The sequence below is a fragment of the Marmota flaviventris genome, chromosome 5 (genome assembly GCF_047511675.1).
Source record: "Marmota flaviventris isolate mMarFla1 chromosome 5, mMarFla1.hap1, whole genome shotgun sequence".
In the NCBI taxonomy this organism is placed as follows: Eukaryota; Metazoa; Chordata; class Mammalia; order Rodentia; family Sciuridae; genus Marmota; species Marmota flaviventris.
In genome coordinates, this window is record NC_092502.1 from 70,799,673 (window position 1) to 70,871,761 (window position 72,089).

General features: G+C 38.7%; 2 protein-coding genes across 4 annotated transcripts; both read right to left on the reverse strand.

Moving 5' to 3' along the window:
* Nucleotides 1-14,442: 14,442 nt before the first annotated feature.
* Igip (IgA inducing protein) lies at nucleotides 14,443-23,869 on the reverse strand. Its single transcript, XM_027927918.3, has one exon. The coding sequence runs from the start codon at nucleotides 14,963-14,965 to the stop codon at nucleotides 14,804-14,806; it is 162 nt and encodes a 53-aa protein (XP_027783719.1). The 5' UTR covers nucleotides 14,966-23,869; the 3' UTR covers nucleotides 14,443-14,803.
* A 3,626-nt stretch (nucleotides 23,870-27,495) lies between these two features.
* On the reverse strand, nucleotides 27,496-35,534 carry Pura (purine rich element binding protein A). 3 transcript variants are annotated; one of them, XM_071612313.1, is made up of 2 exons: nucleotides 35,245-35,534; nucleotides 27,496-29,463 (listed from the first exon to the last, which is right to left on the reverse strand). In XM_071612313.1, exon 2 carries the CDS (start codon nucleotides 29,317-29,319, stop codon nucleotides 28,351-28,353), a length of 969 nt encoding a protein of 322 aa, XP_071468414.1. In that variant the 5' UTR covers nucleotides 29,320-29,463; nucleotides 35,245-35,534; the 3' UTR covers nucleotides 27,496-28,350. The 3 variants fall into 3 exon arrangements, with proteins under 3 accessions (XP_071468414.1, XP_071468412.1, XP_071468413.1); XM_071612311.1 differs by having other exon boundaries at nucleotides 35,111-35,534; XM_071612312.1 differs by lacking the exon at nucleotides 35,245-35,534 and adding an exon at nucleotides 30,010-30,166.
* Nucleotides 35,535-72,089: the final 36,555 nt, after the last annotated feature.

Here is a 72,089-nt window from a genome sequence, read left to right on the forward strand (position 1 = left end):
TTCAAGTTCTTTGAAGCTAGGGCCAGAATGATGTTGAAAAGGAATAATCCTGCCTCTCAGAGAAAGCCTTGCTCCTGAAGCCCTGCAGAATTGGAGGAGAGACACTGGGATTAGATGCCCCGGAGGTACTACATGCCTGTGACAGCATTAGGGTTGTCTAAGAACCTGGCCTCCGACCTCATCCCTGAAGAATCACTGCCTGATGGTGCTGGGTTGGCTGGGGGAGGCCTGAGAGCCACAGAAAGGACCTGGTATGAATGCTCCTTCCAACTGTGCCTGGTAGTTTTGGACTCTTGGAGCTGGCAGTAGGTGCCTTGCTTTCGGCTCTTTCAGGAAGAAAAAAAAGCCACGGCAATGTCCTAGACCCTCTGACCAACTGAAGACCTGGTGCAGGCTACTTAACCTCGCCAGGCTTGGTCCCTTCTCTGTGAGATGAAGAGATAGGAATATTGGTTTTGAAAGGGGACTGGGAAGATTTACAAAAACTGTAAAATGCTTCCCACTTCCTTGTACAAAGTAAGATCTCAATAAATGGTTGATATTCTATGATTTTGATGATGATGATAGTATGTAGCTCATAACAACCAACAATTATGATATATACCCCTTATCATGCTCAGCTATCTTGAGACATACTCAGAATAGCTACTGTGTTTATTTATTTTTAAAGATGGTTTAGTTTTTCCTTGCTACTAGGGATTGCACCCAGGGTCTTGCATAGGCTAGGCAAGTGTTCTACACTGAGCTATATCCCCAGCCCTTTACTTTTTTTTTTTTTTTTATTAGTGAGATAGGGTCTAAGTTGCCCAGGCAGGCCTTGAACTTGGGGTCCTCCTGCTTCAGCCTTCTGAGTCATTGGGCTTATAGGAATTGCCACTGCAGTTGTTTTAAGATGGCTTTTTTCTATATATAAAAAGGAAGAATATCATCTCAAAATAGTGTCTATGAAAATGACCTGTAGAAATAAAATGAGGTAAGGGCTGGGTAAGGGTAGAGTGAGTGAGTGTATAAATTGCTGAAAAAGGACATAAAGCTGAGGCAGGATGCCTGTGCCCCTTCTTTCATCCAGGTCCATCTCTGCAGCCATGTGGGACCTGTCCCCTCTCAGAGCCCCATCCTCTTCTGAGCAGTGTCCAAAGCATGACTCAGGATGAAGCCCAACTCTGGGGGCCTGTGGTGTAAGGCAGGCAGTTTCTCACTCTGTCCTATCCCAGGGAAACATGCACCTGTCACTATGATGGGTTAGCAGGAGCCATGCAGAGTCCCCTAGAACTGTCAAGCAGGCACAAGACAAAACATTTATATCTAATACTTTGGAAGGATCAAATGTGGTTCTCAAAAAGCTCAGACGTGCAAGCTTTGGAAAAGGCCCAGGTTTGGCGCCCTTTAACTCCCAAATTCTTGTGGGATGTTGCAATTACTTGTGACAATCCCTCTCCCTACCTAGGACTTTGATTTCAGATTTAGACATGTAAGACTGGGTGGCTGGCTGGGTCTTGAGCGACTTGGGGGTGAGGTGGGGACTGGCTGGGGAGAATAATTTTTGCACCATGTTTTCTTTGGAAGGGAGATCTCAAAGAATCAAATGATGTAGCTCTGTTTGTATTACTAGAATTTTCAGCCACTGTGGCAGATTCCTTGTCCATGAAATTGGTTCACTTTGCTGAGTAGTTCATTCTGTCCTTTGAAATCCAAATGTCTAGGAATCATTTCTGTAATAGTCTTAAGTTAGAGTAACTTACCATTTACTCTCATAAATTCCATAGTCCTTTCCTGAAATATTATCCCCTGGATAAGCATTAGGTGAAGAAGATCTATTAAGGCCAGGTGGAATATTTAGTGGTGCAGGGAGACGTAAACAAATGCAAAAAAAGCTGGGCAAAACATGTATGGATGTCAGGACTCTGTGGCCTGAGTGCCAAGGTATGTAACCAAAAGGCTTTGGGCAAACTGCCTATGTCTCTGCATTGCTACTGTACATGGCCTGAACACATTCAGCTTTTCTGAGGGACCTCAACTCTATATCGGGCTCCTTTTTCCTACTACCTGGCTGCCACTCCTGGTCTGAGAGCCTATGCAACTTTAGTTCTGGCTCTTTTGACTTTCATACTGGCAGTGAAAACAATGGATACTGCTAGTCCAGAAAGAGATTTGAGCAGATGGGCTAGGTTCTTCTTGCTTCACTCTTAGGCCTTTATCATTCAGTCTGATGTAAAAGCCTATCTCTGACATCGGTGCACCTAGCAAAATCGGGGATCAATAATAGCTAGGGGCTGCAGATGTAGCTCAGTGGTAGAACACTTGCTTAGCACGTGTAAGACACTGGGTTCTGTCCCCAATACTGAACAGGAAAAAAAAAAAAAGGCTAGGAATTCCTAGATGCTTTGTGGAGTTCAGGCTGGTAAGCAGAGTCATAGCCTAGGATTGAAAAATCTGGGGTCATGAGTTCCTTCTGCTTATTGGCAGTTGGCACAGAATCACCAACACTGCTATTCCCCCAAATACTTGGTGAGCACTCTTCTTCTTCCAAGATATCAGCTCATGTAGAGCTCAGAAATGATACAGAATAATATGAAGACAGAAGATCTGAATGAAGGGTTATGCTGAGGTCAACCAGATTCTCAGGGAAGTCTAGATTGAAGGAAATGCTAGATTGACCTACTCCAGATCTGAAATATTAGAATTTCTGAAGGAGCAAGATGAGAAAGGAGATTGAGACTGAGCTGTAAGAGCAGGGGAGAAGAGAGACAGGACAATCTCTCTGGAGTTCTTTTGGGTCTTGGAAAGATAAAGCTCAGAATTCCTAAGCAAAAGCAAATGCCCAACTGTTTAATCAATCTCTAGGTAGGATGAGGGAATGAGTAAACTCGGATTATAGGACAGAGAAATACAAGGATCTGGTGGTTCAGGGCACCAGCCCAGTCCTGAGGGACTCCAGGAGTCAGGAGAATAGAGAATGTCTCCCCTGGGGGTGCCTTTAAGAATACAGCTGAGACATTCTGTTTCTAGATGAGAAGTCTCAATATCAATATAATCAATAAAATCCCAACCAAAATTCCAAAAAGACATGCTAAATGAAATTTGATAAGCTGATTAGAAAGTGGATCTGGAATGAAAAAATATGAAAGGACAGAAAAATGATTTGGGGGGGGGGTGGAAACAATGAAGAAAAATGCTTTGTATGAAATAGCATCCAAAAGCTACAACAATGAAAATGGTGTGATATGGGTTCAAGAATATAAAAAAAAGTTAAAAAAAAAAAACAAAAACCCAGAATCAAGAAACAGTACTGAATATATGGGAGGTGTTTGGTTTTAGTGTTTGTTTGTTTTTCTTTTTTGGTACCAGGGATTGAACTCAGGGATACTTAAACACTGAGCCACATCCCAGCCCCTTTTTTATATTTTTAGAGACAGAGACTTGCTGAGTTGCTTAAGGTCTCACTAAATAGCTGAGGTTGTCTTTGAACTCCAGATCCTCCTGCCTTAATCTCCTGAGCTGCTGGAATTACAGGTGTGTGCCACAGAGCCTGCCTTTATGAGAATTTTGAATATGAGAAGGGTAGTGTTTCAAGACACTGGGGAAGAGGATGGTCTGCAGAATAAATAATGCCAGGCAGCATGCAACTGTCTGGGGAAAAAAATTAGATTCCTAATCCACACCATTTATTATGAAATAAATTCAAGATGGGTTAAAGAACCAACACAAATACAACCATAAAAGAAACACAAGAAAATAGAAATATGATTATTATTTATAGATAGGGAAGCCTTCTTTAAAAACCATTAAAATAACAAGCCATAAAGGAGAGGAATAACACATTTTGATGACATCAAAATAAAAAACTTCTTACAACCCAAGATATCATTAATAAAGGTTAAAAAAAAAAAAACAGTCAGTCTGGAGTGAGGGGTGGCTCATTCTGCTAGGGCTCAGATTGTGAGATAAGATGGCCTTGGAGGCCTGTCTGCTTCCTCACAATTCCCTGTGTAAGTCAGGGTTCAGGAGTAGGTAAATAAATACCAGAAGGTAGTTGTACTTCATTGTCCATCATCTCTAGAGCCCTGTGATCAAGAGCTAACTCAAGTCATAGTTATCAAGAGCCAGCTGAAGATAAATGGGTTAAATGGAGCAGGATGTAGGAGAGGAGGAGGTAAACCAAGACGGAAGGAATAAAAGGAATTTTGCTGGCCTCAGGCAGGAATCAGGAGGAGGGACTGCTTCAGTGGACAGCATCTCCAGTCCTTGGATGCATCTTTCATAGAGTAGATGTGGCACAGGAGCTCCTCCCAAGACCTCATTTCTCCTGCATAAAGAGGATTCTGTCACCCTGTGTGGGCTTTAATCATCTCCATGAGACCCCTCTATTCTGTTCTCTTCTGGGAGACATCCCCTGCTGACCCCACAGTGGTAGTGATGATGGATGTGCCCATATTCTTAGGTGGATAAGGTGCCTTGTATGGTGTGACAGCTCCGAGTCAGAGGCCTATATCTTGGAGACTTTACTGTTTCATGTCTAGAGAACACTCTGACATAGGTCCCCAAAGCAAATTCTGTGAAGAATTATATCAGCCAAGTCACCCTAAGAGGATCAGGATCTGTTCTTGGGAAAGCCAGGGAACCACCCTGCTCAGCTACTGTCAGCCCATATTCCCACTTGTGAGCTGACTCTGAGCTCAGAGGATGTCTGCCTGATTCAGGTAGGATGACAGCCATATGCAAGTCTTAGGAAATTTTGTGGTATTTTATGCTAATTAGTAAGCTGGATTGAGTCCATGGACCTGGGGTTTGAGAAGAAGCAAAAAATTCTTAGCAAGGAAGGTAGATGCCATTTTCTAACACGAACAAGAGGAGCAACAAAGACAAAGTGCACTGAAAAAGCAGGGGACAGCACCAGGACTGGCCAGAATTGGAGCTCAGCCTTAATGATGGAATTATATTCCAAGAAGCATCAGAGAATCTCACAGGCCCTAATTTGTCTTTCCGAGATGTTTCAGGATTTTGAGAGTGAAGAGTAAGGAGTAAATAAGTGCAGTTGGGGATGCAGCCAAGGCTCCAGAAGCCACTGGCCTTTGGGAAATTTTACAAAATGGACCAAGGAGCTTAGATTCAATGTCTACAGAAGCAAACAACTCCTTAATATCAAAATACAACAGTGGCTGAGTACCGACTATGCACCATGTATTCAAGTGAGGGCAGCATGAAGAGAGCTCTGCACCCCGCCTCCCACCATCACCACACACCTAGCAAACCTGCCTCTCACCTCTGAGGTGATACCAGAGTAGTCCACTCATCTGGCACAAAATATGGCAGTTTAGAGTGCCTTCTAATTTTTAACTTCTATATTTTTCAGAAAAATAGGAGACAGATAGCTTACAACCCCTAACTTTCCACATGGATACAGGAGACTTCAGCCAGCCAATGAGGAGAGTAGCTCTCCTTCCTTGATGCCCAAGCAACCCTGCTTCCAGGCCCTTTTTACTAATAGTCTTGCCAATCAGCCAGGCTGAAGGATGAGGACTCACAGAGACCCCCAGGAGGAGAGTTCTATCTCTGTTCTTGGAGTACAACCAGTGATTTTGAACTTCTATGGGATGTGGCTTCCCTTGAGAGTTTTGATGAAAACTATGGATCCTGTTCTCAGAAAAATGTTAATTGCACATATAGGTCTGATCATGTGTAAAATTTCAGGAGCTTTACATACCCTGGAAGTCCTTGCTTCAGAGTTCCTGTCAACACAGATCACTCCTTTTCTTAATCTGGAACTATTTCCTGGGGCTGATTAACTGCTCTTAGATGTCCAACAGGTGAATTAATATGTAGCATTGACCTCTAGTTGTCCCATGTCTTTGGCAGATGGCAGATTTATTGCTTGTAGCCAGAAGAAAGTAAAGCCCCTAGACCAAGACCACATTTTGTTTTTCACACTCCTCTCCCCACTACCTGAAAACCTCAGGCACCTCTGAAACAGACCTGGAACACAGATACAAAGTGACAAGCCAAAAATAAATCTGATCCTGTATACAACCAGGTCTGTGAAGTCAGAGCCATAGACTGGGTCTTCCTTGGGCAGGAAGGAGAAAAATGAGGATAGATCCAAAGGTGCACTGTGAAATACTCAGAATGGGTCTCCTTTCTTCCAGATGGATGAAGATTTAGCTGATCATCCTGGAGAGACACCTGGTCTTTTCATTATCTACTGGCAAGTGGAGGCTACTGGAGGCTATATCCTTATCTATTATCCGCCTTCCACATGGGACTCCCTTTTTATCAATAATAATGAGGAGAAGGATAATGATGATAATAGTAGCATTTATTAAACATTATTTGTGCCAAGCACTGTGCTATAAACTCTTGACAAGTTATTTCACTTAATCTTTCCAACAATCAAATAAGGTAGGCACTCTTATTATCTCATTTAAAGATCAGGAAATTGAGACTAGCAGACATTCAGTTGAGTAGCATAAGGTCATAGGAGCTAGTGAGTGGTAGAGCCTGGATTTGCACCAAGACCTGATTTCAAACCTAATATTTTTAACTTACTCCTGATGCTCCTTCCCAAAATACCAGGCAGGACTCAGACAAAAGTCTTGGAAGTCCTCCAGAGTGATGAAATGGTCTTCCAGTAGGTACCCACCTATTTTATCCCCTGCCCACTGAGTCAGACTCATTTTTTGGAGAGCTGCTTGGAAATCCTCAAGTTCTATCTCCTATTGCTAGATGACTTTGCTTTTTTAATTCATACACCATAGCCCTAAATTTATCAAGAAGCCTAATTTTATTTATTTTAATTAGTTACACATGACAGTACATACGCTTGAATCAGATGGGATATAATTTCTCATTTTTCTGAGTGTACAGGTTGCAGAATCACATTGGTCATGCAGTCATCTATATACACACAGCAATAATAACGACTATTTTATTCTGCTGTCCTTCCATTCCCCCCTTCCTTTCCCCTCCCCTCCCATCACTTCTCTCTACCCAATCTAATATGACCCACTTCTTTTTTTTTCCCCTCACATCGTCATACATGTATTCTGTATAACGAAGGGGGTCTCCTTCCATCTTCCATGCAATTTCCCTTCTCCCTCCCTTCCCCCCCACCTCTCTTCCCTATCTAGAGACAATCCTCTTCACATGCTCTTCCTCCCTACCCCATTTTGAGTCCTAATTTTATTTTAAACTCAGTTGAGCCCAAGAGCCTCATTTCTTCCTCAAGTTTAGGATGAAGAAGACTCTTTTTTCTACTTCATCTCTAGAAAGTTGTTGGTGGTTCCCATTTTAAAGATTTGACAATGGAGCTAAGGGAGTCGGGGGTATAGTTCAGTGGTAAGGTGCTTGCTTAGTATGCATGAGGCTCTGGGTTTGATTCCTAGCATTGGGAAGGGGGGAAGATAGGAGATGAAGAACAGAGAGCAAAGACACTAGAATTTGGTGAAGTATCACCAAGAGTGCTAGTGCTCTGTGGAGGTCCAGCTTCCCTATGCGTTTCCTATCCTTAATATTTGAAAATGGGATATATTGCCCTTAAATAGCTAGTCTCTTCCCTTTCCTTGACCAGTGGATTCAGGAGAGTGAGTGTCCCCAGCTCACCAAGCAAAAGGCCAAGGAAAATGCTGCCTATCATATGCCCAGTGACCTAAAGGGCCCCCAAGTGCATGCTGAATGGCAGAGCCCCAACTAGTGGTAATTTGGGGCGGGTATTGATGTTTGGGTGGGCATTAAGCTATCTGATGAGTCCATGGTTACTTGTCCTTGCCCCAGAGCATTTTTTTTGTAGATGAAATAGCTAGGGAGAAAAGATATTGAGGTTTATATAGAAGAGGGACATGGAGAAAACTAAAGAGGTTGGGAGCAGGCAGAGAAAATCACCTCTTGTTCAGGGTCTCTCTTCTATGCTACGTGTAGGCCAGAGATGAGATAAAACACAACAGATCCTCATTCAAAGTGGATGAAGAAGCAAGTCCCAGAGACAGGTGACTCTCAGAAGTGGTCTGGACTCACTGGAGTCAAGTTCTTGAGTTATCAGATGTATACTGAGTACCTCCTGTGTGCCAGACTTGACTGGGCACTGGGGATGCCACAGTGAATTCTACCCTCAACATCAGACCATCAATAGAAAGAAAAAAAAAAAAACATGAGCCAGACAATTTGGACCATGGTGAGCTGTATGAAGAAAACTGGACAGAGCAGTGAGAGTGACTGGAAGGGGCCCCTTCAGTTTGGGCTGTCCAGAAAAGCCTCTTTGAAGAGCTGAAGCTTGATCATGAAAAAGGTCCAGCCACAGGAGGATCTGGAGGAAGTGCATTCCAAGAAGAGGAAAGAGCAAAGCCAATGGCCCTTATGTGACAACAGGCTCCATACATTTAAGCAGCGGAAAGGCAATCAGCATGGCTTGAGAAAAATTAACAAGGAGATAAGAGAAAGGAGAGAAAACTGGAAAGTTAGGCTGGGCCAAATCATAGCAGCCTTGCAACCATAGCAGAGTTAGACTTTATTCTTAATGGATGACAAGCAGAAGAATCACACCACACAATTAGGATTTTTAAAAAGATCACTCTGGCTACTGTGTGAAGAATGGCAGTAGAGAGACCAGTGAGGAGGCTTTAGGTAAGAAAATGGGTGACTGTATAATTTGTCATCCAAACAAGGACAGGTATAAGTGAACAGGACTGCTACAAATACTTAAGCAGGGCCATCAGGCATACCCAGGATGGTTTCAGACAAAGTCGGATGAATGGACATTCTGGATATGACGGCTAGACGGGTGGGTCTTGGATCAACAGCATCACCTTGTTAGAAATGCAAATTCTCAGACTCCACCTCAAAACTGCTGCATCAGAAACTCAGGATGGACCCAACAGTCGATTCTTTGCAGTGGTGGGAGTTATTGAGCCCAGGGCCTCAGATGTGCTATTTAATGTTCTATTGCTGAGATACACTCCCAGCTCATGCAGCAAGCAATAGGTATTTTAACAAGCCCTTCAGGTGATTCTGATACAGGTTGAAGTTTGAGAACCACACAGTGGTGTATGTGAGGGGATGTGACCAGGTGCAGGTTATATTTTATTTTAAAATTTTATATATATATTATATATACATACATACACACACTATATTTTGAGACAGGATCTTACTAAGTTGCTTAAGTCCTCACTTAGTTGCTGAGGTTGGCTTTTTTTTTTAGGTTATATTTTAGATATAAGTGTTGATGGAAACTAGAGTCTGGAATGAGCTCTTTGCTTTTGGTTGTGCAATTTGTGGATGGCGGTGCTCTTTAGTGCAATGGGAGAACTAAGATGGGGGGAGAAATGGGTTTTGTGAGGGAATTAAGCTTCCGGTTCAGATGTGTGAAGTCAAGAGTACAGAAATAGGCCATTCTCCCTGGACCACCTCTCAGAATGAGGAAGCAGTTCTACCAGCCAGAGGGACATATTCATAGGGCTGCCCAAGCTCTGCAGCTTTAGGCACTCTTTTTTTCAGTCATTCTCCTTCTTATGAGGCCCTGCTTTTAGAGAAGACTTTTCCCATTGATATTGCTCTGTCATGGCCCAAGAAGAACCATGGAGGAAAAGCTAATCATTGACGCCCCAGACAAACACTGGCTACTCAGGTGGAAACAGTTTTTGAAGGTGCCACGTAAGATACTTTTAGCTAGGGAATCAAAGCCTACACCTTGTCTTGGGAATTCCTCTACTAGGACTTACCACTGAAAAAGTGCTGGCTAGTTAATTTGCACAAGCCAGGACTGTCACAAACAGCTCAGCAGTTTCTACCCGTTCTGCTATGACATACAGCTCCCAGTTCCAGAAGGAGTCACTTTTTATGTGGTCTCAGACTGCTGGCCTGTAGCCCATGCCTGAACATTTGGGTTTTGTTTAATGTCTATGGGCTACATACAGGGAGTAGCAAGCCCTTATCCCTGTGCTATCTGGTGTAGGGATCCATGCCCTTGGTGACATCCGACAGTAGACCAATGATAGGACAGAGTACCAAATTATCCCTTCTTGTAGTGGTAGCCAGAGAGGGATGGACAAACTCTAAGTTCCAAAGCAGTAATTCTTAACTTGGACCTTAGCAGGTTCTGAAAAACAGCTGAGAGAGCACCAAGCTTTCATTTGATTCTCAAACCTAAGTCTCAAAAGAGACAAAGAACCTTTACTTTAAAAAAAAGAGCAGTAGTTCTCACACTTAAGTGTGAGAATAACCTGGAGGGCTTGTTTCATCAGGGAGCTATAGGCCTCTTTTTTAGATATAAGTGTTGATATAAGTGTCTTGCCCCCTGGTGATTGAAGGCCCCCTGGTGACTGAAGGAAACCAGCCCCAGAGGTTCTGGTTTGTTAGGTCTGGACTAGGATCCCAGAATTTGTATTTCCAGCAATTTCCAAGGGGCTGCTAATCACTAGCTCTTGGTCCAGTGTTCACACTTTGAGAACCACTGTTTTAGAGGTTACAAAAAAATCATGAGGGGTTTGAGTTCAAGTTATGATCTTTGCTTTTCAGACAAGAGTTCTAAAAGATGCCACAGTCCAGGGCTGGGGATATGGCTCAAGTGATAGTGCGCTTGCCTGGCATGCGCGAGGCACTGGGTTCGATCCTCAGCACCCATAAAAATAAAGATATTGTGTCCACCTAAAGCTAAAAAATAAATATTAAAAAAAAAGATGCCACAAATCCTTTAAACCACAATATGTCCCAAGGAATTATGAGATTTTATTTTTGGAAGACGCCCCTAGAGAGTGACAGACTCTAGACCTTTCCTTGGAGGCCAGGAAACATCTGGGAAACAGCATTTTAGATGGTGCAGGAAAATGCCTCCAGAAACTTAAAAGCCCAAGCAGAACTCTGAGTTGGAAAGTGCATGACTCTGGCTGACCCAATTCCTGGACCAATTGTTGGTAAACAGAAAGGTTTGGGGAATCTGTAAAGACCCACATCCTCTCCTGGAGACTGCCTCACTCACATAGAAGGTCTGCTCTAAGGAAGAAAGGGTGTTTTCTGGAGTTAGAATCTGGGAGACAGAAGGAAACCAAAAACTTAATGAGACAGAGTTCAAAAGCCTCATTCACAGAAACTTTTATTCAGGTTGTTATGGAAAGGGTAGGAAGAGGCAAGGATAGTACTCAGGGCTATGCTTACTTCAAGCAAGAGCAGTAGAGAGCCCTGGAAGGGCCACTTGCCAGTTCCCTTCAGACCTGCTCTAAGTCATTTCCCCATAAAAGGGAGGGAGAAATGAAAATGTGGATTCATTCATGAATCAACCTCTAAAACAGGAAGTGTGGCTTTTGAGCTATGCAAAGAAATCCTCCTTTGTACAGAGAACACTGGCTTTGCCATCCAGCTAAATATACCATAAGATGAGACAATGTCAAAGTTGGGAGACACTACATATTAGAGGATGTGGAGGCCGAACTTCAGAGGAAGGCGATATAGTAGGGTTACTGAGACCATGGATGTGCTTTGAAATCAGCCTACCAGAATTTTTTTGGGGGGGAGGGGAAACACCTTTTTTTTTTTTTTTGGTGCAGTATTGGGGATTGAGCCCAGGAGAGCACTCTACCACTGAGCTAATCCTTAGGTATTTTTTTTTTTTTAAGCTGTTGATGGATCTTTATTTTATTTATTTATATGTGGTGCAGAGATTCAAACCCAGTGCCTCACACATGCTAGGCAATCGCTCTACCACTGAACCACAATCCCAGCCCGAGTCTTTTTTATTTATTGGAACAGGGTGTTGCTAAGTTGCTGAGGCTGGCATGGAACTTGCCTCAGATTCCTGGGTCCCTGGGATTACACATGTATAACACTGGGCCTGACTGGACTTTGGATTCTGACTGTGGAACCCTGAGCATGAATCTTTCTGAATGATTATACTATAGCATCATCATTTGTCAAATGGAGGTAATAATAATGCCTCACAGGACTGAAGTAAGAATGAATGAAACAACCTAGTTAAAATGCTTAGCTTGGTGCCTTGAGTATTTTAAGCACACGTTTGAAAATAAAAAGGTAGTGGGGCTTAGTAAAATTTAGGATGCTGATAATATAGACCCACCCTTAGTGCCATTACCAGAGACAGAAGGTGGAGGTAGGGTGGAGGTGCTGCTAGTCTCCACAAGAGACTGACAGAGGTTGAGATGAGTCAGCAGGATGGGAGAGGATGCTTACGATGATGGAATCAACTGGACAACCTGTTGGCTGTAAGGTGGGGATATCCTACTCTTTTAAACAATTGTAACATTTAATTTAATTTTCTCACTGTCAATCTAAGTGCCAAATAGCCTGATTTGAACTGAAGTGAATGAAAATCAATGTTGGTAGCAATACTGGATTGACATATTGGAAACACTCTAGAGATATGCAAAATTAACGTGGAATCTCCATTGTCAGGAAAAAATGTGGCTCCTCCTACTTAAGTTCCAGAAATATGGAGGAAAGTGCTAAAATGACAACAGTGGAGGTATGATTCTGAGGAAAGCTGGCAGCTGACCCTGAAAAGAGAGAGATCTCTTTCCTCTAATTCTCAATGAGCAGAAACTCTTCTAAAATCCAGTACCCTAAGCCAAAAAGTCTTCTCTGCTTAGAAAGCAATTGTTACTACAACTAAGAACAAAGAGATTTCTAAAAAACCATGCAAAAATAGCCAAAATAAATTACATATCACATGGTTAAATAAAAGCTTACATCCCTTGGAGGTGAGGGCAGGAAAAGATTGCCAATTATATCACCTTAGAAAACAAAGAGCTAAAGAAAAGTGACAAAAAGTTCTTGAGCATGTTATGCTGGGTCCCTTGCTTGAGGAAACCCATGGCCCTACCAGCCTTGCCTTGTTCAGACCTATCCTAAGCCTGACTTGTTCCTCTTGCCGTCCTGTTGCAGGACCTTGCTTCCAGGCTTCTTGTTATCCAAATGAACAACTGGGCATATTTATCATGGTCCCACTTGTGAGTCTTTGAAAGAATAAGGCCACAGGACAATTAGGAAGGGGACTTTTTCACTGGGAGGAAATGGTGGCTAGAGTTTTCACCACAAGCTCCTGTTCTTCAGAGCCCTCTTCTTGGACAGAGACCCAGAGATCCATCTGATCTCACTTTGAGGAGAGGAGAATCTGGTCTCTTCTTCAGGAAGTACTGCTGCGTATCCCCTAAAATCAGAGGTACTGCATAACTTAAGGAAACTAAGTTTCTTAGGTATCCCACTCACCTCTCCATAACAGTGGCACCTTTAGCTTTATGTTTTGATAAAGTTTGTTATTTTTTTTTTAAGTCAGTGGTTGTCAGGTATGAAAGCCACTTCAATCCTGTTGTTCTCTATAAAGGAGGGTCATTATAGCAAGAAAACAACAAAGCAGTAATTTACAATGATAAACTGTCTTGGGATTCACCCAGGGAAGCCTGGAATTGTAATACTATAAACTTGAGATATTCTATGGCCATGCATCAGTTTTTAGAATATAACCATTCATTGTCATATACATATATATATATAACATTATATATAACATATATATATTTTAAATAATGTTGAAAGGCTTTCTTTTTTTAAAAAACTATTTATTTAGTTAATTAGTTGTAGTTGGACATAATACCTTTATTTATTATATGTGGTGCTGAGGATCAAACCCTGGGCCCCGCATGAGCTAGGCGAGCGCTCTACCACTGAGCCACAATCTCAGCCCTGAAAGACTTTCATAATGTGATTTTTGCCAGGAACCTTGGAGATCTATTTGTTCCAAGTCTTTCTAATATACAGCTGGAAGGGAAGTGAAAACATCAAGAATGATAAACCAAATGGATAAAGCCACAATAAAACTTCAAACTCCACTTCTGCAAGTTGAGGAAAAAACATACCCAAGGCCTTTGCTAGTTTTTGAGTTAGAGGTCAAAACTGGGTGGTTTTCTTTGGTCAGATAATCTACTCTTCTAGGAGAAGGTCCCAATGAAACTATTCTGAAGGACAATTCCTGTGCCATGTTTTTATGGCTAACTTAATTTACTGTCATTCTATTCATTAGAAAAGCAGTGAAAGAAATCTTTTATTTCCCTTTCTCTCTCTCTTTTTTCTTCTTTTTGTGGTGATGGGGATCAAATCCAGGGCCTTCTATATGCTAGGCAAGGGATCCACCATGGTACTACATCCTCAGACCAAAGGGGGCTTATATTAAAGCACAACTTACATTTTCTGTAGAGTATTATCTTCTGATATGGGCTCTTTCACAATCTTTCCACTACCCCAAACCCATCTCAAATTTAAAATGACAGAAAACAAAATCCTTCCATCAGAAAGGAACCTGAACCATACGAAAGGTTTTGCCTTGTCTTTAATGTGATAGATGGTCAACTGTCACACCATCAGAAAAAAAACTGACCCAAGATGCCTGACAGGGAATAAGTCACATAAAATCTTTAAAATAAATAAATTTGTTTTAAAGTAATAGACTTTTACAGTGTGAGAGAGCAATTTAATGTTTGCAGTCCATTCATGATCATAAGTAACAGGCAAGTAGCACACCAGCTACTGAGTCCTTTGATAGATGATGGTTCCATCTATCAAACAAAATAAACACAAAATAATCAGAGCCACCAGACCCCTTGCCCCCAAAAGCACTGAAACAAAAGACTGATCTGTTTATATAGTCACATGAAAAATAAACATCTTTATTTTTTGCCTACTTTATTTCATTTTTTCAAATAAAATTTAAATCTGTACAAAGTATACTGTTACAGTATATATTTTGTAAGAATCAATGCCTAAAAGAATCACAATACTTCAATAAGCAGTACAGCAGACCTCGCTAGTTTCAGCTTTGATATTGAACAAACTCAAGCCGGCTGATGCACAACACGTTTGCTTGGTTTCCACATGGTGAGTTCCCAGCACTGAGATGGGAGAACATGACAGCAAATATGGTTATATTACAGCCCGACACACTGCGCTTCTTCATGTGATAATAACTGCACATATTTAATACAGAATGCTCAAATTTACTTTTTAAATTGCATTTGCTTACTTTTTAGTTGGCAAAATTCAGCATTCTTAAATGGGGTCCCCAAACAGTGCAAATTAATGATATTCTACTGTATATTGGCACATCTCCAATAAGGATTAACTTGTAAACTCAAAGAATATCAACAACTTAGTTCTAAATTTTAACTAATACACATCTGGTCCATTTAACCAAAGTCATTTTGGAAAGATATTAAAGAACAATTCTATTTCTGAAAGGATCTTGTTTTGACCAATCTTTAGAGAAGATAAATTTTTAAATTGTCATTAAAATGTTTTACTATAAAAGCTTACAAACTTGATTAGAAATTTCAACATTATGATTCACAGCAGACAAATACAAACTGCATATATTCCAACAATACCTACTCTTAGGCTTTCCAACAGAGCACAACCATGTCAGCTGTGTTAACTAAAATTCTGAACAGTGTACTAAATTTATAAGTGGTGCTGGGTCTAGCAAGTGTAAATACACAGTATATTTCAATGAAAAGAATTGTCTTCTTTATACTTTATTTGTTTTCCCATAAGGAAACATTATGTTTACATTCTTTAATAAAGTTAATCTTACATCAGAATATAACTTAATACTGTCAGCAACAGGGACCACACACAGTAAATAAGAAGCACATTTAAAATAAGTCTGAATTCACATAGATTAACATTTGTTGGTTAATAAAATATCAACAGTATTACAATCTTACAATATTTACAGTAAGAAAAATCTAGAGTAATATATACCTTTCACAGCAGGATTCCTTTTTTTTTTTAAATTTCTTCCAGTTTGGGATTGTGTATACACGAAAAGCTCAAAATAAAGCAACTCTGCAATATAATCTTAAAATAATGGCTACTAGGGGGGAAATTCTATCACAACCATTGAAAATAATGGTGACTTCTCACGGAGTCTGTGGCATCTGAGAACCCAGTTAATTAACCAAAGTCTTGCTCAAACCAGCCTCAGTTACCCAGATTAAAGCTGCAGAACTCCGGCCTTCCCTGACTGCTGAAAACCCAACAGATTTTCTCATCATGCTATAAGAAAAGAGGGAAAATTGGATTCAGCTTATACCTCATGGCTGGAAACCCCCAGCCAGTGCACATTCCCTAATTTATGCCAAAAGGGGGCTGATTTCATCCCCACAGCATCATAAAAGTCCCAAGCTTTACTCATTCCTCAATTCTTGTCCATTAGGATAAGGCATGAACTTGGCCCATATAGTACACATCAGTATCTTAGAGACTTGGGACGGGGCAAAAAAACAGATTAGTGTAGTTTGCACTGTGATCAACAGGAAAATGGGAAGTGATGCACATTTCCAATTAGAATGACAAGAAGAAGACCCACATCCCTAAACTGGAATTTGGCTAGGGCATCAGAGTTAGCACCCCCTCTCTGAGTGCCACAAGCAATTAGGATGTGTGCTCTGGGCCTTCTCTAAGAGAGAGCATCTACAATAAGTAACACAGTGTGGGACATAAGTTCAGTGACCACTCCCAAGAAAGCAGATATGATTCTTGAATCTGGGGCTGTCTATGGCACCTGAGGTCCAATCACCCAAGCTGTGACCTGTCCCAACCCTGCTTACTTTAAGATATCTGATGGGCACAGAGCACTCAGGGATACGGCTGCTGGCTACTTTGGACTCTAGATCTCACAGGTAATCAACAGGTATCTGGGATTGAATTAGCAAACTGTACCATGGCTCCTTAAACAGACACTGTCAGGTTTGAAATCATGTCAAGCATGAATCTTCACTGTCAGGTCAGAAATAAAGTGGGAGCCTTCCCACATTAGCCAAGGTTATTTGGTCAAAACCTTAGAGGAGTTGGACAGTTTTTCATGTTGCAAGTGATTAGTTTACTTATTTCAGTCAAGCTGGATTGGCAAACCAGGCTGATATATTTAGTTTTGTTTTTTTGATTCTTATATATGTGCTAACCCAAAGCTGTTGTATTTGGGCTAAATACACTGACAGAGAAAATTCAAACAACAAAAGTTTCAGCAAACTTCTGTGGCATTTTCTTTTTGGAAGTCAATGCAAGATCAAAAGGTATTTCTACCCAACAAAGTCTGTTTAAGTGTTTAATGTTACTTCCTTTTTTGGTCCTATACAGAATGCTATGACTTCTATATAGGTCTGAATGCAGCTCCATGTAGATTCCTTCTGTATATCTAAAAATATATACTTTTCAGTAGTTCAATACATGGTTAATCTTCCCACAGAGGAAGATTCTTGTAATCACATGTTGCAAAGTAGAAAAACATCTCCTTTCTAAGAAAGGAAATATACTTTCCTATTGTACACTTTTGAATAAGCCCAAAGGCATGCACCAAAAATCATTATTAAAACTAATACATGCACTAAAATGGTGTAGAGTTAGACTTAAAGTGCTGCTTCTCAATTTTTAAAATTTGAAGACATTTTGTCAGTTGTTGACTCAAAGATCCCCCCTCATGGCATCAAGAGAGAAAAGTAAAAAGTATGCATAAATCTTTAAACTATTCTTTACATGGGGGAAAGAATGGATATATCAACTATCCTATTTATAAACTGGATTCCCAGTTTTAAATAAATCAGTATTTACTGGTAAAAATTGTCAAAGCTAATACACCCAAACAAATGTTACTAGTAAATAATGTTCTACATAGAGAATAATTTACTTTGGTTTTATGCACCTTCTCAAAAATAATACTAGTGTCCCATACATCACCAAATTGATGTGTTCCAGCAAAGTTGTAAGGCAAATCTTTTTTTCCCTAGTGACATCTTGTTTCCCAACAGACAAAACTAAATTCTTTTGGTGAAGAAGGGGTTAAGATAATGGCTAACCCCTTGGCATCCTGAGCATTGTGGTTTATCAAACTCTACCCTGCTAGAAATTGTCAGGCACCCTGACCCCTGTCTTGAACCAAGAATGGCTCCCATGTCTAGAGATGCCCTGACTGCTTATGAATAGCTCTCAGAACTTTGCTTCTTTTTTCCTTCTGTCTGGATGTTATAAAATTTAACAAAGCTGGTTGCAATGTCACATTTTGCTAGTAGGGGCCACCATCTAATAATAATTAATTCCATCTGAAATATTTTAAGCCAATAGTTAGTTCCTAATTTTATCAAATACTGGTATTATAATCTTCTCTACAGAGTTTACTTAAAGCAGAGATCCTTAACTTGGGTTTCAGAAGATGTGTGATGCCCCTGAGGTTGTATGCAAAATTATCTGTGTATGTGCATTTTTTTTTCTGAGGAGAGGGTCCATCACTTTCATCAAATTATTAAAGGTACTGTGACCCCCCAAAAAGGGTTACAAGGACTTAGAGAGATACCCGTAATGCGTTTTATATCAAGATTGGGAAATGGGGGTAGAAAACAAAAAACTGCCTAAAAAAGAGGGGACTGGAAAGGAAAATGCTGATCTTTCCCTTTATTCACCTTTGGGAAATAAGAGCTTCAAACTATGAAAAAAGAATTAATTAAGCTGGTTAAACTCCATAAAAAAAAAAAAACAACCCAAAACCATTTTCTAATTTTTTTCATTTCCATAAGTAGTAAATTTAGCCTCTAAGAAAAGGTTTAGAAGCTAAATTTTTCTCTTTTCCTAAAGGAAATTCATAGATACAATGCTGAACATCATCCACATTTAAAGATCTGACAACATAAAACAGGCAACTCTAATGATGTGAGCCTTTAACTTGCAGTTTTGAGTACATGATTATCTAGAGTCAAATCCACATTGTTAACCTTCATTTCCCAAAACTGGTCCACCACCTGGCATAATTCCACTAAATAAACCTAAACTCTGGACGATGAAGTTCAAAACTTTCTACTCAAATGGAAAACAAAGCCACATGTTCCAAAATAGAATCCGGTCCGAAACATTCACACTATGTCAGAGAGGACATTCTCATTTTAAATACATGACCAAATTTTCAACAGAATTTGCAAACATAAAAATTCAGAACGACTAGCAAAACATGCTGAGAAGAGCATGTCAAGAATTAAAACACCACCCCCCTCTCCAGAAACACATTCAGGCATTCCAAAAATAAACCAGATTTGAAAAGAGGGCCTCTCCACTTGTTGGTTTTAAGTATAAGGTATGTAAAAAGCTATGGGAAAAGAAATATAAAATAATTCAGTAACTTACAAAAAACAAATTTAGCCAAAACACATCTTTCTATTGACAAACCTATTAATTTTTTTTCTTTTTTTGCAGTTCTGAATATGGAGTTGCACAATCTCATTGAGACAAAAATTATGCTCACAGGTACACTTTTTGTTCTTTCTAGAGCACATCTTTGAGGTTATAAGACCGGCTCTGGTTAAAATAGTCTCTTATCCCTTGCTGCCCTTTCCCCTCAAAAAGTAAACCAATCCTGAATTCTAAAGAGAAAGAGACATTTAATATAATTATTTCAATACTAGTTCTATTATATAAACCATGAGAAAACTATATGAACATTATGGAAAACTACATGAAAAGAGGGAACTGCCACTTGCAACCCACTTCACCTTTATAAGCATGTAACCAGTAAGACTCACTGACTAAGTGAAAACAGAACAACACTCTAAAATCAGACTATCTCAGGGTGGAAGTTGGATCTCAAAGATACACACTCTCTCTCTCTCTCTCTCACACACACACACACACACACACTCTCTCTCTCTCTCTCCCCCCTCCTAAGCTTTCATTTTGTTTAGTTTAACAGTTTCATAAAGCTCACATTAACAAGAATTTTATTGGCAAAACAAAGGCCCATATTAAAAATTTTACCAAAACAAATTTTTGTATTACATAGCTAACAATAAGGAATGTTTTATTGGCCTTATAAAGCATATTTAATTGCATATAAGTTTTGCTTAGGGTGGGATACTGAAAACATAATTCTGCAAGAAACTAGAAAAGACTAGAAACAAAAGTGAAAGTGACTAGTCTTAACTCTCAAAAAATCAAGTGCAAAGATAAATAGTGCAAATAATTAAAACTAGAAATTTTATAGGCAACTTTACATAGACTTTCCTGCTTTTTCACTTTAACATACTGACAACTTTATAAACCCTAACAACTGTATGCAGCATGGAAATGGGCTATCATTTATCTCCACTGATTAGACTCAAGGAAGCCTTCCAAAGACTTGTCTCAGAATCATTTAAATCACTGGTTCTTGACACAGGTTTGGGAATTCACTTCTTTTTAAATGACTCCTATGGGAGGGGCTATTTAAGAAGGCTCTGCACTAACTTAAACAAGTTATAGTAGGTAACTGTATTATAATTTAAAATCTGACACAATAAAATGTGAAGATTATATTAACTGCCAACTCTACAAAATAAGCTATGTAAAAATAATTCTTCTATTATTAATGAACTTGACATTTATAAAAAAGAAATTACCTCCAAGTACAAAATCAGAACCTCCTTTTTGGGCTATTTAAAGAGATTTTCATTACTAATGTATAGAGATCTGATTAAAACAAAACTTGAAAGTAATTTGTTAAAATCATTGGAAATAAATTTAAAATAGTAAATTTGCCAACAGTTAATCCAAATATATCTAAAATTACATAACTTTAAAAACAAATACAGCAATTCTTTATTTTAAATAATTTAAAATACCCCTGGGATTATAGGAACAGAAAACACTGTCAGCTCACTCTACAAAGAAGGTAAGAACCTCAAAAATGTACTAAATTATATAATTAACATCTGCCACCACTGAACTCTTGGGAATTCTATAATTTTAATGTAAGAGAGAAAGTGGGAAAACAAATAGTAACATAAATATAGGAGGTATGCTGTCTAATTTCAGAAATGTAGTATTAATGAAGACCTCATAAGGTCCACAATGTTAAATGGTTGCCAGGACTGCAAATGTAAAAGAAATAGAAAAAATACCCAAAATTATAATTTAGTACTATTACCTGGTTTATTGTCTTCTAAGAAATTTATGTGAACCAGAGGCTAAAGTTTCTTTAAAAGAAAGAATCTTAGGATATGGATCTTTGTAGACTGCAAATCAAATAATTTGACCTAAGGACCATTTTGAAAAGTAAAGGTAAACCACACATTGTGACAAGTGCCCAAGAAAATAATGATGTACTTATCTGTAATGATAAGGATTACCGATATATTCAAATGATAACTGTGAAAAGTTTAAAACTTTATCATCTTTTTCTCAAAATAAATCACTAGCACCAACTTGCCTTGACCAGAAAAGATGCCACTCCACAGCTGTGCTACTTAAATTTGTCTCAGAAAAGCAAGCATCCTACAGATGAAAACAGATTTGCAAAATATATCATCAGCATCATAGCTAGCTATAGACCAACAGTTTTCTTTTAGCGAATGAGGAACCCATTGTCTCTGGTTTTTGAAACTTTTGCAGTGAAGATCAATTTCATTGTTCTTAGCAAACAACTCTCATTCAGACTTCACCTTAGTTTCCTACCTCCAATAAAAATTCCTCCCACTTTACTTCCAAACCATTCCCTTAGGTACCTCCCACACCCCCATTCATAAACACATTAAACAGCTTTCCCCTTCCTGCTCTCAAATTTCCAAATCAGTAAGCCTCAGTTCCCAGTAGCTTACCTAAAATACACATACTTCTTACTTTCTTCAATTTGCAAATTTCTTAACAAACATTAATTTAGATGCTCTTCAAATTGCCAACTATAGGGAGAACAGCAGTCAGAAAAAAAAATGCCCAATTACCTCAAAATATAGAAATCTTTCTGGATCACCAGTTAACTATGTTCTAAGACAGGAGTCAGCGATTTCTTTACTTCTTTCTCAAGTGGGTAAGCTTGAATGCTACTGGCAGGCCTATGGCAAGAATAAAGAAGAAAAAGAGAGAGAAACAAAGAAAAAAGAGGATAGGAGAGACAAGATATCAGATATATAGGGTAAGGAGGTAGCTCAAGAGCCACCAACAATTTTAACTGCTGGAAATTGCCAATCCACTCCAGCTGAATGGGAGTTTGACTCAATTTCAGTATGATCCTAAAAAATCATTACCTGATGGTCATCACTGTTTGAGCTAGTCAACATAAATAGACATCATCTGTCCCATAACTTTAATTGCCACCTAACAACAAGGATATCTTTTTCTAAATTCTCCTAGAAGCCTTCTGTATTAGTACATCTTAGACCAACATACATGCTAACAAGAGTAGTTCCATGTTTTTCACAATTCTAGAATACAAGGGCTTCGTCTTTATACTTGGAGACCTCTTGGATCCGAAATCAAGAAAATTAAACTCTTTAGCTTAAATTTTCCCCATGAAATGCTACACAATAATTGGTAAGCAAATTATTAACAATCAAACAAAGTATTTGTGAAAACACAAAATCTTGATTCCAAAATGAGCAAAATATTTCTGGTTCTTATTTTACAAAGAGGATCATCAACATCTTTCTATCTATCAACAAGACAATTTTCCACAAAAGCAAAGGACATCAGGAAGAAGGAAGAAAGGATAAGGGAAGAAAAAAGGAAGGAAAGAAACAATAAATACCAAATGTAATATGGATAATTAAATGAATGAGTAGCTATGAAACTCTTAAGAGAAATGTTTTTAACAAGTGACTTTTGCCATATTCAATTTTTCTATAGACATAAATTGCCCAGACCAATTAACATCAAAATTTGGTAGTCAGTTTGGCAGATAAAAGATGACAACCTGTTGACTTAAAACCAATCATATTTTTCACAATTCGTCTGATTGTTCTTGTACCTTGAAACTCTACCTGACTCAGGTTAATGCAGGTATAGATTTATCTTTACTTATCCCATAATCATGAAATTTCTGTTGAAAAGAGCCAGTTGAATGGCCTAGGCCTTAGGCTTTATTTTAGGATCAAATAACTTCATAAATCAGCTTTTCTTAAAAGTACATTGCAAACTCTGCGAAGAAAACTCTATAGTAATTAATGCTGCTGGGCAAAAACAGTAATTTTAATAGATGTGATCACTTTAGTTTATGGTGTACTTCATTATAAATGGCCTAAATTTGGTTAACATGTAATAAAGAAAAACAAATATTACAAGGTATGATTTAAAAATTAATAAAATTTAACTTTATACAAAAAAACTGGTGAATTTATTTACTCCACTCTCATGAAAAAGTAGACATATGTATAAATGTATATGTACATGTACATACACATATACATATATATCCAAAGTATTAAGACATTCAAATTAGGGATAATCAACTGTAAATATTATGCCATAGTTATCACCAATTATTTCAAATCTAAGTTGTTTAAAGATGCTCTTGTTTTAGCATCCTTTTAAATAGAAAGCAAGATCTCATTCAGATATCTAAAACTTTGAAAAAGAAAGGTCATTAGAGCTGGTACCTCACTTTTTATAAGAAATCTTACAAGTATATTCATGTTTAAAAAATTTAAATGTAGAGTTATGGAAGTTATCAGAGCAATAATTTCAGAAAACCCCATTCTAAAATCATTGTGTGTGTGTGTGTGTGTGTGTGTAAAACATGAAAAAATGAATGGTAATATTGAAGAAAAGAGAGTGAACCATGTGTGGGAGATAAAAATAATCATGCTCATGGTGGGGGTCATCATGACTGGCAGATAACCCAAAATGTCATAAAAAGAAAAATGTGTTAGTTTAGAAAGTTTCAACAGTGCCAAAACACAAAATGTTAAAGCACAGAAATAAATATGAATGAAATAACCTCTCCAAACATTGAGTTCCACAAGAAACCATGAAGAAAAAACTTGACATAGCATCTTTTTAAATATACTAAATCTTAACTGATTGAAAGATGATATAAAGTGCTTGGGCCATCATACCCTCCCAGATACTTATCATCAACGGATTTATCTTTTCCCCTCCCTTCCACCCAAATTTAGTTCAGTTTTCCTGCAGAAAAAGTACAGCATCCCTACATTAAACGAAATGAAAACAGTGAGTACAACTGATATAGATCCATTGACTTTTATTACAAATGTACTTGATCACTTGACTTCAAAAAGTTTAAAATCAATACCCTATTTTCTGTATGCCAGTACAAAGCAAACTGTTTTACAAATTAAATACCTAAAAATTTGACAAAAATATTAAAATTTGATGAAAAACAATTATAAAAATCCTTAATCTCTCTTCAAAAAAGGAGGCAGTCTTCCCAGTCCTATTATACAATATTAATAGTATTCACCATTTTTAGAATAGGTAGCTAAATTATATTTTTCTGTTAGCATAAAAAACTCTTTAAACTAATAGACTTTATTTGTATATGCTCCAGTTAAGTTCGTGAATGCCATCTGATTGCAATATAATCAACTATCTTTAATTAAATTCTCACTTACACTTATTTAATAATTTGCATAGTCTGAAAGGGATAAAGGTTATTCTAAGACTAATTACCATAGGCTATTACAGTGCTATTTTTCAAGGCAATAAGTATTTGCTCCCAAATGAAATTGTCTGTCTTCTTTAGGCAGGGGTTAAAATTGCTAGCAGCTTTCTCCATTACCTGAAAAATCAAACTGGAAGAGTTATCCATCTCTAAATGTGAAGCCCTAAAAAAAAAAAAAAAAAATCGATATACTTTCCATTTTGAATCAAATTTCAACCCCTGCGTGGGACAACCAGAAAGTGAGACTTTCAAAGTTTTTTTTTTTTTTTTTTTAAATTTCCCTGTTGGTTTTGGTTTCTACTTTCCATGGCTTTTGAGAAGCTGGAAAACAGTCTATCTTTCCTGACTAGCATTGTCTTTTTTTCCATTTGGCAAATAATCATCTACATCCAATCTGTATCTAGTAGAGGAAAAGCCGACATGGCTTTTCTTATGAACTTCCTTTGTTGTCAAAGGAATGTATAATGATTTCTACAGTTCTGGTTAGTTAACTTTAGCTCCCTCTGTGGCTGGATGACTGCTGCTTCTAACATCAGCATGATAAATAGGAGGTACAAATAAAAAGTAGCTTAAAAAAAAGATTTGGTGATTAAAATGACAACAACAACACCAAACACACCACACACACACACACACACACACACACACACACGCATTTCAAATCTGGTGGTTGATCTCTGGATTAAATTACTTGACAGTGTCTCTCATTTTAAAGAACGTCAATATTGCAATGCATTTCAAGTTTTCTTTTTTTACTTAGGCAAATAACAGTTTAACCAAGCTTTTGGACCTTAATTATAAGACAAAGCAGATCAATAAAAATAAGGCATACTTGTCAGGAATTAAGCTTTGTTTGCTTATTTTTGGCACATTTGATCATACTGTCTTCTATGAATAACACATATGGTCAAATATACCATTCTTTTTTTTCAGCACAAACAGGGTTTACCAACCAGTAAAATAAAAACAAGAAGAAATCCCAACATAAAACACTGAATAATAGAACCTTGGTAAAGTACTGAGCACCTGGGAGGGGGAAGGTAGGGGCAGGATGAAACAGGAGAGGGGAGAAGAGAAGGTTGGGAGGGTGTTTGGGGAGGTAAAGTGAGATGCTTTAAAAAAAAAAAAAAAGAGCATCTTTACAGTCACTTAAGTCTTTTTCTATGATCACTTCTTAAGTCTTAAAAGATCTGTATGTGGATTTCTTTTTAAATCCACTGACCATAAATCAGACAATGGTTTCAAAATCCTGGTAAGATTGTGTTTAACTGTTAAGAGTGTAAAGACAACTGCACAATACATGTGCTTCTTGATCCGGTAGGATTCCAAACAGAATCTGACGTCTATAGGTAAGAAAGGCTTCGCTTTAGGTAACTGACCCTAAAGAAAACCTCAGGAAAGAACTTGCATCTCAAAGAAAGGACACTTTGCCTAAGTTTGCTGTGTTTTTGTTGACTTGCACTACTTATTGCTGGCTACCATAAAACACTGATCTAAGAGTACTCCAACAACCTGTAGTACAAGGCCTAACTTTTAAGAAGCTATAGTAAACAAGAGACAAAATCAAAGCAATTCTCTTTCCTAATTAGTAACAGCACAGAGAATGCAATCTTTTCCATATCACAGTTAAAGTACAGTGAACAAAACAGCTCAACAAACCTTAAGACAAAAAAAGTGCAGGTTATTAATGTTTACATGCAGTTGATAAGCATTCCAAATGTCACATTATGCACTGTAAAAGCTCAACCTTACTATATGGAAATAAGAAAAATGCACCTTGGGGGAAGGGGAAAAGCAATTTAATCATTTCCAGTGATTTTTGCAAGTAAAGAAACTCCTAACTACTGTACGGTCACCTCATATTTAACATTGTATGAATATTAAAAGCAAACAATTTAATGGGAAAATGCACAGTACAATGAAAATAGCTTGTTATTCAACACATACAGTAGATCTCAAAAACAAAGACAACACACTCAACCAGGGAGCTTAAAAATATCAAATCAAAACCCAAAGAACCAGCAGAAAAAAAATCCTTCAAAAAGACAACTGTTTCGCCTTCCTAGGCCAAATGCTTTACAATGTGAGAAGCACTGATACCTTCCCGCTCCTACAGGTGGTGTTTTCTACATACAGCAGTTAGATCTATATGGCTGGATTTGCCAAGAAACAATTCCATCCCCAGAACTCTCTGTCAGACAAGATCTGAGATCCTTTTTTTTGTTTTGTTTTGTTTTTTACCAAAATACTTTCTACACAATTCCAAATCAAAAATCAAAATGTACTGTTTAAGGCATCTTTTTTTATAACATTTTCTCTTCACTCAAAGATGATAGTCATGCAGCAGTTTAATGATAAAAATATATTAATATTTTACTATACAGCAGCAAGAAGTTAGTTGTCAATTAAAAGCACACAAACATCTTTAAATGAAAACCTGTGAAAGACTACCATTACAAACAATTTCAGTTTGGAGGACACTAGCTTGGTAAAGTGCTCTCCTAAGCTTTGCATTTTCATACCCTACACTTTGAATATATGAGTTATAGAACATACTCTGATAGAAGGCTTGTACACTTGGGGAACACAAATACACTTAGCATATAATGTAGCCAGTAATAACTAGCACCACAGCTACATGGAAATCCTTTACATACACCAACTTGGCTTTCACTTTTAAAACGAAACTCAAAATCCATGGCTCAGTAGGATAACTATAATTGTGTTGCTCTGCTTTTTAACAGGTCTACATAAGTTAATAGCACTGGCAAAAATCAAAGGATAGCTTCAGACCTCTTACAAGTTTAGGAGACAGTGCTAGTGACCACAAATAGACTCACTACCTGAAGTCCAAGTACAGGTTCACTGGAAATTGCTGCACGTTAGTTAAGTTTTTAAAATCTTTCTACATATAATAAAAAAAATATATTATGAACAATACAAGTACATCTCATATACACAATAACAAAACGCCTACTCAGTCAAAGCAAACAGATGCAGAAAAATATGGGAGATTTCCTTTTTCTTTCTTTCTCTTTTTCCTTTTACTATTTGAATAACTTTGGTTCCAACCATAAAAATCACAACTTAGCAAATTTCATTTAAATGCCTTTTTTAATAATTTCTTCATGTTCACAGAAGTTTCACTGACCATTTTTATGTTTAAGGTCCAGATGCAATGCATATTGTATAAAAGAGAGCACTTATTGTTTACCTTGCATGAATTAAACCTACGTACCTTTAACTCTACAAACTTCTGCATAACATTTAGACAAAGCTCAGACACACAGCATGCCTAGCCCTCATATATATACACATCTCTAATCACAGGTATATAGGGTGTCAAATATACTATAATAACCTCCATGTAAGGTTTGAAATTTGGTAACAAAATGAGAAAAACTAAAAATATTATTTTACGTGTTCTAAAATATCTCTTTTTTGTGCTAAAGTCAAATGTTAGCTCAACATGAAAAGGACTTTTATATAATTCAGCAATATTATAATCTTGACCATTTTGCAAACACTTTTAATAATAATAGCTTAAACGTGTACAAAAGTTCTTGGTTAATTAGGGAAATAAACACTCAGTTCTTTATATTTTTTAATCAAGTAGGAAACACAGTTCATATAATGTTATTACTTTTTGTATTTTTTTTTTTTTTTGTTTTTTGTTTTTAGCAGCTGCTTACTGTTTTATATGGTGGATAAAGTGGACAACATCCAGCGATGGGTGGCAAGTCAAGAAGAGAAACTGTCAGTTGGTGGAGGTTCTGTGGGTGGTGCTCCCTTGGAGTTAACAGTTATTTCTTTTTTTTCTTTCTTTTTTTTTTTTTTTACTTTTTAACTTTTATTTTTATCTCTTTCTTTACAGTATATTTTCTGTGTGTGGCTGTGTGTGTGTGTGTGTGTGTGTGCATGTGTGTAGGGTTTTTTTCCATTCAGTTTGATCAATCTTCTTCCCCTTCTTCTTCACCCTGCAGTAGCAGAGTGGCAGCGGCGGTCTCCTCCTGCTGCTGCTGCTGCTGCTGGTGGAGCTGCTCACAGGCAGCCCGCTTCTCCCTCTGCTTCTCCTGAATCTTCTTCATCTCCTCGGAGTATTTGCAGAAGGTGTGTCCGAACTTGGCCCACACCTTATAGGGCACGGTGATGGAGTTGCGGTAGGTGGGCTTCACCTCACTCACTCTCATAAACACGCCGTACTTGTTAGAGCCCACATCGAAGAAGAAGCGCTTGTTGTCCACAGTCAAGGAGGTGCCCTCGGGCAGCTCGGCCGGCTCCTCCTCCACTCCGTAGTCGTCGATGAGCTTGGCCAGAGCGTCACGGAACTCGATGAGCCCCTGCGCGGGCAGCGCAATGGTCTGGCCCTGCGTGGAGCCCAGGCCGGGCCCCCGGTTGACCGTCTGGCGGATGCGCAGGAAGCGGCCGCGCTGGTTCTCCTTGAGATCCATGTAGTACTTGCGGTTCTCGCGCACCAGGAACTCGCTCTTGAGTGCCCGGCGCGGCTCGTCCTGTGCCTGGGCCAGGTCGGGCGGCTGGCTGGGGCCCAGCTGCGCGTAGTGCTCGATGAAGTCTCCCAGGTAGTCGCGGAACTCCACGGCCACTGACATGGAGAGAGTGAGGCGGCTCTTGTTGCCGCCCGCGCCCACCTCAGCGATCTTCAGGAAGCGGCCCTTGGCGTTCTGCTTCACGTCCAGGTAGAAGCGCTTGTTCTGGATGTCCACCCGCTTGGAGGCCAGCTCCTGCGTCTCGTGCTGCAGCCCCCCCGGGGCCCCGCCGCCGCCGCCGCCACTGCCGCCGCCGCCCCCGCCGCCACCACCGCCCCCGCCGGAGCCCGAGCCCGAGCCCGGGTGCCCCAGGGAGCCGCCCGAGCCCAGCGCCGCACCACCCTGCTCGCTGCCGCTGTCTCGGTCCGCCATGATGCTGCGCTCCGCCGCCGCGCCGCCGCCGCCGCCTGCCGCTCCGCCCGCCGCCTCAGTCGCCTCAGCCGCCGCTGCTTTCCCTCCCCGGCTCCGCCTGCTGCCGCCGCAACCCCCACAGCCAGTCAGCCACTCTCGCGAGATCTGCGGGAGAGACGAGACAGACGAGACCCGGTAACAGGGCACTGACTCCCCAGTACAGTAGCAGGGCGCCCTACTGTACGCGCCCACCCGCCCGCCAACACGTGACCCGTGCCCCCTCCCCAATACCAGCCCCCCGGCCGCCCGCCCGCCAGGCGGCGCCCACCGCTGGCCCTCACTCTACACCCCCAGCTGGGGGTGGGGAGGGAGTGGGACGCGCCGCGTCGCAGCTCTGCTGCCGCCGCCAATGCCACCACCACCACTGTGGCTGTCGCTGTCGGCCAGACCTTAAGCGGCCTTGGCCCAAGGAGTTGGGGGATTGGGGTGAGAAGGGGTCTGCCATTCTAAGCACAAGGAACTGGCCTGAGTTCTGCTTTCCAGTGACCCCCGAGAGAGGATGTGGGGGGGGGAGGGGCCTGCGCAGCGCAACATAGCCCACTGCAGAGAAGGGACACCGAGTCACAGCCACCCCCTCCCATGCGGGCCTCAGTCAGACCTAGACCCAAACCCAGACAGGCCCGCCCGCCACCCAGCTAGGTTGTCTCCTACCGCAGAGCCCTGGCCGCAGAAGCAGGAGAGGAAAAGAAGGTGGTGCGGTAGTAACCCTTAGCTGCAGAGGGGGCTGCTGGGGATGAGATCGGGGCGCCGGCAGCAGTGGCGCGGAGCAGCAGACACCTAGCCCGTCTCTCCCCTCTCCTTCCCCTCGCTCCCGCCGCTCCCCCTCCCCGCGCACAGCAGCGGCTCTGGCCTCAGATGATCCCGCTCCCCCTCCCCCCAACCGCAGCCCCGCACAGTCGGTCGGGCGGGCGCACTCACCGGCGGGGGGAGCCAAGCGGAGGACAGTAGCCGCACCAGGGCTGGGGTGCCCGCAGTGCCTATTCCAATAGGCTCTACCCTTACTCCCAAATAGCAATCAAAAAGAAACCCCACACTCACCAAAAACCTGCAACCAGCCCCCCCTTGGGACCACGGATGCCTGCTTGCCTCCCCCTCCTCCTTCCGAGATTTGGGGAAGGGGGGCACCCTGCTCAGGGTTGAGCCCAGCCTGGGTTGCTGGCCAGCTCTGCAGATGAACCAGGCCCTGCTGGGCATTCAGACCCTAGCCCACTCTTTTTCCTCTCTGGAAGGACCCAGAATGGAGGAGAAAACCAAGCAGGCTTTCGGAAATTCATGAGCTAAAAATGTCAGGAATTTCCTGGGAAACGCAGTTCCTTACGGGATTCATTAAAGCAGGTTCGCTTGCCCCTTTTACTCTTCCTTCGTAAGTGTCAAGGAGGGCCTCCATCCCCCCCAAAAGTAAAACATTAAATGATCGCTGGTTTTAATGCAGACAGCTAGGTTACCGACCATTAATTAACCAATGACTCTTTGGACGGTGACAGCTAAAGGGGATCTTCTCTCATAACAGAAAGAGGCTGAAGAGTAAGAGGAGTCTCAGAAATAATTGGTTTCTTTCTTCCCAGATCTGATGCATAATCTAGGCCCTATTTTCCAACACCCAGATAGGTAGTGAATGCTTATAACTCCCTCACTGCAGTGTGCAGCCCTCATAGCTGTGAGAAAGCTAAGGCCTATTTTCAGGGAACCCCTACCATACTCCCCATCACGTTCTGCAGGGGGCTGAGCACACAGATCATGCAGTCTTAGTCCTGGCTTAATCAAGCAAGGATTGCTGCCTCGATCCATCTGTGGTTTCCACTCCCATTGAACATCTCCTCCTTTACTTCAAAAGTAAGGAGATTTGCCTCCCCCACTCTTAGCTATTGAAACAAAATGACTACATGGTTGCCCAAAAGTAAAGACTAATGATCAAAAAACTAAGCACAGTCTAGAGGATAAGCCTTGTCATTCCCGGAACACTCAAAGTCCCCTATTATATCCTTTCACTTTTGGGGCAAACCTGCCTGCTAGGTAGACATGACTTCCTTTTTCTTTTAGCAAGAGCCCCATTCTACTCAGCATTAGCTTCTTCAGCTCTGGGCTGAAGTTCACTAGTTCTCATTAAGAGGAAGAAACAGGGCAAAGAGCCCTGGCTACCAAAGAGCAAACTGGGGTAGTCCTGTGATACAGCCTCAAAACCATGCACCTAGGTCTAGTGGTCTCTGAAATGGCTTCCTGAAGGGGAGGTTCACTCTGTGAGATAGAAACCCAGGCTCTGGGCCCCACAAATAGATTTTTAATTTAGGGGCAACCTTTAGCAGTATAGGGTCCCTCAGTGCTTTATTTTCTACAGTCTCTCCCCTATCCCTAAGTCAGTTGGGAAGGATACACAGGAACTTTTAGAGTGCTTCCTACCACACAAAAATACATGTCTGAAGAAGCAGTGTCTTCTCTGGGCTCACACAGCAGTGATCAGGACCCTGGATAGACCCCGAACGTAAAGGCTGAGTGGCAGGGTCTCTGCATAAATACCAACTGTAAACTAAGGCTAACTTCTGTTGTAGTCCGATCGAGAAAGGGCTGCTGCTCTTCCTCAAGGGTTTCTCTTATGATAAACCAAACTCTTCTCCCTTAATGAGAGAAACAAGATCAATGAGATTTTGAAGGGGGCCCGCCGGTCAGTCCCTGCCATTCTTCCGCACCCAGGATGACTGTACCAGGGACAGACGCCTCGGGCTCAAAACTGCCTAACTCCTGCCTAACTTTGTAGCCTAAATTTCTTGCTTTCCGTCCCAAATGTTTATATCCAGCAGTTCTGAAGCGATTTGAGTTTGGGAATGCCCTGATTTGAGAAAAGAGAGGGAGAGAGGGAAGTGACTGTCACTAGGAATTTACTAGAGGCAACTAAGTTTTAGACAGAACATAAATTAAATATTTGCACACTTAAACTGGGAGTTTTAAATGAAAAATCAGCACATGACTGAGACCTGGATCTTGTCACATAAATAGGTACTTATTTTATACTACTCATCGTGTATGTGTAAGATTTCTGCCCTTCTATGCCAGTTTCTCTCCTACTTTATACATGTATCCAAAAAGTAACAAGATTAATTAATGCCTTTTCCAAAACAGTTCAATGATAAACTAGATAGCATATTTTCATTTCTGAAGCAAGAGTGTTAATTTCAAAAATAAGTCTGTTAGTGTGGGCTTTTTCTCAGACTAGGAAGTAAGAGGTGGCTTCATCAGATTACATGTACAGTAGTCATGAAAAGTAGTCTAGGAGGAATGAATATTAACTTGTAGAAAAGTCTGAAAAAGTTTAGGACCTTAAGTAGATTTTCAAAGTTATGAGTACTGTAACATTGAAAAGTCATTATAAAATTGTGGATTTAAAAGACTACTAGCCATTTTATTAGTTATCTAAATAATATACTAATATACTCGATGAATGAAAAACCTATTCTAGTATTCAACTGTTTGAATTTGTTACTTTAAAACAAATAGTTGTAAAACTAAATTTACAATTTCTTTACAATGCAAGGAAGACAAAAGGGAAACGAAATATAACGTGCAGCTAATTAATATGCAGTAAAATAACCATGTTAATGAAAAATCATCAAAAAGAAATATTCCCTTTCTCCTAAAAATTTGCTTACATTTAAAAACCTGATAAATATCTCTAGATTTTTTTATTTCATTAATACTATACACACATTTTGAAGAGCACAGAAACTGCTTTATTTTTAATCTCACTATGTATTTAACAAACTGTTACAAAAAAAATTTTTGCACAAGGAAACAGACATTAGGCAGAACAAGGAGGAAAAACGTCTAAATTTTTCTCATCCTGAACTACAGGTGATTCAGAAATAATCCAATTCAGCTTTGTTTTTCTTAAAATCAAAATCAACCCACATTTATAAAATAAACTTGTGAAAGAGAGGGTATCTACCTTTGGGTAGTTAAACCCTTTGGATTATAGAGTTCCCAACAGAAACAATTTGCTGATTAGTATTTTACGAAAGCACACATTTCCAAAATAAAAGTGAACACTAAAACTTGTTTTCAAGGGCTACTTGTGCTAAACCAGACAATTATTTTCAATACCCAATCATTGAAATTAACATGAATGTTGCACTGTAAATGTTCAAAGTGGAGGAATTACCCATTTCTTCTCATGGCTACATTTATCAGGAAAATTAAGGGAAACCCTGCAGTAAATCCTAACATTTAACAACATCATCTCATAATACCAGCATTTCACAAATCATTTTTAAAAAGCATGTCCCCTTTCTGTAGCTCACTATTCTTGAAAACTGTGCCTCTTCAATGCCATACTAATGTTTAGAATTAAAGATATGAAACATTTAAAATCTGAAGAGAATAATACATGTGATAGAACCTTTGCATTCCCTAATGTCTTCATTTTAAACATTTGGAAAAGAGTTAAATAAAATTAACACACATTCTAAATTCGATAAAGATTCAGAAAACCCGACATTTGCCCAAAGATCCAAACAGAACCGATTTAAATGTCAAAAGCTTCCTCTCTTCCGGCAGGTACTTAAATGATTTTACTAGTGCTGTACCCAAAGGAATGAAATCAGCAACTCTCTCCACACTCTAGTCAACACTCCAATTTCCAAAGCCGCAATTCGCAAACGTCAGTTGGGCGGGGGCATGGGGGTCTAGAAACAATCCCCACATTTCCTTTTCCCCTGACAGTCTACTAAAAGATGTCAAACCAAATCCGACCAATCAAGCCTATTGTAAAGCACTAGGACTACCCTACCAAGGACACGGGACACAAGCACAGACAATCAAGAAAAGCTTTCCATAAGCTCCTGGCCCGACAGAAACATAAGGGTCCCAAATGAGAACGAAGCAGAACCGTCAAGAAAGTCCCGAAGAGGCAACGGAAATGAAGGTGGCATTTATTCTGGGGTCGACAGCTACAAATCAAAGTTATCCAACCAGTCTCTCCGGGCCTCTACCAAAGTTCAGGCTATGGCAGAAATACTGGTCGGGTTCCTTCCCTTAAAATATCATAGCGCACTGCCGCTCAAAGGGAAGACCCTTCAGCTTCATATCAGTTCCTTTTGCCCACGAACAAAGGTAGAAGGGGTTGTTGAGCTGACCTAGCGCTGTGGGGCAGTAAAAATGCCTAGTTCGGGCCACCCATCCTTGGGCCTGGCTTCATCTGCGATGTCAGCATCAATGGGGGGGTTTTGTTGTTGTTTTGCCTTTTTTTTTTTTTAACAACGCACCCAGGGTGGGTGTATGCAATGGGTTGGGGGGTAGATTTAAAATAGAGGAGAGGAGGAGTTCATTGGTAGTGGAATCTAAATTACAGAATCTTCTTTTCTCTCCCCTCCTTCCTGTGTAGCCGTTCAGGGAGTGTCGGCCACGTCTAGCGCACTGTCCCAGGCCCCGGGGCGAAGATGGTCTGGGGAAATGGGGCTCAGGGATTGCTAAGAACATCATTGGTGGTCTCCAGCGCCTGCGGATGTAGGATTTTTAAAGGGGAGGGATGTTATTTTGTTCTTTTTCGGAGGTGGAGGGGGTTTATTCGTTCGTCGCTGCGAAGCGCGGGGGGGGGGCGGGGGGGGGGCGTTGCTACACCGCCTAGGTCCCCAAGAAGAAGGGTGCGGGGATGTCTGCAATGGTACGATCATTATTCCTGGGCTGAGAGGGCAATTAAAGGGGACGGGGTGGGCGGCACCTCCAGCTGTGGCAGCTGCGGCAACGAAGGTCGCGAGGGGCTTACCCGGGCGGGCGGGCGGGCGCTGTCCTGCCGCAGGTGAGGGAGGGCGCAGTCTGGAGGGAGGGAGGGTGCGCGCGAGGCAGGCGCTAGGCTGGCGCGAGGAAGGGGGGAGGGGAGGAGGGCGCGCGCGCGCACACCTGTCCTGGACAGCGGCGCTAGCCGAGCTGCGCCTCACTCGGGCTCTGCGGGCTGAGAAGGAAGGAGGGCGGGCGGGGGCGGGACGCCGAGGGGAGGAGGAGGAGGCGGCGGCTCGGATGGCTGGCTCGGCTCTCGCTCGTTCTCCCTCCCACGGGCAAGCCCGGCTCACACCCTGCTTCTCCCGCTCACTCACAGCCCCCTTGGCTCTCCCTCCTCCTCCTCCTTCCCCTGCGGGATCCGCTCGCCGCCGCCGCCGCCGCCGCAGACGGCAAGTCGTGGCAGCCAGACGTCGGCGCGTAACCCGGCGCTCCGTGCGTGACTCCAGGCGACGTCAGCGCGCGCTCCGCGCTCCCCACCCCCCTCAGTGGCTCGCGCCCTCCGCTCTCGCGTCCCTAGGTTTCAGTTGCAGCCACGGCGGCCGCTGAGCGCGTTCCCTCCGCCTCTCGCGCGCGTGAGCGCGCCTTCCCCGCCGTTGGCGCGTCAACATCCCGGGCCCAGGCCTTGGGGCGCGTCTGAGGAGGGTGCTGTCTGGAGCCAGTTCGCTCGCACTTCCTCCGCCCACAGCCCAGAGAGACCTGGGAGAACTTAGATCTTTGGGTTTCTGAAGGCCGAGGCCAGGCTCAGGCGGGAATAGAACCCCAAAGGGCCTGCGCCAGCTCCAGCTTAAGGCCCACGGCGTCGCTGCGGTTGCAGCCTTCCCTCATCACACGCTCCCCTTCGCCCCGTCCCTCTGGCGGCAATAGGCCTTTCATCTCTCGGGAGGGTCTCACCTTGGCCTTCAGACACCCGCGGAGAGGGGCTGGAAGGGCAGAATTAGCATAAAGAAGAAAGAGGCTAGACCAAGTTCAGGCTTTAGCCTCAAGAATCCTCGACAGGAAGTGTGGGGTTGCTGCCCAGCCTCCCACGCCGTTTAGGTGAATCTGGGCCCCTTTGAGGGAATGTGACTAAGGGCAAAACTGATAAATATTATTTATGCGTCCTTGGGCCGATAGGTAGAGAGCAAAAGGGCTGAGTTAATTTTCATAAATTGCTACGCAAGGGCAAAATGCTGAATTTAAAAATGTCCTTTAAGACAGATTTATTGAAATCTTACAAAGTTTGACAATCCTTTCCTTTTATGTATGATTATCCTTTCCTTTTATGCTGTCATATTTCACTTTTGCAGTACTATGTATATAGAAGTAACGTTAATCAGTTAACAATTCCTCAAAAGCTGACTTCATCAGGGCTGGGGTTGTGGCTCAGCGGTAGAACTCTGTCTTGCACATGTAGTGAGGCGCTGGGTTCAATCCTCACCCCCACATAAAAACAAATAAATAAAGGTATTGTGTCCAGCTACAACTAAAAAAAAAAAAAGTATATTTAAAAACTGCCTTCATCATCTTTGTAGTTATTTAAATCTCCAAGAACTCAACCCATAATTTTCAAAAATTAAGACTCTGCCCTAACTTAAATAATTGACTATATTTTAAGTTACATTATAAATACACAACAAAACGCCCTTTTCTTAGGCAATAGTAGAATTTTTATTTTTAATTAGTGCATTAGAGTTAGTGGGGTTCATTTTGACATATCCATAAATAAATTTAACATTTCAATCCTCAATAATAGATTCTTTCCCTTTCCTCAATAATAGACTTTTAAACTCACTAAACTTCCAAGAAGTTCATCTAGTGAATCCTGAGAGGGAAGTAGGACTGAGGTGTGATTAATCCCATTTTATAGATGAGAAAACTGACTTACCAAAATGTAAGTTGTCCAGAGTTTTGAGAAGTGTTTCATAGGTGAAGGGGAAAGCCCAGATCTTTTGCCTACGTTGTCAACTGAACCACAAATTCTTCAATTGGGATTTCTTCCAGGTTTCTACTGATGCTCCCTTTTATATATTGTGGGTAGTGCTTAACTGCTGAGAATCGTAGAGAGCTCTAAAAGTTTTGAGTTTGAAATTTTCTGCCTTAGAAAATCACGATAATAAAATACCCATCCCTAGTAAGAGGTGAAAAAAGGAGACTGGTTTAAGAGTGATGGGTCATTTCCTTTGAATTGCTTCATTATTCACCTCATCTTTAGGTGGCAGCACTACTGTATAAATATCTTTAAAACTACATTCTTCTGCAACTTGATATCCTAAGAATATTTTGTCCTCAATGCTTCCAATTGCAGAGATTCAAAGCTGATGAAAATATGAAATCAGAGCTGAGAATTACAACAAGTTCTAGAGGAGCAAAACCACAAAAGCTATGGAGCCTCTGAGGGGAAAAAAAAAATTTAACTGTGTAAGAAGTAGCATCTTTAAATCTGGTCTCTTATTGAAAACAACACAATACAACTTTCTAGAGTAAACCATGGTTTCTCAATGCCTCATATTTATCAAACATAAGTTTAAAGTTGCTAGTTGTATAGTTGCCAGTTCTCTAACTACAATTTTAAAATTCAGGTGCAGTTTTTCCTCATTAAACACCATTGAGCTTATAAAGATTCCAAATAAGACTCATTGACCTTGTTGAAGAGAACTCAGCATCTTTCCTATATTGTTCATATACAATGCAAACTGCCCTCACTCAAATTTAGAAAAGTGAGAAGACTGAACCAGATGTAAAATGGTAGCAATATCTAGGTAATTTTGTATCTTAATCTCTCCTATATTTTTGAGAATAATAAATTATGATACATGGAAGTTATTTGGGTTATTTTCTTTTTAAAATAACTTTATTTTGCTTATTTATTTTTTTATGTGGTATTGAGGACCAAATCCAGTGCCTCACATGTGTGAGGCAAGCACTATACCACTGAGCCACAACCCCAGTCCTAGGTTAAATATTTTCTAAGTAGAATTTTGTCATAATTAATTTTGTGTGTTTACAGTAGTTCTTCCAGTGCCCCTTTACCCAAGTAACCCAATAAAATTGAATTTACGAGCATTTCAAAATAAATTGCATTAAATTTGCTATGTAAATACAAACACCAAGGAATATAGAGGTATGACAATCAGGAGTGGGAAATCAAATTATTTCTGCATACAGGATAAAGTATTAATAGTTTTTCTCAATGATAGCTTCTATCTTTCTCAAATCAAACTTGGGGGAGGAGTCTTAAGCAAATTGGTAATTCTTAAACTCATGGGTATTATGTTAAGATTTTTAAGCTCTCTGGTGCCAGCAAATCATGCAGCCTGGGGACCTTGCTCCAAACTTCTGCCAACACCATTTTGGCAGTAAAATGTTCTGTTGAACAAAGTTTGCACGTGTTTGGGGTGTGAAGTGGTTTCTCAGGCATTTTTCTGGTTTTAGTCCAGTTTAGGGACTTGAAGACAAGGGTCAGAAACCTGAAATTTATAGAGCTCATATGTGTTTAAAACAGATTATGCAAGCAATTTTGAATTTTCATTTAGAGGAGGAATAGATTTTTCTTTGTTGGTGTGGGAGTTATTGAAGTGAATCTTTAGTTTGCTCCTAAAATGCTATGATATTCAACTGGTTCTCAAAAGCAGGTAGGCCCTCTTTGTTGTGGGAATAGAGCTGGGGAAAATTATTCTTAATCCTTCTACCTAAAATATCAGCAAAATCTGTTTATTCAGATAAAAGTCACTAGATAACAATGTGCAACTTGAGAGCAAAGGGAACAGTTTTAAGCTTGAGCTCATTGATCAAATTTTATGTAATTTATGATCCTCTTATCCTTTTTTGGTATAAGTTATGTGACTTCATCTTTTGGCTCACAAACATCCATCCTGGAGTCAATAGTTTATTGCACCTGACACAGATGTATGTGCTAATTCATCTTATTCCAGGGGTTCCTCTTCCTGTTGAAAATATTCTGTGTGTGTGTGTGTGTGTGTGTGTGTGTTTACTGGAATTGAATCCAGGGGCATCTTCTTCCTGAGCTACATCCTGAACCCTTTTTTACTTTTTGAAACAGGGTCTCACTAAATTGCCGGCCTTGAATTTGGGATCCTCTTGCCTTAGCCTCCTGAGTTGCTGGGATCCGGTATGCCCCCACCATGCCAGGTTTACAATCTTAATTTACATTATTTTTTCAAGTAATTTAACAGAAAATCCTTGCAGAATCTGGGATAACAGTTTGAAAGCCATTGAAGTACTGATGGAATCTTTTTTCTTCCAATTAAGAGGAATGAAAAAGAAAAAAGTACAAAATTTTCCAGGCAGGGTGGCCCATACCTATAATCTTAACACTGGGAGGCTGAGGCAAGAGGATTACAAGTTTGAGGCCAGCCTGGGCCAGCCTACAGCAAGACCCTGCCTCAAAATGAAAAATAAAAAGGGGTAGGGATATAGCTCAGTAGTACAGGACCCCAGGGTTCAATCCCTAGTACAGAAAAAAAAAAAGAATAAATTAAAAGTAACATACCAAAATGATACTACTGTCTTATATTTGCCATGATCAATGGTCAATTTGTAGGCTTATAAGTATGTTAATTTGAAAATAATGGTTAATTTTGATATTTTTTCCAAATGTGTCCCATTTCTTGCATCTTTCCATTTTCTTTCCTCCTTTTTAAAAGCAATTCAGGTATCAGAACTAAAATGTGAATGAAGTTAGAGATGGGCCTTTCAAAATAATGGCTTTGGGGGCTGGGGTTGTAGCTTAGTGGTAGAGCACTTGCCTAGCATGTGTGAGGCATTGGGTTTGATTCTCAGCACCACATATAAATAAATGAATAAAATAAAGGTCCATCAATGTCTATTTTTTTTTTAAAATAGTGCCTCTCTCTGGACTGAAAAGCACTATTGGACTTTGTTACACATTTTAGGGTGATCCCAAAACTCCTTTGCTTGCTTACTTTAGAATATCAATGTGTTGCCATTTTACTATCTGGATCAAGACTAGATACATACATACATATATACGCCCTTGACTTCTGAGGCTAACCCAGGTCATATTTACAACATACTGTGTGGTATGTTGCAATTAGATGAAGATGGTAGAATTTCTATCTATGGTGAGTAAAATGTGTCTGGGGAAAAATCAAGAGACTATTCCAAGTGAAAAACACAAATTAAGTTATTTATTAAATATTTTTTAGTTGTAGATGGACATAATACCTTTATTTTGTTTATTTTACTTTTATGTGGTGCTGGGTTCGATAACCCAGTGCTTCACGCATGTGAGTCAAGCACTCTACCTCTGAGCCACAACCTCAAGCCCAGTTCTTTATTATTTTGTATGGTGAAATTATTTTTATCTTTTGAGTGTACTTTTTCTTTCTTATTTTTAAGTTGTAGATGAACACAATACCTTTATTTTATTTATTTATGTGGTGCTGAGGATTGAACCCAGTACCTCATATGTGCAAGGCAAGCGCTCTACCACTGAGCTATAACTCCAGCCCTTGAGTATACTTTTTCTTCTTGTTTAAGTACTCAAAATTAATTATTAAATGTAATAATTAATTTTTATTTCCTAGATAGTAAGTCAATATTTAAGTATGTCTAGAATGAAGAAATGTTTTTAAGTCACTATTTTGGAATATCATTAATAGATATATTACATAAACAGAGTACAGCTGATGTTTTAAAAAATATATGTTCCTGTATTTTTTGTCTTTGAACTTCCTTCTGAGAATTATGTATAAACCACGTTTCCTATTTCTATAGCATTCATATTCATCTAATCTACTTTGGAGAAGTTTTAAATATTAGCTGAGTGTGGTGGCATACATCTGTAATCCCAGAAGCTCAGGAGACTGAGGTAAGAGGATTTCAAGTTCAAACTCAGTCTCACCAATTTAGTGAGACCCTAAGCAACTTGAGACCCTGTCTCAAAATGAAAAATAAATAGGGCTAGGGTTGTATCTTAGTGGTTAAGTGCCCCTGGGTTTAATCCCCGGTATCAAAAAATTAAACAAACATCAGCTTTTCCTTGTCTGAAATATCACACATCAAAACTTTACATTTTCTTTACAAATATTTTTCATTTTATTTGTTTCTGCTATAATTGTATACATTTCTCTTTACAATGGTGATTGAAGATTTACTTATCCTCGTTCTCATTCTGATAAGTTTTCATGTTAACCTTATCATACACCATTCTTTTCCTTTCCTCTGATTATCTTTGGATAATTATAAGGCACCTCCTTTAATGTTGTGGCATTGGCAGATGTTAGATAACATTATAATTTTCAATCTAGTTGCAATTGTACCTGTTAAATGAAGCTCTTTCACTGTTTTTAGGGTTCTCTTACTTGATGGATTATGTAATTTGCTTCAGATCACTTTATTACAGACAAATTAAACTTCCATGTTTGAAGCAGAATTTATTTTATTTGTTCTTAGGTAAGAGGTTTTTTTTTTATATAAGCAATCAGAAACTGAGGGTTTTTTTCTGTTATTTTTGTTTATTAATTTATTTTGGCTATATTGAAGCAGGATTGATTGATTGGATTCTGAATCATAAGGTTGGACAATGATTCTATTAGGACTATATAAAATAAGTAGGGGCAATTTGAATAAGTTATAGTGTATTGAATTTTCAAGTATCTATTCTTAACTGTCTTAGAGATCTATTGTGAAACATTAAGTAAATCATGTTACCTTTTTTTTTTGTGTGTGTGTGTGTATGTGTGTGTGTGAGAAACTTAATGTGTTATCTTTAAATAAAGTATTACCTTTTGTGTGATGTTTTTGCTTGTTGTGAGTCAAACACATCTTCTCTGGGGTTGTTGCACAGCCTGTGTTGGCTAAGTTTAGGATATATTCATGGCCTCCAGAGCTAAAAAGGAATCAAACTCATCAATTTTATCTTATTAGCACAATGCTGAACCAAGTGAACCAACAAGTTAGTTGTTAAATTACTGAGGAAGAAAAAAGATTGAATGAATATGTACATATATTGAAATTGGCTATAAAGTACATCACTTTATTCTATGATGAATTAAGGACTTTACCAAGGCTTATCTTGAGTAACTCCCTATCTCTATCATCTCATGAGGAATTAAAAAAAGATTTTTTTCCCCCAAGATGTGTTCTAGAGACACAGCTCTTCTACATTAGTTTCTCTGCAACATTCTGCTTCTCCTAGTGATTAGGACAAAGCTTTTAAGGCACGCCAGTGAAGTTCAACAAGGTAGCAATGTCTTAGGGACACAAATTTAATGTTTATTATTTACCTCAATTGTATAAAAGCTTTACAGTAATGACTTCATGGGATAAATAACTTCCTCCCCCCAATCTTTCTTTAGAGCTGGACCTCACCCAATGGTAGGCAAGATCTCTACCACTGAGCTACATTCCCAGACATCTCCCCACTTTTTTCTTTATTTAGTGCTAGAATTGAACCCCTGACCTTGATAATGCTAAACTTTCACTTGTCCACTAAGCTATACACTAGCCCTGGTAAGCAAATATTTATTTATTCTCCCCACACCCATACTGGAGATTGAACCCAGGGATGCTCAACCATTGAGCTACATTTCCAAAACTTAAAAAATTTTTTATTTTGGGACAGGGTTTCCATAAGTTGCTGAGGCTGGCCTGGAATTTGCAATCCTCCTGCCTCAGCCTTTTGAGTTGCTAGGATTATAGTGAGGGCATTGCCATGCCTGGCAGCAATTTATTTTTAGTTCATCTGTTTTTTCTAACCTTAAGATAGGAAGCTTCCTTTCTTGCATGTGGTGGTCAAGAACATGGGTCTGTGTAATCTCTTCTTCTAAGTTCAAAACTTTGCTTTCAAATTCCTAACTATGTGATAACTATGTGATATAGCCAAATTACTTAACCTTCATAGGCCCCAGTTTCCTCATTTATAAAAAAAAAAAAGATAAAACCAACTGGTACATAAGTATATTATGAAGATTAAATAATTAAGTTATAGGAAATCTTTATAAGAGACACTGGCACATAGTAAGCAGTCAATAAATGTGACCTTCCACCAGCGGTGGCACCATTTTTCCTGGCCCTTCTCACTAAGTCCAAGCGATGTTCTCTGTCTTGTTCATATTCCAGATGCCCAGGGGTATAAGGCACTTTGAGTTTCTGGGCTAGGCTCTCATAGTTTACTATCCTTTGGACTAAGATTAAAATTGTCATGCTTCTTAATACTGAATTCATCAACTGTGTTATACTTGAAAACCTCCAAGTATTCTTCCCTTTCTTTGGTTTTGGGTCATTTTACTCTTTCTTTGTATGGATATCCCTTTATGGGCTCTCTGCAGCAGTATCTCTTCTGTTTATATATGAAGATTCCTGCCTCCCAAGTACTAGTTGTAAGTTTCTTGGGGTGTATGAACTGTTTTTATCTCTTTTCCTAGCCTACCCATAAAGAACTAACTCCCTTCCAGCCAGCTGCTGCACAGTCTAGGAAGGAAGGTTTGATGAATAAATGAGTTTATTTATTCATTTAGCCTGTGTGCTTTTGCACTCACCTGTTCTCTCTCTCTCTCTCTCCCCATCTCCCATCCTATATTGGGAATGAACGCAGGGTGCTTTATCACCAAACTACATTCCCAACCCTTATTTAAAAATTTATTTATTTTGAAAACATAACAGCAAAATAACAAATAATCCAATCAATAAATGGGCCAAGGAACTGGACACTTCTCAGAAGAGGATATACAATCAATCAACAAACATATGAAAAAATGTTCAACATCTCTAGCAATTAGAGAATTGCAAATCAAAACTACTCTAAGATTTTATCTCACTCCAGTCAGAATGGCAGCTATCAAGAATACAAACAACAAGTGTTGTGGAGAATGTGGGGGAAAGGCACACTCATACATTGCTGGTGGGACTGCAAATTGGTGCAGGCAATTTGGAAAGCAGTATGGAGATTCCTTAGAAAACTTGGAATAGAACCACCATTTGACCCAGCTATCCCACTCCTTGGTTTATACACAAAGGACTTAAAAACAGCATACTACGGGGACACAGCCATATCAATGTTTATAGCAGCACAATTCATAATAGCTAAATTGTGGAACTAACCCAGATGCCAATGGATAGGGAAAGTTTGGTATATATACACAATGGAACATTACTCAGCATTAAATGAGAACAAAATCATGGCATTTGCAGGTAAATGGATGGAGTTGGAGAATATAATGCTAAGTAAGACAATCCCCAAAAACCAAAGGCTAAATGTTTTCTTTGATATGAGGATGCTGACTCATAATGGCAATTGGGGTAGGGGCATGGGAGGAATGGAGGAACTTTAGATAGGGCAAAGAGGAGCGAAGCTAAGGGAAGGGGAAAGGGGATCAGAATGACCGTGGAATGAGTTAGACATCATTACTCTAAGTATATGTGTGAAGACACGAATGGTGTGAAAATACTTTATGTACAACCAGTGACTTGAAAAATTGTGCTCTATATGTTTAATATGAAGTGAATTGCTTTCAGCCATTAGGTATAGCAAATTAGAATAAATAAATAATTTAATAAAGAAAAAAATTATTTTGAGACAGAGTCTCACTAAATTACCCAGGGAGGCCTCAAACTTGCAATCCTCCTGTCTCAGCCCCCTATGTAATCAGGATTATAGGAGTGTGCCAGTGTATTCAGCTGTTTTTGCTCATTTTCTCCTGGATATTTTATTCTGATTTCAGTTTTCGTGAAATTTTCATTTCCCTTGGTGATACTGAGATTCCAACCTGCAATAGCACAATTTATTTCCTGACTGGCCACACTTCGTTAGCATGTGAAGGAGAAAAGTCTCATGTAATTCACCTGGATTTAATTTACTTACATTCTCTTAGCTTCTGCTACACTGATTATTTAAAAGCTGTGAGTAAGTCAGCTATGATGGTGAACACCTGTAATTCCAGTTACTCAAGAGGTTGAAGCAGGAGTAATCTCAAATGTGTAGGGCAGCCTGGGCAATTTAGTGAGATCCTGTCTCAAAACTTTAAAGAGGGCTGGAGATGTAGCTCAACAGTAAAGCACCCCTGGGTTTGATCCCTAGTAAAACACACACACACATACACACACACACACACACACAGAGAGAGAGAGAGAGAGAGAGAGAGAGAGAGAGAGAGACAAGAAAACGAAAGCTATCAATGGCTTTGAGAGGTGTTCTAGTTGGCAGAATTCTGTCTCCTTATTTGAGGAGAGAGCTATGCCATCTTCAGTTTCTTTGCATGCAGTGTAAGATTCAGCTTTCTCATTTCTCACTTGAAGGAGGTGAGGATGAAATAGATCAACCTCTTAAAATTTGCTTTTTAATAGATACAAAATATATACATAACACATATATTAAGTATAAATCTTAGTAATCTAAAAAAGACCTGTGAACCTCAACGGAACCCAAAAACTAGCACATTTCCTAGTTACTTGTATCTATCTTTGTGTTTCTCTGCTGTCTTTCCTCTACCCTCAGGGGTAAGCTGTATGCTAAGTTTTGTGCTTATTATCATTCCATTACAGTTTTGTTTTTATTTTATTTTAGTTAGATCATGAATCTATATATGCCAAAACAATGCCTAATTACATGCTATTGAGATTTATAAAAATGCTATATTATCCAATATACAGAGTTTGGGGATTTGTCCTTTTCACTCAACATTATATTTCTAAGATTTATCCATGTTGTATATAATGATAGCTTGTTCATTTTTAGTACTATATGACATTCTATTGTATACATATACCCCCAATTATTCTTCTGTTGGTTCATAGTTGGGTTGTTTCCAGACTTTTTATTATTATAATTATTATTGCTATAAATATTCTTATGCATGCCTACTGATCACACATGCAAGTGTTTCCACCTAGGAGTAGGACTGCTGGGTCATAGAGTATGCAAATATTCAATGTGGTGAGACAATTAATGCCAAATGCCTTTCCACTCTCTCACAGTTTATAAGAATTCTGTGTACTCTTAATGCTTACTTAGTATTGTCATACTTTTCAATTTTTGCCAGTCTAGTGGGGAGAAAATGTTATATATCTATTTTTAATATAATGGAAGAAAAAGTTATCTTAAAGATTTTAAAATATCCTCTTCCTTTCTACATTAAGAACTTACAGCCTCATTTGACCTTATGTACATGGAAGTTTCTTGGAGAGAAAGTTATTTATTTGTGTGATAGATTCTACTAAGGATATAAAAACTTGGAGTGGAGTCTGCTAATAGGATTGTTTGAATATTGCTTTTAAGTTGATCTTACAAATAAATATCAAACTATGCACACTATAAAATTTCTTGTTAATACAGAAACAGAAATATGTAAAATTATATTCTTTACTATCACAAATTAATCTGATTTTGAGCTTATAGCAATCTGCAAAACTATTTTAAGTAAAGGCTCCTTCAATCTGTTCATCTGGAATATTTCCACTGAACCAAGTTTAGTAGAGATATATTTGTGCATTCCCCTGTATTTTAATTGTACCAAAGAGATTCAACTTACCCTCACCCTCTTTTCACATGTTACATGATACAACACAAATTAATCTCTTAATGAAATTTCAAAGAACCCAATACAATTTTTTTCATTATCTGAGGAATTGACCCCACACACATTAACCAGAAAAATAAGTTCCAACAGATGGTTCTGCTACACTGTACCCTAAAATGTGTTTATTTTAATTGAAAAAGCCATCTTGTATATAAACAGTTTTCATCAATAACTAAAAACACGTGGAGATGGAAAAGAGATCCAAGACAAATAGTAATATATGTTTGTTTTTAGGAACTTTTATAGCTATTTAAAACAAAGAAATACTGGCTTTTGACTTATGGAGGGAAAAACTCCATACTTGGGATTGAACCTAAGGGCCTCAAGCATGCTAGGCAAACATTCTACCACTGAACTACATCCCGAGCCCTTTTTTCCTGTTTTTCTATGAAAGATTTTCAAAGGAAGTGACTGCATATTTATTTCATGTTTCTTTATTATATTGCTAGGTACAGTGACATAGCTCAAAGAGTCATTTATAGAATATTAAGGGGGTGCAAAAGTCTCCTCTGTACCATTAGTATTTGTTGATTGACAAAAAGACTGGGTGAATATTCATGACCAAACCACAAGAAAACTGTATTTACTTTCTTCTATTCTTGGAAGAAATCATTCACCAAGTGAATACTTTTATGCTAGGGGAGTAAGTATTTTCAACTTTATACAACTAACACTGTTCAGCCAAGTTGCTATCAGTTATTGGTTTCTTATCACCCCCCCCCCCCATTTTCAGTACTAGGGGATTGAACCCAGGACCTCACACATGCTAGGTGAGCACTCAACCACTGAGCTATATCCCAGCTCTTTATTTTATTTTATTTTGAGAAACTCTTGCTAAGTTATTGAGGCTGGCCTTGAACTTGGATCCTCCTTCCTCATCCCCCCAAGTAGCCAGGCTTGTAGGTGTACATACCACTGAATCTGGCCTCACTGTTCTCTTTTAAAGACAAGTATTAAAACCTCATTTCCTCATTCCTATAATGCTGGATTTTCACTTCTGTACTGCTCAAGGGACATTTAGAGCTGTTGAAGCATGACTGATTCCTGCCAAAACTCCAGATGAGAACTTTTCTTTACATCATGCATAGTATGCATTTTTTTGTTTGTTTGTTTGGTTGGTTTTTTTTTTGTTTGTTTTGTAAGTAGTAATCTAAAAGATAGGACAAAGCTAGAGCTTAAGACTTTATGTGGATTCCAGTATGCCTACATAGTCACTGTAATAGCCAACCTCCAAATGGCCTCCAGCGATGCCTGCCTGTGGTAGTCACACTCTTGTATAGTTCTCTCCCACATTATATGAAAATTGATCTATGTGACCAACAGACTATGTCAAAATTAGTAGTATGTCACCCACAAGATTAGGTTATAAAAGACTGAAAAGGCCCATGGATCACAGAACTCTAAATATTTACTAAAGCTGTTGAACTGTACACTTCAAATGGATGAACTGTATATTGTTTGGATAATATCACAATAAGGCTGCTTTTAGGGGGAAAAAATCCTGCAACTTTAGACTGTCAATTCTATCATTTGTACTGAGGGAAGTTAGTTACTGCATCTTGAGGACACTCAGGTAGCCTACCTATGGAAAGGCTTACATGGCAGGGAACTGAGGTTTCCAGCCAACAGCTGGCAAGGAACTAATGTTGTCAAAAACCTCATTAATGATCTTTGTTGTTCTGATAGGCAGAAAGGGGTATCTTAGTGTTGAGAGCCACAGCCGAGTCGGAATGGCCCCGAAGTTTTAATTTGCTGATTCTTATTAGGAATGATAAAAGGCATATTTTAACATGTTTAAATGCGTTTATGAGAGGAGAACAAGAAGCAAAAACACAAACTCCATATTCAATGACAGTAGTAAACATTTTTTTTCCCCCTGAGATGCTGAGGATTGAACCCAGAGGCTTCATACATGGAAGCAAGCACTTTACAACCGAGCCACATCCCCAGCCCATTAGGAAACATCTTTAACCCCAAGACATAGTATATGCAAGTTAAAAGTGGATGGTGAGTTGAAAAATGGTTAACAAGGCAGAGGAAGTTCAAACTGAGGTACTTCATAGGTGAACACCAGCAATCAGCACAAGAATTTGTTCCATGGAGAAAAAAGAATAATTTTACATTGTTGGTAGGATTGTAAGTTAGTACAACCATTATGGAAATCAGTATGAAGGTTTCTCAAAAGACTAGAAATGGAACTACTTTATGACCCAGCTGTATCACTCCTCAGTATTTATCCTAAAGAATTAAAGTCATCATACTATAGTGATACATGCGTACACATACTTACAGTAGCACCATTCACAATGGCCAAACTATGGAACCAGCCTGGGTATTCATTAAGGGATGAATGGATAAGAAAATGTGAGATATATACACTATGGAGTTTTTTCAGCCATAAAGAAAAATGAAATTATGGCATTTGCAGGAAAATGGAACATGAGACAATTATGTTAAGCAAAATAAGCCAAATTCAGAAGGTCAAGAGTTGTATGTTTACTCTCACGTGTGAAAGCTAGAGAGGAAAAAGGAAAATAAGGGTGAGGGAATTTGGTGAAAATGATGGAGATCAGTAGAACTGAGGAAAGGGACCAGGGGGAGGGAGGAGGAGAGGAAAGGGAAATATTGGGAAGTGATATTGGCCAAATTACATTGCTATTTTGTGTGCATGTATAGATATGTAACAGCAAATCCCACCATAACAACTATTATGAACCAATAAAAATGTGGGGGGAAAAAAGAATCTGTCCCATGGAACCTCAGAAAGCCACAGAAATTGAAGTGAAATACTATGCAAGGAAGAAAGAAGTTTAAAGGGGGAAGATTATTTAAGGGTCTATATAAGGATCAGATAGAACCCAGCTCTTCACCCCCATGCCTACACAAGCAGTCAAATACTTTTCTCTCTGTTACCATACAGAGGACAGAAGGTGTCACTTCTGGAGAAACTGAAATAGAAAGGATATGGACTTCAAAATATTAGGCTTTAAGGAAAGGAATGGTTATGAAAATAAGGATATGACATGAGAACATACCTGCAATCTAAACAGAATGCTGTATTCATTTCCCTACCCAGCTGCAAACACCTAGTGGACAGACTGGATATCTCTAGGCAGGAGATAAGAGGATCTTTCTTTGGAGAAACTGAACTGATTTAGAAGAAATATTTACATATACTGACATTTGAAAGTCCCTACTTAAAAGAAAAAAAAAAGTCAATTTTCTGGTATACTGGAATTCATAACATATGCAGACTGTAACCCCCCCCCCCCCCCCACACACACACACACTACATTTCCTACTGATTATGGTTCTTTACTTGGATTATTATGGCATCTTCCTGTCTGGTCACCTTTATCTCTGGATTCTATTCTCAACCTAGCAATCAGAGAATCTTTTATAATATAATGGAGACCAGATCCTGACACTCTTCTATTCAACACCTTCTAGTAACTACAGATCTCAATCAGAATAAGAATCAATGTCCTTACTATGACCTATAGGATTTGTGTTCTTTTGGTCTCTATTTTACTTACACTACTCCAACTTTATGATGGCCTTAAAAATGCTAATCTCTTCTACTTCTGGGCTTTCATTTGCTGTACTCTCTTTCTGGAATCCCTCAACTCATTTAGGTCTTGCTTAAACTAAATGTACATATTTAGTTTAATATATATGAATATATATATTTGTTGTTCATATCATGTACTAAGATGTCCTATGCATGTGCTAACTAACATTCTGCCACTGAGCCATGTCCCAAGACCTTTTTGAAAATTTGAGACAGGATCTCCCTAAGTTGTGGAGGTTGGCCTTGAATTTGTGATCCTCTTGCCTCAGCTTCCTAAGTAGCTGGTTTTACAGGTGTGCACTAGTACACCAGACTCAAATTTAATCTTAACAGAGAAATCTTTCCTGGTCACCTATATTAAATAGCATCCTTCTCATTATTTCTTCTCTCTTAACCTGTTTTATTTTTGTAAAAGCATTTATCACTATCAGATATTAGTATATTAGTATATAATATAGTATATTAGTATATATTATCAGATATTGATATGTAATAATATTTATTTAATTATTGATGGGTGAATAATAAATATTTGTTGGATGAATGAATCAAAAAAATCACTCAAGAGAGAATAATATACTCAAGAGAGAATAATATACTTCATCTCTTTTGATTGTACATATAGTTAATTATTACAATAAATTTCCTAATGTTGAACTATCCTTACATTCCTGCTGTGATTTCATTCAATTATTTTGAGATGTTGTTGGATTTTACCTGTTAGTATTTTAGTTACTATTTTGCATCACCATTCTTAAGTAATATTTCTCAATAGACTTTGTTTGATAGTGGTACTTTTGTAAGATTTTATATATGTCTATTTTGGATTGAAACAAAGGAGCATATTTTTATCCCCCTCAAGAAAGCCCAGATTTGTTTTGCTAGTGGAAGAGAGAAGAATTTTCTCTAACCTAGACAACAAAGGTTATTTCAGCCCTCCTCCTCCTCCTCTTCTTCTTCTTCTTCATCTTCATCTTCTTCACCAGGGATTGAACCCAGGGGCACTTAACCACTCAGCCATGTCCCAAATCCTTTATATATTTTATTTAGAAACAGGTCTCACTAAGTTTTAGCTTAGGGCCTCACTAAGTTGCTGAGGCTGACTTTGAACTCTCCATCCTCCTGCCTCAGCCTCTTGAGTTGCCGGGGTTACAGGCATGCATGCACCATCATGCCGAGCTTATTTCAGCCCTTATTTTTCTTGAATGTATGAGGCTGTCTTTCTATTGGAGGTTCTGAACTTAACATTTGCCTGCTAAGACATAATCTTTCTATGATCCTCGGGTTTCCTTGCATTAAAATCTTTATCTGGGATGTTTCTGGGGAAAGGACCTCTAGTCTGAACCATATCTTCTCTTAAACTAAGTGTTCACTATCCATTAACTTTCAACTGCTGACTCAGGATAGGTATTGGGAACATCAACCCATATACTGTATTGTGGGAGACCAACCTTACATGTGACTGGGTTACACTCCCCGGCTGGGTGCTGAGGGGCTCAGTCGCAGAAATGTGGCAGAGCTTTCCCCACCCTTCTTGGGTCCGAGGGTCGGTGAGCTATGCTAACTGTTCCTTTGTAATATTAACCCCTTGCTCTGTTTAGGATAGAATCTTCCATGGAAGTGCCTTGTGTGTGTGTCCCCTTCTCTTACTGTGCCCTTGGGTGTGGCCTACCCAGGTGTCAGTCAACCTGCTGACAGTGGACATCATGAAGATAGACTCAGCCCCCTGAAACCTGACCCCTTGCCTCATTTAAATAACTTCTCCTCAATAAAAGGGGTCAGCACGTGCTCTCTCTCTTTCTGGGGACCTTAAGGTCAGAGGAGCCGTCACAGCGACCCCAAAGAAAAAGGTATTTGTGTCTCTTGTGTGGTTATTTTGTGCAGCCCAGTTAGCCCAGTTCAACTGGAGTGACCCCTGAGCCTTTTAGTCGCGAGAACAGAAACCTGGCACTGTAACACACCAATATCTTCATTGGATATGGCAATCGGTAGGCACATTTGTCCTTACCTTAAAGAGACTCAGATTTGCTGTGCATTTTGTTATTTTTTCAGTGTTCTCATTTTCCTATCCTTTTAACTTTTTTCTTTGAAATGAATATTTTATTTCTTCCTTATCATCTCCCATAGGTTTGAAAAACATTAGCTCACTTATTATGTCTAAAATAAAAGTCAAACTGATAAATATGGAGGTGATGGATAATGCCAGTCACCTTGACCTAATCTTTACGCATTGTATATATGTATCAAAATACATGGAATGTCATAAAAATATACAATTATTATGTGTCTATTAAAAATGAAGAAATAATAAATAAATAAAAGTCAACAGATCTGGAGCCCAAGGAAATCCCATAGGGCAAAATGAAAAACCATTAAAAACATTTTTTTCTTTTTGGGTTGCTGGGGAATCAAACCCGGAGTCTCATGCAAGCACTCTGCCACTATGTTACATCCCCAGCCCAACATTAAAAACTTTAACATCTCTTTTGGCTGTTCACAGTTTCCCCCTCAATGTTTGTTATTCTATTCTAGATTGTTTACTATAGTATTAGAAAAGTAGTGAGGCAATACAGAGCTTCCTGGTTTCAAATTATATTTCATTCTGTTTTTTTGGGCAAGAATCACAACTTGTCTGAGCCTCAGCAAAATGGGAATAATAATCATATTTACCTCACAGGGTTTTTGTGAGGTATACATGTGTGTTCTTCAAGTGCCTGATGGATATAAATGAAGATAAATATAGATCAAGGCCACATTTAAATCTTCTTGTGTTAAGAATATAAATTCAGTATTATAACTTTCCTATGTTTTTAAGTAGGGAAATTGAATCAGAGAAAGAAAGTGATTTACTCAATCAAACAATACTATTCAGTAACCATGAGTTATCTTAGTTTTCCCTTTTAATTTTTTTTCACAAATCAATTATCAATATCATATGATAATTGACATGCAAAGAATACACAAATTTTATATGTGATAGTTTTAGATGACTGTTTATATGGCATTGTATTTTCTGCCACATTTATTTGGTTGTTAAAATAGGCAACATTATTACTACTATTCATCTAAAACCCATATTATCTTGAACATGTTACAAAAATGGACCATCCTCTAAGAAGTCCAATTGCTCAAGGCCTAATAATTTACTTAGCCAAACTTGGGCTAAGTAAAAGATAGTGTCCTATATATGAGACGTACTGAGTTCCAGCAATAAAAGACTGACATGGAGTGCAAGAAGAAGTCTAGGTTCAGAGCCCAGAAAGTCTGGGACTTAGTCTCATTTCTACTCCTGTTAGGCCATCCTATTATGGTGGTGATTTAATTCTTTGATAATGAAAAAAAAAATTACATTCGTCAAATAACTTTCATTTCGATTGTTGAGGGTTCACTTATTATTTGTCCATTCAGGTATTTTTTTTGTAAAAAAAATGGCTAAAGTACATATGGAAATTCATTGGCTAACATAAATGAAAAGTCTAAGGATAATTAGTCTATAATAATCAAGGCCGGCATCGTGTCACCAGAATTCATTCCTTTTCATCTCCCAGTTCTATCTTCTGCTGTTTCAGAATAATTTCCTGGCACGAAGTAGTGACCTCTCACCAGTGCCAAGCATACAGTGTCCTTACTATTAGCAATTCCAGAAGAAAAGACCATGTGCTTCTCAGTAAAAGTTTCATTGCATCTTTTTGTCCATTCCTCAGCCATCTTGGCATCCAGGGAATATGACAGTGATTCACCCGACATCTGAGTCACATTCTCACTCCTGTAGGAGAATCAACTCAAAGTTCATTTACTCAGAATAAAGGGTAAGGTGGTTTGCAAGAGGAAGTTAGAATCTTATTACTACAAAAAGATTAAAGGATGCAGAGCAACAAGAACAATTGTCTACTAATAAGACTTTCCAGATCATTTGTTTCTATCTTCCCACTTTTAAATCTCTGCTCAATTAGACCTAACTATTTTTCTCAATAAATCATGCATATTCCCATCTTTCCTACAGAAGAGGTAGTTCTCTCCCCTAACTTCTTTCTGAATAATTCCCATTCTTTGAATTCTTCATGGAGTCTTTCCTGGATGCACTGAATCTTTCCCTCTTGATAATTCATGAGCTAAAGCATCCAAGTAACTTTAACAGGATGTAAATAAATGAAAACAACAAGAAAAAACTTCAATTCTTTCTAATGTGTGTGTGTGTGTGTGTGTGTGTGTGTGTGTGTGAAATGATAACAATAATAGACACATTACTGTACCACACTGCACAGTTCACAGTGTGTCATGCCAGGGTACTGAGGCCCTATTGCTGGAAATAGCTGATCTAAACTATTCACTCAGTTCTCACCTTTGGTCAGGTCTTGTGCTGTTGATTTGCATTATATTATTTTTTCTAATGTATTAACTTTAGATAATTTAAAATATATCACTAAATTGGAAAATGCTATTGAAAACATCATAACTCTATTACTTTTAGCTTTTTATATGTAAACTCAATCCCAACCAGATTAGAAATTCCTCTATACTTTTGTCTGAATTAAGAAAGCTATAATAAATATTTGTAACTGAATAAATTAAAGATGAACTAATGTGAAAAATGATAGTTCTAGGTAATTATAGAAGCAATTTAACAGATTTATTAAGTAAAAAAGGAAGCTTCCTACTATGAAACTTGTTCCTCTCCAGTATTCCAGTGTTTTATTCCCACTTTTATTATTTCTCTTAAAATGTTGGATTACAATTTATGTTTTTTCTTAACTATCTTATGTAAGTTTTGAGTAACTAGAAAGTAGTGATTGAATCTTAATTTTTTAAGTTAATATTTTTAAGTTAAAATCCAGTTAACATTTGTGGAAAGAGTAAATGATAATTAATTTTGAGATCAAAATACTATTTTTAACTGGTCACAGTGGCACACACCTGTAATCCCAGTGACTCAGGAGGCTGAGGCAGGAGGATCACAAGTTCAAAGCCAACAGCAACTTAGTGAGGCCTTAAGCAACTTAGCAAGACCATGTCTCAAAATAAAAATTAAAAAGGACTGAGGATGTGGCTCAGTGGTCAAACATACCTGGTTTCAATCCCTGTTATCAAAAAAAAAAAAAAATCCTCTGCTAAAAGGGTATCTTCTACCTCCTTCTATCTTGAATATAATATTTTGATTTAGGTTTTATCCTAGTTCAGCTATCTTGTGTGTGTGTGTGTGTGTGTGTGTGAGAGAGAGAGAGAGAGAGAGAGAGAGGGGGAAAGAGAGAGAGATGTGCTGGGGATTTAATCCTAGGCCTAGTGCATGCAAGGCAAACACTCTACCAACTGAGGTATATCCCCGGCCCTAGTATATCTATTGTAGAAGCAGTAGAGTTAAGGCTAGCTGATTATTTTAGGTTAAGAAGCAAGTTATTATTATTTGGTGGAATAACTATACACTTAGGTTCCATCACCAATTAATATTTAAGGTGTAACCACCAATTAATACTTAAACAACCTAGCCCATCCTGGAGCCAGGTAATAACATGATGGTAGTAAAGAGATATTACTCTGTCAGTGATAGATGAGATAGTTAGTAGGAAGGCTATTGCATTAATCTGAGGATGAGAATATACAAACCTGACAAATAGTAACAGAAGTAATATAAAATAAAAGAGGGAACACAATATGTACATTTTTTATTTTGATTTTATTTTCTGATTTAAAAACTAATACTTTGATTTTCAATGAAGGTGCTAAAACTGCTCACTAGGGAAGAGAATAGTATTTTCAACAAATGGTGTTGGAGCAACTGGATATCCACATGTAAAATAACAAGTTGGATTCCACCTTACACCATATTAAAAAACGAACTCAAAATGGATCAAAGATATGGATCATTATATTTAATAAGAGCTAAAACTATAATGTTCTAAGAAGAAAACATTAGTGTTAAATCTTCATGACGATTATTTCTTAATTATATTTGGCAATTATTTCTTAAATATGATACCAAAAGCACAAGCAACAAAAGGAAAAATAGATCAGGGAATCACCAAATCAAAAACTTTTGGCTGGGAATGTGTAGTTCAGTGGTAAAGCACTTGCTTAGCATGTGCAAGGCCTTGATCAATCCCCAGCACTGGAAAAACATTAATATTTTTATGCATCAAATAATATTGTCTAGAGAGTGAAAAGACAGCCTACAGAACAGGAGAAAATGTTTACAAATGATGTATTTGATAATGGTCTAGTATCTGGAATATATAAAGAACATTTACAACTCCACAATGAAAAGACAAGGTGGTGCAGTGGTGCATGCTTACAATCCCAGCAACTCAGGAGGCCGAGAAAGAAGGATTGAAAGTAGGCCAGTCTCAGCAATTTAGTGAGACCCTGTCTCAAAATAAAAAGTTTTTTAAAAGGCCTGAGAATGTAGCTCAGGGATAAAGTGCCTATGGATTCAAGCTCCAGTACCAAAATCAAACCAAACAAAAAAGACAAACAGCCCAGTTTTAACAAAAAACTTATACAGACATATTTTTCTCAAAAGAATATATGCAAATGACCAACAAGCACATGAAAAGATGTTCAACATCATTAGTCATTAGGGAAATGCAAAATGAAAACCAAGATGAGCCAGTGTAATGATACACGCTTATAATCCGAGTGACTCAGGAGGATGAGGCAGGAGGATTGAGTTCAAAGCCAGCCTTAGCAACAGTGAGGGGCTAAGCAACTCTGTGAGGCCCTGTCTCTAAATAAAATACAAATTAGGTCTGGGGATGTGGCTCAGTGATTGAGTGCCCCTGAGTTCAATCCCCAGTACCAAAATAACAACAACAAACTAAGATGAGATAGCACCTTATACTACTAGGATGGCCATTAAAATAATAATAACAGTGTTGGTGAGGATGTAGAGAAATTGGAACTTTCACACATTGCTGGTGGGAATGCAAAAGGCTACAGCTCAGTATGGAAAATAGTTTGGTGGTTCTTCAATAAATTCAATGGAAAATTACCATTTAGCCTAGCAATTCCAAAAGAATTGAAAAAAATTTTTATTATATAAGACCAGAAGGACATATACTGAAAGGCCATCTTTGGATATTGAGGTTAGAGGTTAATTTTTAGAGTGTTCTTTTATTCTTACATGTGTTTTCTACTTTGAAAACAAAGTATTTTTGCAACTTGAAAAGAAAAATACATGAACATTATTTACAACAAGAAAATCCCAAGGGCCCGGTGGGAGCCCAAGCCTTTAATCCCAGAGATTAAGGAGGCTGAGGCAGGAAGATCACAAGTTCAAGGCCAGCCTCACTAATTTAGCAAGGCCCTAAGCAATTTAGTGAGACTCTATCTCAAAATGGAAAAAAAAAAAAAGGGCTAGGAATGTGGCTCAGTCCTAAGGTCATTATAAATCTAGACAAAAATTTAAAAAGAAAATACAAATCATCTACATAATGAAAGGTACCATTGTTGGTACATTTTCTTGCACATGCATTGTAAATGAACGTTTACGCTTACTGAATACATATAGACATATGAATTAATAAGTCACATAAACACAATGTATATTAATTACTTCAATTACCATGTTATATTTATTAGAAAAGAACTATGTGACCACCATGAAAATTTAAAAGATTATACAAGCAGTACTTTACAAAGTCCCAGGTCCCTGTTCTCCTAATCCTACTTCAGTCTCACTCTAAACAAGTAACTACTAGTAGTGATACTATTCCAGAAAATTTTGATTATAAATAAACATCACATACAAACATATACACAGATAATACATATTTAGTTTTATCTAAATTGGATCATTATTTATATTCTTCAGAAATGTGCATTATTTAATAATATATCTTGGACATATTTCCACATTATTAAATATAATTCTTTTGTAACTTGTTTTTTGTAATAGTGTTGAAGTTTTACATAGTATGAGTTTATTGTAATTTATTTTTCCAGTTTCTTATTATTGATGGACATTTTGGTTACTTCCAAGATTTTGTGCATGTGTGTGTAGGGTCTATCACAAAAATGGTAAAGAAACTCCCTTGTTCATATCTCTTGGCATTCTTGTCATAGAGTTTTTCTAGAGACATGACATTTTAATGGAAGAAAAGATAAGGCTTGGTGACAGGTGGATCAGAAGCTTGAGTTTATCGACTCAACCAAGAGTTGAACTGGGCATCAACTAAAAAAATTTATAAAATTCTAAAGTATAAACCAGGATGCCACTTTATTATACTATAGTAGCAGGTATTATCTGTTTATTTGAAAATGGAAATCCATTGTCCAGGGCACTCCTTTTTTAGTTACCAATTATCCAAAAACTAGAAAGTTATCCAATAACCAAGTATTTTAAAATAAGGCAGCTATGTACTAAAGGGACTTTTAACAAGATGTGAAGAATTGAGTCATCCATCCCTGAACCATCTACCTGTCGCACAGATTTCAAGGCTCACAGCCTATAGTTAGGCACCCTTTCTCTATGGGTGGGGGAGGCATATTGACATATTCTAATCTATTGGTTCTATTTAAAAAAAAAAAAAACTCTATATTGCACTTACACTTTTTATTTATGATATAGGTTTTCATCATTTGGGGCTCCATCTCACTGTGGGATCAATAGTGCCCTGTCCACTGGTTGGTTTCTCTGGATGAATTTCTGTGCAGTATTGATGCCAGGTTACTCTTTTTCCTTTCCTTAGTTCTTCTAGCTCCCAAAGGGGCCAAGGGGGCAACGAGAAGCATCTCTCTCTCTCTCTCTCTCTCTCTCTCTCTCTCTCTCTCTCTCTCTCTCTCCTTTTAATTGGTTCTTCAGTCAGTTTGTCTCAAATGGAGAAATCAGTCTTCCAGGCTGGAAGTGGTGACCTGATGAAGGAAAAGTGGGCAGTTTCGGCTTTTAGGGGCTCTTGGCTCAAACTTCTACACAGTGGTTGAGGAAGGGGGAGGCTATTTCAGTCATGAGTGATTGTGTTCTCCAAGGCTAAACCTATAAATATTAAACGCCAATTGCATGGTGGTAAAGGCCACCAAATTGGATTGCTTTTAAAACTTCACATAACCCTGGCAAATATAATTTCAGCTCTTTTCTCACACTGCGGTATCCTTTTACTTACTCTATACTTTGACAGAGAAAGAATGGAACAAGCTTCATTTTGATTCATGAATGTTGTTTTTATTCTAAATGCCCCATGTGAGGGGAATGCAAATGGACACAAGATATATGCAAATTCACTTGCATACTCAGAGAAGGCAAATGAGGCTTAGTTCTTAGATTGTTGATCAGGCTCCCTGGGTGAGAAGGCTAAGGAAAGAGGTGTCTGTAACTGAATTACAGAGGGTCATGTTTGAGAAGGGAGAGGAGAGATGTTGGCTGCCATACAGCTCCCAGCATTCCAGAACCTGCATATAAAAGTGAGTGCAGCTGCCAAGGCAAGTGAAGGCGCTCAATGAAAGACGGCCCTTCACTGGCACGAGGGCGCCCCGGGCACAGCGCGCACACAGCGGGGTAAAACGGAATCTCCAACTTTTCTGCTTTAGGTCTTGACCTTAAGTCCTGGCAGAAATCTTGAAACCACTGCTTGTGTCTTCCTGCCTCCTCTCTTTCTCTCCTACAATTGTAAACCAGGACTAGAAAGCTGTGAGTAGGGCACAAAATTTAAGGGGAGTGGGGGAAAAAGAAGATTGGGGGGGGGAAACCTCAATAACCAAGGCGAAAAACATTTTAATTCAATATTTTTCAAAACTTCCAAATGAATGCAAAAAACCCATGATGAACAAAGTATCAACATTGTAAATAAAGACTATCTTAAGAATTGTAAGATCCTGCCTCAGGCACCTCACCCTAAATGTGTGGCCAGTTCCAATTTGCAGAGCAGAAGTCCTACTGTAGTTTGCTGATTTGATATGTGGAGATGTTACTTTAAAACACTATTTATCTGGTCGGTTGTGGTGGCCTGTAATTCCAGCGATTCAGGAGACTGAGGTAGAAGGACTGCAACTTCGTGAGGCCCTTCTCAAAATAAAAAACAAAAAGTGTTGGGATAAAGCCAGGGTAAAGCCCTTGGGTTTGATCTCATATATATTTATAAACACTTCTCTGAGCCAGGTATGGTGGGAGAGTGAGGCATGAGGATTCTCTGAACCCAGGAGATCCAGGCTAGCCTGGACAACAGTGACTCTCAAAAAAAGAAAAAAAAAGTATGTATGTATGTATGTATCTACATATACACATATACATGTAAGTATAAATACATAGAGATTAATAAGCATATATAAATAAGTAATTATTTATTTCATAAATAACCAAGTAAATATTTTAAAATAAATATTTTTTTATTGGTTACCCAGCTTCTTGGCATCCCCTTGAATACAGTGTCCAATGTGAGAACCTCACTCACCTCACTCTAGCCCTGGCCTCATTAACATGACGCCTTTTTATCTTTTTAAACTTATGAGGATTCTCCCTGTGAACAGGCTCTTGAACTAATCTTAATGTGAAAAGGGAACATGCAGGATGTACTGGTCATTATAGAATTTTTCTCATGCCATCTTCTTTCTTTGCCTTCTTCCTCTGAAAGTAGTTCCTTGGCAGAACCTTCTTAATTATTCTTGCATGTCCCCTTGTTGCTTCACTTCTTTTTCCAAGCAGGGTCTCCTAACTTTTGTTAACCTGCCTGAGTTCTGACTACTCCAGAACTTGACAGAACTTTGTTTATCATAGCAAAAAGCTCCTCAATTCCTGCAGTGATTTTAGACAACAAGGAAGGAAGAAAAATTTGCTCTGCTTGAGACAGAAGTTCTTATGCCTAAGTACTGACTGTGCACAGGGTAATGTACTTTGAAGGATGAACATGGAGAATAAATATGACATGACAGAGACATGCCAGAACACCACTTACCCTGAGGTCTTGATTCCTGTGCAACATTTGATAAAGGAAGTTTATTAATATGTGTATATATATGTATATACACACATACATATATACACACCCATATATATTGCTTTGGGCTCTTTAGTATTTATATTGTGTTCTAGATTTGTTTTACAGTGTAGTAACACCATTAAAACTTTAAAATTATGTACAATCTACTACACATACCCAGTAAGAGTGAGGGAGGGAAGGAGAGGAGAGAGAATTTAAAAGTAGAAGGTGATCAGGAGGCTGAGGCAGGAGAATCTCAAGTTGGAGTCTAGCTTTGGCAACTTAGTGAGAACCTGTCTTAAAATAAAAATTAAAAGAGGACAGAGGGGCTCAGTGGCAGAGCACCCCTAAGTTCAATCCCCTGTTATACAAAATCAATCAATAAAAATTGAAGGTGAATATCAGTCATTCGCCTAAAAAAGGATATATGCCAGAGTGAACCTAAGAAAGACATGTATTTGTTGTTTCCTTATAAATCTATTTCCATGCACTTGTACTTTGTGAGCAATTTAAAGCAATTTTAGGGCAACTCATTTACATTTAGTTATTTTCTTACATATTCATTTGAGGCCCCTCCCCCATTAGATACTTCTTCAAGGTATAGTAATATGTAGTTGTTACTATGGTGTCTTATAAATAGTTTTACATTATTTAATGCATTTGAATTCTCTTTACCTAACTAAGTTGATCTTCTGTGAAGAATAATGTGAGATCACAGCTATCACATAGTGCTACACTTAACCTTTTCTCCTCAGGACTCACAGAGGACACCAGTTAAGACTGAGGGCTCTGAAGGTGGACTGGATTCAAATTCTAGCTCTGCCACTTATTAGCTGAGTGACCTTGGAAAAATTACTTACTGAGCCTCAGTTTTCTCATCTGTAAAATGGAGATAATAGTACTGACCTCATAGGGTTATTGAGAGGAGTAAGTGAAATAATGCATATAATATGCTTAGCTCAGTGCCTGCTGTGATTAGAAGGTATGCAATACATCCTAGCTATTCTTATATTAGGTGTAGGGTTGCATGCTGCATGAGAAGCCTACAGTTTGGGGAGCTGTCACTAAAAATAGTGACCCATCTGGTTAACATGTGATTCTAGTAGGTTATGAGGGTTTTTTTCCCTCACACTGGTATATTTAGTAAACTTACAGATCTGAACAACTAAATTCTGAGGACCACAAAGAAGAAGTGATACATTTAGAGCATAATATTAAGAAATAGACTCTTTAGTCTATCTATTCCTTTGAAGCTGGTTGTGGTGACACTGCCTGTAATTCTAGCAACTCAGGAGGCTGAGACAGGAGAATCACAAGTTCAAGCCTAGTCTCAGCAATTTAGAAAAGCCCTATGTGACTTAGTGAGCCCTATCTCAAAATAAGAAACAAAAGGTCTGGGGATGTAGCTCAGTGGTAAAGTACCCCTGGATTCAATCCCCCATACCAATAAAAAAAGAAAAAAAGAAAAAGGACTAAAGTTTGGTCCCTTATTAATTGCCATTTATAGTGATCAACTACATTTTAGTTCCCGATTCTGTTTCCAGATGTTAATAGGAAGTAATTTCCCCTCCACCCTGCCTTAACAAGCTTACTTTGCATGTTTCAAAGCACCAAAGCTCAAGGGTTTTAGCAGCTTGAAACAGTTTTCTCCTTGTTTTCAGTGTTTTCCTTTTCTTATCCGGTTGGTACTCAATCCTCATTCTATTGGATTTTTCAGGAGGAAAGTCCCATTACCCTTCCAATTATTTAATTTATCTTTTCTTTTTGGCAAAAGCTTGGAGGGAAAGATAAAAAGAATTGTGAGTATCCTTGTGCACATATTCTTTTCTAATCAAGAGGTCTCATTGGTAGTGGCTTTGCATCCTTAAGCTGAGAAATCTCCTAGTTTCTATCACTCCTTTTTAATCATTGCTTAATATAACTATAATTGGTTTCTCCAGAGCTGGATTGACAAACTGCAATCCACAGGCCTGCTGCCTGTTTTTGCAAATAAAGTTTTATTGACATGGCCATGCCTGCTTACTTATTGTTCATGACAGAGCTGAGTGGTTTCAACAGAGACTGTATGGCCCACAAACTCAAGATATTTGCTGTCTGACTCTTCAAGGTAAAGTATATGGACCCATTGCTCTGGATCAACTATAGCTTTCAGCTAAGTTGCTGAGGTTGGTTGTTGTATTAGTCAGGATTCTCTAGAATCAATAGGAAATATAATTATAAAAAGGGGATTTATCAGGTTGGCTTACACGACCAGAAGCTGGATAGTCCACAATGGCCGTCTGCAGGCTAGAGAGCTGGAAGAACCCGTAGTTGCAGAGTCTCAAGAGGCTGAAGCCCCAGAAATAGAAATCAACAGTGCTATCCTAGTCTGAGGCCAAAGGCTTCTGGAGAATCACTGGCAGAGTTTGCTTTAGAAGAGGGAAGAATCTAGAGAGTCCGATATCTCAGATAATCACAGGAGCAATCAAGAACCAATTCAGGAATAATGGAACTTGCATCTGCAGCTGCTTCCTTGTTCTTCCAACTTTTATTCCATCCAAGTCATCATCCAATTTGATGGGGCTGCCCACACTTAGGGAGGGTTTCCATTTCAGTTGGCTATCGCACATGCCAATCATTCCTAGACACACCCTCATCAACATACCCTTAAACCTCTTAATCCTTGGCATCTCTTAATCCAATCAAGTTGACAATTCAAATTAACCATTACAGCCTTGAATTTGTGATTCTCCTGCCTCAGCCTCTCAAGTCTCTGGGATTATAAAAATACTTTTTCAAGAACATAAATCAAGAAGCTGATTCACATAAAAGACACATAATTATGAGCCAGAGGTATTCTATGTATATTTGCCCCTACCCAATCAGGTCACACTTTCCTTCAGGAAAACAACTGTGACATATCCTCCTTTTTATTTTCCTTCAGCACTTACTAAGGTTCTGGGAATGTAGTTTTTATTTACTTACTACTTATTATTTAATGGGTTCACAGTATTCCATTATATGACTATTCTGTACCATTTAACCAATCATTTCTGGTCTTTGTTTATCTCATTAGCCTCGGAGTATCCTATAAAAAGTCCCAAGGGATTGGCCTAACATAAGCACACCAAGAAAGGGTGGCATTTTAAAGAGTCATTTTCAATTAAGAGAATTAGTGTAGGGGAGGGGAAGAAGGGACTAAGACTTGGTAAGTAGCAAACTCTTTCCTAGAGTTTCCTGTTGAGGCAGGTATTACCATCTCTTCTTTCACTGATGAGTAAACAGTCTCCTAGAATTTATTGTCTTCCTGATCATGCAGTTGTTAAGTGGTGGTCAAGACTGATCTGAATTCAAGTTTTTCTAACATAAAGCCCTGTCAACTATATAATGCTGTCTCCAAATATACTCAGAATCCATTGATATCCCCAAGAGAGAGACTGGAAGAGTCTAGGGCACAGATTTTCCTAGCCTGATCTTGTGGCACTAACAATACAGGAAAATTTCCAACGTTGTTTTATTTTGCTCCATCCAAGAATAAAGGTGTAGGAGCTGTCCATTTGAAAGCACGTATTTCAGCAGGTAAAGAAAGGGAAGCCAGTGGAACAGATAGATGGGCTAACAAGAAGTAATTACCTTGACCTAGAGTTGAGAGAAATGTGATTTAATTTAGTCATATTTTCTGGTCATTATGTTGATTAGAGGATGTAAAAGGGAAAAAGAAAGAGAAGGCAAATGGAAAGGACAAGGGTGGTGGTTAGGGGGAATACCTGAGAAGCATGAAAGTAGTTGTTAATTATGGTTCCAGTGAGGCAAAACCAAAACTGAGACTTCTTTTGCTTTTGTGGTACTGGAGATCAAACCCGGGGACTTGCTCATGCTAGGCAAGCATTCTGCCACTGAGCCGCGTTCCCAACCCCCAAACTGAGATTTCTTTGCTTTGCCTATTCTAATGTTACTGTAGGGGGAAATCTATTGTACTATATTTTAGTTTATTTACCTAACAAATATTAGAAATAAACTTTATGATTCTAATAACTACTTCTCTCCCTATCCTAGGAAATTGTTCCTGGATTGTTTTTCTTCCTAATATATAACATAACATAACATAAGGAATATATAATAAGAATGAAAAAGCTTCATTATGTTGTAATGTATATTATTATTTCATTCATTCAGACCCTAGTAATGCACAATTTATAATAAAAATCAGTCACAGGTTTGCTGAAATTTCTGTCATTGGGAATACAGGTTTTAAAAGCATGATGAGGTGGCTCTGGAGGCTGAGGCAGGAGGATCTTGAGTTTGAAAGCCAGCCTCAGCAACTTAGAGAGGCTCTAAGCAACCCAGTGAGATCCTGTTTCTAAACAAAATTCAAAAAGGACTGGGAAGGGTGGGGTTGTAGCTCAGTGGTAGAGTACTTGCCTCGGTGTGAGGCTCTGGGTTTGATCCTTAGCACAAAAATAAATAAATAAAATGAAGGTATTGTGTCCATCTACAACTTAAAAAAAGGGAGAGGGCTCTGGAGATGTGGCTCAGTGATTAAGTGACCCTGGATTCAATCTCCTGCTCCAAAAAAAAAAGCAATGAATGATGTCGCGGAACAAATAAATGGCAATTCTCAGATCATTTAAGGGAATTAATTAACTATAAACAGTTTAACACCTGTTTTATATTTACTGCTTCAGTCTGACTTCAGACAACAAAGAAGTTGAATTTATTCAGAAAAAAAAACTTGTTTACATGACATTGACCAATAATTGTATTAATTCCCAATAGAATAACATACTACCTTAGTTCAGCTTTTGGGGAATGTTGAACATGAGATGTTAAACAATTATTTTTTAGAACAAAGGATTAGTAGTGAGCTATTTTATTTTATAATTTTTGTTATTGAAATGCGATCTCCCAGTGTTTCCCAGGCTGGACTCGAACTCCTGGGCTCCAGTGATTCTCCTGTCTCAGACTCTCCAGTAGCTGAGACTTCAGGTGAACTCGGGTGCCTGGCTTGTCAGTTTTTTAAATGCCAAAAAGAAGTAGAGAAGAATTACAGTCTAGAAAATGTTATTGGAATTGATATGTAAGAGGTTTTCTGGTGACATCAAGAGGTCAATTTTGGTAGTGTGGTATGAATGGAAACAACATTCAGGGATTTAAGGAATGACTAGTTGGTGGGGAAATGGAGCCTTCGAGAGACCATTCATTCCAAGTATTTGGCAAGGAAATGAAGGAGAAAAGGGTCATTAACAACGAGAGAAGGGCAAGAAGTGCAAGTGAAGATTTTTTGTTAAAAAATGGGAGAATTCTGCATGACTGAAGGCAGAGAGAGAAGACTGCTAGGAAAGGATAGGAAGGAGAGGGATCAAAAGGGAAAATTTAAAAACCAAACTTCACAAAATAGAAAAGTTTCTGATCTTTGAAAGACACCAAGAGAAAATGAGAAGAGAAGCCACATACTTGGAATAAACCTTTGCAAAACACATAGCTGATAAGATATTTGTAACCTGAATATATAAACTCAATAATAAGAAAATGAACAGCCCAGGAAAGAAAAAATGGGCAAAAATTTTGAACAAACACTTCACAAAAGAACTACAGTTGGCAAATAAATGCGAGAAAAGATGTTCAACATCATTAGTCATTAGGAAAATGAAAATTAAAAGGACAATGAGATATCACTAGTTGCCTATTAAAAAGATTCCCCCCGACCTCCCCCCAAAAGACAATGTCATATCTGGTGATGCTGAGTGTGGTGGCGCATGCCTATAATCCTAGCATTTTGGGAGGGTAAGTAGGAGTATTCCAAGTCCAAAACAGCCTGGTCAATTTAGTAAGTTCTTAACTCAAAAAAAAAAAAAATTAAATTAAATTAAAAAATAAAATAATAATAAAGGACTAAGGATGTAGCCCAGGGGTACAGTACCCCTGGGTTCAATGCCCAGTACCACAAAATAACAATAACAATATAATAATAATAATTAATTAAATACTGATGACAATACTGAAAAACTGAAACTCTCATACACTGTTGATGGGGATGCAAAACTGGTACAACCTTGTTGGGAAATGGTTTGGTAATTTCCTATGATTTTACACGATTTTACTCTATACCCTACTCCAGGCTATATACCCAAGAGAAATGACACACAAAAACCTCTATGGGGATATTGGTAGCAATTTTGTCCATATTTCCCCAAGCCGGAAGCATGCCAAATGTCCATCAACTGGTGAAACAAACCGTGCTACATTTTTGCAATAGAATACTGTTCCTCAACAAAAAGGAACAAACTGCTCATACACACCACAACATCAACGACTCTCAAAAACATTATGCTTTGTGAAAGAAACTGGATTCAAGAGACTACATATTGTCTTATTCTATTTGTATGACATTCTGGAAGAGAGAAAACTATGAAGACAGAAATCCAATCAGTACTTGTCAAGGGCTGAAGGTGAAGGAGACTGACTACAAATAGGTACAACGGAACATTTTAGGGCAATGGAAATTATATATATCTTGAGTGTCATAATGATTACATTGACTGTATAAGTTTATAAAAAGTCATAGAACTTTATACGTTAAAATGGTGAATCTTACTATATGTAAATTAAACTATAACCAATCTGAAAAAAAAACATTTTAATGGACTGGATAAAGAATATTACTTTGGCATAAAAAAGATACTAAAGCATGCATTTTTTCTTGCCTTAAAGTTTTTGCATCCTGGTTCACTCTACCTAAGGATCCCTACCCCCTCCCTTTTTCCTGAATAATTCCTTTTTCTCCTTTAAGTTTCAGTAAAGCATTACTTCACCTGGAAAGTTTTCCTTGACTCCATTGACTAGGTTATTTTTCCTGCTTGTGCTCCTGTAACAACTTTTATTCTTATGGTGGGGTATATCACACTCTATTGCAACTGCATTTAAGTGTCTTTCTTCCCTTTATACTGTAAGCTCCATGAAGGCAGATATAGCATGCTGAGAGCCACGGCTGAGTCTGTATGGCCCCTGGCATTTTGCCAACAGTATTGATTGACAGGCGCCTCTGCCTGTCCGCCTCTGCCGCAACTTTTGAAAGTCGTTAAGTGATTTGAGTTGATCTACTCGTATTTGAATTTTTGGTGGACGGACCATGGTTGAGGATAATAGAAAAGTTGCGGCAGAGGCGGACAGGCAGAGGCGCCTGTCAATCAATACTGTTGGCAAAATGCCAGGGGCCATACAGACTCAGCCGTGGCTCTCAGCATCAGCATCTACCTTAGTTACCTATTATAATCCCTGCATCTGTCTCAGAGTCAGGAGTAATATTTGTTAAATGAATGCAGAGAGAGTAGAAATTTTGTAATGACTCAATGAGAAATTGAATATTAAATTAATAAGGGATGAAAAATCTGTCATTCCCCAAACTACATCTTTAGTCCTGACTCTAACCTCCAACACCATGATTCTGATTGTCTATGTGGTACCTTCACGACAATGTCTTAACTGTTGCTTTAGCCTTAATATTTTTAAAACAGATGTTTTCCCTCCTTAATTGCATTAAAATGAAATTCTTGCCCCCAAATTCCATTTCTGTCAAGTGGTGTCTCTATTCTTACAGTCTTCCAAAGGTGAAAACTTAGAGAATTACATTTACATTTTCCTTTAGTTGGGTCTCCTCATCTAATTTGATGTTAAAATTTGTACAGCCTTCTTTTAAAATATCTCTCATTCACATTGGCTTTTCCATTCCCATTGATTTACTTTTCCTTTTTTAAGTTGTAGATGAACACACAGTATTCTTTATTTATTTTTATGTGGTGCTGAGGATTGAACCCAGTGCCTCACACATGCGGGGCAAGTGCCTTACCACTGAGCTACAGCCCCAGGCCCCCATTGGTATTCTTACAGGGCAAATGTGGTCAGATAGGCAGGTGATAAACTAGGAAACACACACACTCAGGTATGATTTTGATTTGTGGTAAGTACCATGAAGAAAATAAACAGGGCTGCTGATATATAGAATTATGGGATATGGGAGGACCTAATCTATAAAGAGTGGTAAATGAAAAATTTTTTGAGATTATATTTAAGCTGAGAAGAATGAGAGAAAGTCAGCAATAGGAAGAACAGAAAAATCATACTGAGTTGAAGGAAAGAACATGCATAGGCCTTGAGGGAAATGAAGTTTGTTCATTAGAGCCTGTTCAAGTAACTGAAGGGCTACTGCAGCTGGAGGTGGTAGGCGATGGGGAGGGGGAGTATGAGAGGAGATTGGAGCAAGAGTAGGGTCCAGATCATGCTAAAAGCTATAAACTATGGTAAAAGATTTCAATATTATTATGTCTAATGGGAAGCCACTAAAGGATTTTAATAAAGGGAATAGCACAATGCAAGAAGTAATGGTTAGCAAGAAAACTGCTAAATAACATGAGCTCCTCTAAACAAGCATTGATTCGAAACAACATTAACAATGATATTAATGCCTAAATTGAGAGATGAAGTTAAAACTAAAGCACTAGATAACAATAATGAGCAAGATGGGAGGGAGGGTAATTGGAGATAAAACTTCTAAGGGTCTTGATTGCTGCAGAAGAGAATAAAGTGATTAACTTTAGACTTTCTAATGAACCTGTTAAAAACCCAAGAGTAATGGGTAATACCAGCTATCTGGGAGGCTCAGATAGGAGGATAGCAAGTTCAAGGCCATTTCAGCCCGACCCTGTCTCAAAAATAAAATAAAAAGGGCTGGGGACATAGCTCAGTGCTTGTCTAGCATAGGTGAGGTAAGGTTTGGGGTTCAATAAATAAAAAAATTAAAATATAAGAGTAACTTGTTTCAGTGGTACATGTGTCTAATTCCAGCTACTTGGGAAGCTGAAGTTGGATTTTGAGCCCAGGAGTTTGAAACTAACCTTGGCATCATAGTAAGACCCATCTTAAAAGAAAAGAAAAAAGATTAATTACCAAAAGAATGGGAATGCAATATAAAAGCTCTAAATCTTTTTTTTATTATTTCCACATTTTTATTGGTGAGTTATGGTAGTACAAATGATGGGATTTGTTGTTACATATTCATACATGCACACAATATAACAATATAATTTGGCCAATATGACTTCCCCACCTCCCTCCCTTCCTCCCATCCCCTGATCCTTTTCCTCTATTGATCTCTCTTTGATTTTCATGAGACCCCCAACCCCTACCTGCCCACTTTTATTTTCATTTTTCCTCTCTAGCTTTCACATATGAGAGAAAACATACGACCCTTGACCTTCTGAGTTTGGCTTATTTTGTGAAAACTCTAAATCTTTATAAATACCTCAAGAAAGTCCTTGTCTTAATCCATTCTGCTGCTACAATAGAATACCTGAAAATGAGTGGTTGTTGTTGTTATTATTATTATTATTATTATTAGTAGTAGTAGTACTAGGGATTGAACTCAGAGGTGCTTTACCGCAGAGCTACATTCCCAGTCACCCCTCCCCCACCTTTTTTAAAAATTTGAGACAGGATTGCTAAGGCTGGCCTCAAACTTGTGATCCTTCTGTTTAGCCTTTCAAATCTCTGGGATTACAGGTATGAACCACCACGAACAACTTGAAGCTTGGGTAATTTAAAATAAACAGGAACTTATTTGGCTAATGGTCTTAGAGACTGGGAAGTCCAAAGTTAAGGGGCTGGTGTCTGGTGAGAGACTTCATGCTGCAGCATCCCATGGCAGAAGGTAGAAGGGCAAAAGATGGTAAGAGGGAGAGAGCAAGAACAAAAGGGAGACAGACAAGAGGGTTTAATTGGCTTTTACAACAAACCTATAGTCATGGTAACAAAACCACTCCCATGATAACAACATGGACCTCTGTGACCTAATTACCTTGTAAAGATCTCACTTCTCAATGCTGTTGCACTGGGGGTTAAATTTCCCACACTTGAACTTTGGGAGACACATTTAAGCCATGCAAAATATTTTTGCAAAATACCTCAATAAAGATTTTTAAAAGAAATAAAAACTAAATCCAATAAGAGCATGCAAGGGAGGGAGAAAAACTGCTTTATAATTTTAAAAATCACAGAAAAAAAATTAAACAAAATAAAGGTATTGTGTCCATCTACAACTAAAAATAAATAAATAACAAAGGAATAATTCACCTACAAGATAAAGAAATTCTGAATATGTAACTTGTAATGCCTCTTCACTAAATATAAAGCAGAAATGTCATTGACCAGCTTATAAGAAATTAACAAATCCACAATTCCAGTGGGGGATTTTCCTTATCATATTTCCTACAGAAACAGAAAAATCTGACAAAGTATTAAGGATTTAAAAAATAAGAACACAGTTTAACAAGCTTGATTATAGCCAGAATTATTCAAAGAGTACATGTTCATCTTAAGAATATGTGGAAAACTTACAAAATTTGGCTCTGAAGCCAGTCTCAAGAAATAAGTGTTGATGTCATATAGACCATAGTGTTTTTTTTGTTTTTTTTTTTTAAAAAAACCATAATATTAAACTATAGGTCAACAACACAGAGCTTTATACCCCACAATAGAGTGACTTTTAGTTTTTGCTCTAAGCAATTGGGTGGATGGTACTAATGTCATTTACAGAGATGAAAAGAATGAAGGAAGAAAACATTTTCTGACTGGGTAGAAATGGGGGTCAAAGAAAACAAATAACAACATGAACCTCATGACCTAATTACCTTGTAAAGATCTCACCTCTCAATGCTGTTGTACTGGGGATTAAATTTCCCACACTTGAACTTTGGGGATGATGCAAATATCCCATTCCTCACCCCAAATTTCTTTTAGATTAGTATCTGTTGATGATTCTTGCTTGATCTAATCTCTACCATGAAGGATGCAAAGAAAAGATGAATCAGTTCAGGATGTCTGAGCAACCAACTCCAAGTGAGGCATTAGGGTAAGGAACACCTCAACATCCCCACCATTCATAGATTTAATGTGTCTGCAGTTACCAACTTCTTTTCAAGTAAC

Excerpts from the sequence above, each read along its gene's own strand:
- Igip (XM_027927918.3), bottom strand. The coding sequence starts at position 14,965 with ATGTGCAGTTATTATCACATGAAGAAGCGCAGTGTGTCGGGCTGTAAT.
- Pura (XM_071612313.1), bottom strand. The coding sequence starts at position 29,319 with ATGGCGGACCGAGACAGCGGCAGCGAGCAGGGTGGTGCGGCGCTGGGC.